Source organism: Marmota flaviventris, chromosome 17, assembly GCF_047511675.1.
Source record: "Marmota flaviventris isolate mMarFla1 chromosome 17, mMarFla1.hap1, whole genome shotgun sequence".
NCBI classification, from domain to species: domain Eukaryota; kingdom Metazoa; phylum Chordata; class Mammalia; order Rodentia; family Sciuridae; genus Marmota; species Marmota flaviventris.
In genome coordinates this window covers 36556236-36628142 of record NC_092514.1, presented here as the reverse complement: position 1 = coordinate 36628142, position 71907 = coordinate 36556236, and the positions used below count along the sequence as shown (strand labels likewise).

Genomic DNA, 71907 nt, shown 5'->3' with positions numbered 1-71907 from the left:
GAGTAAAAGACTTTGCAAATGTCTCATAGCAAGATGAAGGTGAAAAACGGTATTTCACTTTTGCAAGACTGAATTTCTCAATACACACGTAAATACTCTGCTGGATTTTTTGATTGTTTGTTTTTAGTACCGGGTTTTGAACCCAGGGCCTCTCACCCATGCTAGGCAAGTGCTCTACCACTGAGCTACACCCCCTGTCCCTCTACTGGATTATTGGAAGGAAACTTCCTTTCCTATTAAATTTATACTTACGTAAAGTTATACATAGTGTGAAAGTCACCTGAGCAGAGACTCTAGCAGTCTGTAGTTGGAGGTAGATAAGGTCGCACTTCATTGTCATTTAATTCCAAAAATGGAAGACTTAAAATGAGATCATCTCTTTGCCCCTCTGGTTCTAGGCTCCATGTGGCAGCTTGAGGAAAGGTCAAGGACTAGGGCTGCAGAAGAGGCACCCTGGGTTTCAATTTCACTTCTAACCCTCATTAAGGTGTGACCTTAACCGAGTCACTTTATCTCACCACTTTATCTCATCCGTAAATTGCCTGAGTAGGTTGTCACAGGGATTAAGTAAACAATGCATACAAATTCCCATCTCTGGGGCCGGAGCATGTGAGCATATTGTAATAATACCAGTCATATCCATAACTATTGTATGATCTTCCAATTCCAGAAGTTTCCTGATAGTTCACAAGCAGCAAAAGGGAGCGGTGAACATAGACTGGGGCATTGAATTGAGACAGCCCAGTGGCTGTCTATGGCCGGTTGTTTGGAAGCGGGTTGGTGAGTGTCTAGAAATTACAGATTATGCAATGTTCTTTCCAGGATCAAAGCACTGAAGAGATTTTGGTGTCCTTTCTTACAAATAGGAGTTAAAATAAAAATGATATCAAAAGACTGAGGGTGTAGCACAGTAGGAGAGAACTGTGCCTGATATGCACAAGGCCCTGAATTCAATACCTAAGCACTCAAAAACAGAAAAGAGAAAACCCACAAAAGACAAAATCTAAATGTATGCTGAAATGAAAGACCCTCTTCAGACTTTATATTATAATTAATGATAATTCATTCATAATTCTGAATGAGTTCACTGAAGCCTAAGTCTTCATTTTTCCAGAGTCCCTGCTTTGTGGCCTGCCTGTATGTAGTTATTCCAGCAACTTCTGAGCCCTGGCTCAAACTTTCCTAGGATCCAAGTGCCCAGAGCCACTTCCCACACCTGTAATATAGTTAACAACAGTGACAATGCATAGCATTTCTTTCTTTCTTTTTTTTTTTGCTTTTGTTTTAGTTTTAGTACTGGGAATTGAACTCAAGGGCACTCGACCACTGAGCCACATCTCCAGCACTTTTTTACATTTTATTTAGAGACAGGGTCTCACTGAGTTAAATTGCTTAGCACCTTGCTTTTGCTGAGGCTGGCACTGAGCTCGCGATCCCCCTGCCTCAGTCACACAAGCCACTGGGATTATAGGTGTGCGCCACCGCGCCCCAGCTAATACATAGCATTTCTAGAGTCCTGTTGCTCTTTTAACTCCTAGAAGTCCTGTCACTCATGAGCCAGCTCACCCTCCACACCTTCCAGGGGGGGTTGGTAGTCACGGGGAGTTGGTATTAGCTCCGGGTTTTATTCTTGGAACAGCCATAAATATAGCCTAAGTCCTTAGGCTTATGGAGTCACAGGCCAACAGATCTTCAAATTGTCCTTTTCGTAGAGACCACGCAATCCCTCTCGCTCCTCCAATCCAACCCACACTCAGGACACAGGGGTCCCTCTACCTAGAAGCACCACTCCCTCACCTGCAGCCCCATCAGCTCACTTCCTCACAGCTGCCAAAGTCTCCAATGCTTGTCCCCAGTGTGGAGGGTCATTCCTGTCCTCAAATCGTTTGTTTCCTTCTCTTCCTTTTACAGTGGACTGTGAACTGTCGGAGAGAAGGGAACTTCGTACATTTCCTGATGCTCCATAATGTCTGGGATTCCCCGTCCCGTTAAGTAGGCTAACTCAACCTAAAGAGCCCTCACCAGCTGGATTTAATTTTGCGGGAGGACCTGTTTTACTGGAACCAGAGGCAACACTAATCTCATCTCCAGACAGGAGACAGATGCTGGCACCTACTCATCACAACCACCATTGTGCCTAGAATTCTGCATTCAGGGACAGTGTGCTCTTTTCTTCTTTTTTGCTAGGCTGGGGATGGAACCCAGGGCCTCACACATGATAGGCAAGAGTTCTACCACTGTGCTACATCCCAGCCTTTTTTATTTTATTTCAAGACAAGGTCATGCTAAGTTCCCCAGGCTGGCCTTGAACTTGTGATTCTCTGGCTCTGCCTCCCTGAGTCACTGGATTACCACTAGAGGTGTTACCACTGGAGGCCATAGGCAGTCTTCTGCATTTTTTTTTTTTTTTTGTACCAGGGATTTAACCACTAGGTAACATCCCCAGCCCATTTATATTTTTTTTTATTTTGAGACGGGGGTCTTGCTAAATGGGTGAGGCTGGCTTTGAACTTGGGATCCTCCTGCCTCAGCCTCCCTGAGCCGCTGGGATTACGGAGGTATGCCACTGTGTCTGACTCAGGCTCATTATTAATTTTTTTGAAGTTGTATTGTTCTTTTTCGGTCTATAAATGTCACTGACATTGTGTGCCAGGACTGCGGGTGTGAAATGACTCAACAGGACATCCCAAGCCGACAGTTCCCAGAGGGATATCAATGGTGCCGTGGGAGGGGGGGAGCTGTGGCATCCATGTGGCTGTCAACAGAATCTGTCCTCAGCCCCATGTCAATGGGGAAGTTTCTCTTCCTTCCAAGGGGAGTGGAATGAAAGAACACACACACACATCCCAGAATGGCAGTCCCAGGAGACTCCTGCCAAGAACCCAGAAAGGGCCTTGGGAGCAGGACGTGTGGAGAGAGAGGGAGTTGCAGCTCCATGTCCCAGAGAGAGGGTCCTGCTCCCCTTGAATTCCCTCCCCAATGGGTCTAAAGTGGGCTTCGTGCCATCTCAGCAAGCAGCTCCCTTTGACTCACTACCCACACTGTGCCAGAATGTTCTCTCTGAACATGGAGAGCCAGCACCTCCCCCTTCCCCATCCTTCAGAGGGAAACCAGGCAGTGCTGGGCTGGGCCGGCTTCAGGGTCCATGACTTGGTTACACAGGCCCTGCACTAGGGACCCCAGGGCTGGTTTAACACTCCTCTGGAACCATCTTGAAGTTCTTTGTGATGTTTGATCTTCATTTTACCTTGGTTTCTACTAATTATGCAGCCAGGGGTGGTGGTCAGCCTCAGCCACCAAGGACTAATCCTTAGATCAAGCCTTCAAGGATCAGGGCTGTAAAATGAGGTTTCATAGCAAAATTACAACTCTAGCCCTCCTTAATCACAGGATTCAGCCAGACCACATCCCTAAGGGTGTCTGGGCCTCTCCCCTGCCCCCCGGGGAGCTTAGCCTGCTTCCCGGACCTGGTGGCTTGGCGGTGTGCCTCGGGCAGCAGGCTCCAAGCAGTGCCCCGTTCTCCACCCCAGTCGCTGGCATCCCGCGCTGCCCAGCCGCCTGGCCACATGGGGCTCCACCCTGCTCCACAGATGCTGTCACCTCCCAGCCGAGAGCCACCGGCAAGGTTTGATGGTTCTACAGAAGGTTCAGATAAGGTGGTTACTTTCTGTCTCCGGGTACTGAGCACTTACAGTGAAAGGCACCGCCCTGGGCACTCGAAGAGCCTGTCTCATCATCCTCATCTCCACCCTGGGGGAAGAACTGTCAACTGCTAATCCCTGGGTATTACTGGGAAGCTCAAGTTGCGGAAGATGAAGTCACCTCAGAGCTGCTCTTGGGTCTTCTTCCTGGTCCTCTTGCATTCAGCCTCTAGCTGCAGAGGCCCCCAGACCCTGCAGGCGTTGGTCTCCTCCTCCTGTTGTTAGGTAGCAGTTAGACGTGGGCAGGGAGACAGGAGTTAAAGAAAAACTCAGACCAGGGCAAATCAGCTTGGCCCCAGGGGCAACACGAGGTCTGGCGGGAGAGCTGCTTCAGACCCTCGCCTGGCTCAGCCCTACAACCCATTCCTTCTACGACAGGAGGAAGATAGAGAAATTCAGGGAGTAAGAACCAAAGGGCAAGGACACACTTGCTCAAAAGGGCCTAATTGCTAAGCCATCTTAAGCAAGACCCTGTGCAAGTAACATGGACCAGAGATCTCCAGACCCAAGAAAGAGGATGATTAAGACTGGACCCCACCAACCATAAATTCTGTAAAGCAAGTTCCAATGAGGACCTGTCAGCATGGCCAAGATGACCAAGACTTGCCCTTAGACTCTTAGCTACTGTAGTCTCTCAGTCCGGAGGAGAGAGGTGATACTTGGGGGGGACCTTCTAATAGTCTCCCTCCTGTGCCCACAAAAGCTGAGACATGGGGGGGCTGGGGTTGTGGCTCAGAAGTGGAGCATTTGACTGGCATATGCAAGGCACTGGGTTCAATTCTCATCTCCACATCTAAATAAATAAATAAAGTTCCATCAATGACTAAAAAATAATTCAAAAGCTGACACATGAAGAAATAAGTTGTCACTCTCTGAGGGGACCCACTTTCTCCCTTGAGGGTCTTTCCCCCTCTTTTTTTTTTTTTCTAAGAAACTTTGTTATTTTTTTACTTAAAATCCTCTCCTGCAAAGACACAAGACCTGAAAACACAATCTCCAGGAAGATTTTATCTCAGATATGATCTTATCTCTACTATCACCGTCTGTCTGTCACCCTCAGTCCCATCTTATCAATCAGCTGACCTCAGAACTCTGGATTCCAGCTGCTTCTCAGCATCATCATGTGAATTATCTTTATTTTGTTTATTTACTCTTATGTGGTGCTGAGGATCGAATCCAGGGCCTCACATGTGGGAGGCAAGCGCTGAACTGCTGAGCCACAACCCTGGCCCCCACCATGTGAATTTCTTTTTTTTTATTTTTATTTTTTTAAAGAGAGAGAGAGAGAGAGAGAGAGAGAGAGAGAGAGAGAGAGGGAATTTTTTTTTTAAATATTTATTTTGTTTTAGTTATCGGCCAACACAACATCTTTGTTTATATGTGGTGCTGAGGATCGAACCTGGGCCGCACACATGCCAGGCGAGCGCGCTACCGCCTGAGCCACATCCCCAGCCCTAACCAGGTCAAGCTCATTGTATGGAAGACCCAACTCCTGACCCCCGACTCCAACTTGTCCTGTGGCCTTCCATCTGCCTGGCAAAAAACATGGGGCTCCTTCTTGAGTCTTCTGTTGTCCCCCATCCAACCCATTAGCAAATACTGTCAGCTAGCATTTTCAAATATATACACACATGAAATTTTTTTATATAGGTGACACACTAAATTTGATAAATTGGACTTTAAAATGTAAAAATTCTGCACTTTTAAGGACACCATTAAGGAAGTGTGAAGCTGGGCATCTGTAATCCCAGCAGCTTGGGAGGCTGAGGCAGGAGGATTGTGAGTTCAAAGCCAGCCTCAGCAACTTAGCAAGGCACTTAGCAACTCTGTTGAGACCCTGTCTCTAAATAAAAATATCTTTAAAAAGGGCTGGGGATGTGGCTCAGTGGTCTAGTGCCCCTGGGTTCAATCCCCGGTAACAGAATAAAAAAAGAAGGAGAAGAGAAGAAAGTGCGAAAAGACAAGCCATAAACTTAATTTCACTCCTTCCCCCAAATCCATGAGAACAGTAGGAAAGGGGTGACCCCCACCCCTGGGAGAAGGGACACGAGGAGGGAGCAAGCAGGAGACACCAAAGCTACAAAAGTTTGGGAGCTGGAAGCTGATGCACCCAAGGTGAAGGATCTGGCTAAGGTGAGAAGCGACTCAGGAAAACCTGTAACCAGAGTCTGCCACTGTTCCATGTGTAGTTGGGCTGTGCAAATCCCTGATGTTGTTCTAAGCCAAAGTAGAATGAAGTGGTTCCAGGAGGTCCAGGAGAGGGGGCCTTAGAGAGACAGAGAGGGACGGAAAGCTAAACCTTCCCTTTGCCCCTACTCAATAATCCTAAAACTGGAAACCCTCGTAGTCATGCAAGTTTGTGAAAAAACAAAACCAGAAAAATCCAAATACTCATTTCAAAGAGGTAAAACATTTGCTGTGGGTTTCTGGGGACAGTGTTTGGGGTTCTGTTGATTTTTCATATTGACTCTTTTTTGTTCATTTGAGGCACCATTTTTTAAATTAAAAATTTCAGATCCTCAGGCATCACCCAGATCAGCCGCCTGGAACTCTCTGCGGTTGGCACCTCGGAGTCTGCATTCTAGAGACTCACCTGCTGGAGGGCAGGGCTGTTGGAAATGCCAAATCAGAGGTAGGTGGGTTCCACTTCAATTTTACCTGGCTAAAGGGTCCTGGGGGAGATGATCTAACAATAAAAGAATAGGCCACCCACAGTGACTTTAAATCGCCTTTTCTGCAGCTGATGTCCCTCAGCAAGGATTCTGAGTTGCATAGGCAGAGTCCTGGCCAAAGCTGTAGGCTGATATAGTTTGTCCCCAGGATTAGGGCAAAAGAACATTTGAGTACATTTCTAGGGATGCCCACCTTTTCTACATATAGTGTGTGTGTGTGTGTGTGTGTGTGTGTGTGTGTGAGAGAGAGAGAGAGAGAGAGAGAGAGAGAGAGAAAGAGAGAGAGAGACTTTAGTAGTTTCCAAGCTCAGAAGGAGGGGTTGGGGCCACTTTATTGAAAGGGTCAGCCATGGACTTTGGGCTGATATTCTGGTGGAGGCAGAGAGGCAACGAACAGGAAAACAATGAAGGACACAGGAGAACTTCAGATAGCGAGTCATGCTTTGAAGAATGGTTTGGGGGCTGGGGATGTGGCTCAAGTGGTAGTGCGCTTGCCGGGCATGCATGCGGCCCGGGTTCGATCCTCAGCACCACGTACAAACAAAGATGTTGTGTCCACCGAAAACTAAAAAATAAATATTAAAACAAAAAAATTTCTCTCTCTCTCTCTCTCTTTAAGAATGGTTTGGCAGATTTATGTGGGTGGAAATTCAGACAGGGTGGTCTAAATAGGCCATATTCTCTCTGAACCCGGGATGATGGGTCACCAGGCCCAGACCTGGGGATGGGTGAGTGCAGGCAGGGGCCGCTGCAAGGCAGAGTCCCTGAGGCAGAATAAGCTGGGCATGGGCAGGCACGGGCGGGCACATCCTGGAAGGCCAGAGACAGGATCAGGTAGGAGACCGTGCTTGACTCTGAGTACAGAGGGTGGCCAGGGAGGAGGGGGTGAGCAGGTCAGAGAGAGCACTCCTTCAGAGCAGTTCAAAAGTGCATCAGAGTCCCAAGAGCATGAACAGAAGCAGAGAGAACCATCTGAAGGCTCTGGAATCGAATGCATGACAGGTGATAGTCTTTTTTTTTTTTTTTTTTTTTTTTTGGTACCAGGGATTGAACCCAGGGGTGCTTAACCACTGAACCACATCCCCAACCCTTTTTACTTTTCATTTAGAGACAGGGTCTTGCTAAGTTGCTTAGGGCCTCACTAAATTGCTGACTGCTGAGAGCCACGGCTGAGTCTGTATGGCCCCTGGCATTTTGCCAACAGTATTGATTGACAGGCGCCTCTGCCTGTCCGCCTCTGCCGCAACTTTTGAGTTCTCGCACTATTTTGGAGTTCTCGTGGGGATTTCCGGGGATTCCCCGAGAGTTCCCATTGGTTGGGGAAGTGCAGGAGGAGGGATTTCCGGGAGATATAGTTCCGGCTGGGGGTTCCTGGACAAGCCTCGTGGCGTGTTCGGGAGGATTTCCCCGGGAGCTGTGTGAAGTGTTTTTCTGCGTTTTAAAAATAAAGTTTGTTCCTGCTTCAGTGGCTCGTGATTTGTGCCCAGCCAGACTGCGGCATTTGGTGGCCCGTACGGGGAACGTCTGAAGCTTCGGGGTAAGTGAAATTGATTGCCCCTAAGGGAAGGCGAGAGAATGGGTGACCATTTTAAAAAACAATGTGTTCTTGTTTTGATTTGTTTTGTGTTTGTTTCAAGCTGCCTATCCCTAGAATTTTATCAGGCAGATTGGGAAAAATGGTTGGCTCAAGGTTTGAAGTTGTTCGCCCCTGAGGAAGAGATAGAAATAGACCACAAATGCACATATCAAGAAAATAGGAAAATTGATACAACGATTTTTTGTTCCGTTTTTGTTTCATTCTGTTTCGGTTTTGTTTTGTGTTATCTTATTGGGTTGCGTTATCTTTATAACAGATTAGAAATTAGTAAAAAACAAACTGAAAGAGTGTTAAGTAAATTGTTAGAGGTTCAGACCATGGAGAAAGACATTTTAGATCAAGCAAAAGAGAAGGTCTCTCAAGCTAGTCAGACAGAGGAAGAAAATTTAAAGGAAGAAAGCTTAGAGGAGAAACAGGTATTAGGGAAAAAGCTACAACAGGAGGCTGCTACTAACACCGTTCTATCACCAGAGGGCGTAATTCAACCAACAGCACCCCCTATGGAGATAGCTGAGTGGCCCTCAAACCCCGTAGTTGATAGATGGGATCCTGAGACAGGACCTCAAAGATTAGCATGCCCTGTACTTGAGCAGGCAGGAGGGCAGCGAATTCACCGTGCTTTAGATTTCAAAACAGTGAAGCAGTTAAAGGAGGCTGTAACAACCTATGGTCCTCAAGCACCCTTCACTGTAAGCATGGTCGAATCCATTACCAACTTGGACATGACGCCAGCAGATTGGGCTAGTATGTGTAAATCTGTGCTAAATGGAGGACAATATTTGTTATGGAAGGTTGCCAATGAGGAATTTTGCAGGGAGACAGCTAGGCGAAATGCAGCAGCCGGTTACCCTCAAAGAAATCTAGATATGTTGTTAGGAAAAGGACCTTATGAGGGTCAACGGCAACAAATTGAATATGATCCTGGTGTATACGCACAAATTGCTGTAGATGCGGTTAGGGCATGGAAAACTTTACAGGGGCATGGAGGTTTACAAGGTCAATTATCTAAGGTAATACAAGGAACTAATGAACCTTACGCTGAATTTGTAGATAGGCTTATTCAAGCAGCTTCCAGAATTTTTGGGGATACAGAACAGGCAATGCCATTTATAAAACAACTGGCTTATGACCAAGCAAATCGTTGTTGCAGAGAGGTCATTAGACCATGGAGACATGAAGATTTAAACACATATATTAAATTATGTAGAGACGTTAATGAACAAGGGCAAGTCTTGGCAGCAGTACAACAGGCTTTAGATGCCAGGCCAAAAACATGCTATAATTGTGATCAAACAGGACATTTTAAAAGGAGTTGCCCCATAGGAGGAGGGTTTAACAAAGCTAGATATCAAACGAATAGAATACCGGGTATTTGCCCACGATGCCGTAGAGGGAAACATTGGGCTAATGAATGCCGTTCTCAAACCACCATAGAGGGTATTCCGTTATCAAAAAACAGACAAGGACCAAGTGTTTACCCACGATATCGTGGAGAAAGGCATCGAGCTCCATTGCCAAAAAACGGACAGGGGGGCCCAATGCTCCGGGGCCCACGACCACAAATGTACGGGGCACTGGAGGAACCCAGAAACACCATGGAGGAACCCAGCAACACCATCAGGGTAGTGCCCAGGACACATTATCCATCAGATCTCTCATCAGACGAACCAGAGGGAGCGCAGGGTTGGACATCTGCGCCTCCGCCAGAGCAGTACTAACTCCAGAGATGGGAGTTCAAATCATTCCCACAGGAGTAAAAGGACCTCTTCCCCAAGGAACAGTAGGCTTATTGTTAGGACGCAGTTCTTCTACGCTAAAAGGACTTATGATAAGTCCCGGGGTAATTGATCCCGATTATGAAGGTGAAATAAAAATTATAGCTAGTTCTCCAAAGGGTATATCAGTAATTTCACCAGGAGATAGAATAGCACAGTTATTAATAATACCCAGCCTACATGATAAATTTTCCAGTAGTACTATAGAAAGAGGTTCCAGGGGATTAGGCTCCACAGGTGTAGATTGGGCTATGCTGTCTTTAAATTTAGATTCTCGCCCCATGCTAAAACTAAATATTCAAGGACATGTATTTAATGGGCTACTGGATACAGGTGCAGACCTTAGCATCATATCTCGTCAAGAATGGCCACAACATTGGCCGCTACAACAAGCCACTCAAACGCTTCGAGGCCTAGGAGTGGCAACTAATCCCCATAGAAGTGCAATGGTATTAGATTGGAAGGATCCTGAAGGATGCGAAGGAACTATACAGCCATATGTATTGGATCATCTTCCTATAAATTTATGGGGACGAGATGTCCTAGATCAATTAGGTTTGACATTAACAAATAACATCAATCCAAATGCGCCCACTATTAGGGCTAGACAAGGTTTCAGGAAAGAAAAAAGATTAGGAGAACAAGGCATAGCAGCACCCATTCAAATAGATCAGGGAATAAATAGACATGGACTGGGTTTTCAGAAGGGGTCACTGAGGCAATAAAAATTACTTGGAAATCAGATAGACCAGTATGGGTTCCTCAGTGGCCCCTGACTAAAGAAAAGATACAAGCAGCCCATGACCTGGTCAAGCAACAATTAGCGGAGGGACATATACAACCTTCCGTATCTCCTTACAATACTCCCATTTTTGTCATTAAAAAGAAATCTGGTAAATGGAGATTATTGCAAGATTTAAGAGCCATTAATAATGAGATGGTTATTATGGGACCTGCTCAATCGGGGATTCCTCAATTGTCTGCTTTGCCAAAAACCTGGTACGTTTTAGCTATAGATATTAAAGATTGTTTTTTTTCAATTCCAATTCATCCTGAGGATAGTCCACATTTTGCATTTACTATCCCTGCACTGAATCATGAAGGTCCTGATCAGAGATATGAATGGAAAGTACTCCCTCAAGGGATGGCTAACAGCCCAACTATGTGTCAAATTTATGTTAACAAAGCAATCCAGCCACTTAGAAATCAAAATCCTAAACTACAAATATTTCACTATATGGATGATGTATTGTTAGCACACAAAGATAAAAACACATTGCTAGAATGTTATGCCACACTTACAAATTTATTAAAAAATTATAATCTAGAGATAGCAATAGATAAAGTACAATTAAATTTTCCAATTAATTATTTAGGAGTTCTATTATCCTCAACCATGGTCCGTCCACCAAAAATTCAAATACGAGTAGATCAACTCAAATCACTTAACGACTTTCAAAAGTTATTAGGAGACATAAATTGGATAAGGCCTTATCTAGGCATACCAACAGGAGAGTTGGGACCTTTATTTGATATCCTAAAAGGTCCATCAGATCCAAATTCACCCCGCATGTTAACGCCTGAAGCAAGAAAGGCATTAAAAATTATTGAAACATATATGGAAAATATGCATTTGGATAGAATTGATATAACTTTGCCTTTATTATTTATTGTAATACCAACAAAAAATATTCCTACAGGAGTATTTTGGCAAGAAGGTCCATTATTGTGGATACATTTATCTTATTCTCCTAACACTATTCTTACTAGGTATCCTGAGGCTGTAGGACAATTAATACTCAAAGGAATAAAAGCAGCAAAGGGAGTGTTTGGAATTTCTCCCAATAAAATTATTACTCCATATACTATGGATCAAATTGATGAGTTAGCTAATGAGTTAAATACTTGGGCAATAATCATGTGTAAATCTAATGTTTCATTTGATAATCACTTACCATCTAATCCTTTGTTGTCTTTTTGGTCTTCGCATCCTGTAGTTTTTCCAAAAATGACAAGAAAAACCCCTATCATGAATGCTCCAAATGTATTCACTGATGGGTCAAATAATGGTACAGCAGCAGTAGTTACCCCTGATCAAACTTTTACATTTTTAGTACCCAAACAATCAGCTCAAAAGGTAGAGCTTAATGCAGTTTTACAAGCTTTTGTGATGTTTAAAGATTCTGTATTTAATTTATTCTCTGATAGTCAGTATGTAGTTAATGCTATAGTATCCCTTGAAGATGCTGGCAGGATTTCCCCTTCCTCTACTGTTTTCTCTTTGTTTTCTGCTATACAAAGTCTAATCTGGGACAGAAAAGATCCATTCTTTATAGGACATATCAGAGCACATACAGGATTGCCTGGAGCCCTTAGTTTGGGCAACGATTTAGCAGATAAAACTACACATGACATACATATTTTCTCTACACTAGAAGAAGCTACACATTTTCATAAAAGGCTCCATGTCAATGCTAATACTTTACAAAAGCGTTTTAAAATAACTAAGGAACAAGCTAGACAAATAATAAAACAATGTCAAAATTGTGTGACCTTTTTACCACAAGTTAATCTTGGAGTCAATCCTAGAGGACTGATACCTAACCATATTTGGCAGATGGACGTCACACACTTGCCACAATTTGGAAAATTAAAATATTTGCATGTTACAGTTGATACTTCTTCCGGATTTTTGATGGGCTCCCTTCATTCCGGAGAAAAAACTAAAGATGTTATAGCTCATTGCTTACAAAATTTTGCCACTGTGGGCGTTCCAAAACAGTTAAAAACAGATAATGGTCCTGGTTATACTTCTACCTCTTTTAAACAATTTTGCTCATCATTTGGCATTACTCATATAACAGGAATTCCATACAATCCACAAGGACAAGGCATAGTTGAAAGAGCTCATCAAACTATTAAAATGTACTTACTAAAGCAAAAAGAGGGAATTGGAAAGGGGTATATGTCACCAAAAGATAAACTTAAAATAACCCTTTTTACTCTAAACTTTTTAAATTTGGATTCCTCAGGGCTTAGTGCTGCGGAAAGGCATATGTGTCCAAAAAATGTACATAAGCCTAAGGTACTTTGGAAGGATATTCTAACAGGACAATGGAAAGGTCCTGACCCAGTGATTGTCTGGAGTCGGGGTTCTGTTTGTGTTTTTCCACAGGGAGAACAGCAGCCGATTTGGATTCCAGAGAGATTAACTAAAACAATTTCTACAGGCCAAAAGGAAGATGATTTGACTCAAATCCATAACAGCTGATATCCAGAACTCCAGTTTGGCTATTCTTACATCTGCGACAGTGATTAACCAGGATGCTTTTTTCAATATTTATTTTATTATTTGCCTTTTCCCACATCATAAAGTTCTATTTTATTTTTGAGCTCATACAGACCTAGGTTAATGTTTTTCTGATCAGTTTTATTTTTTGACTGTGGAGTTTTTAAGCATTGCAATGGAGATTTCACCTAGGTAAAGCTTCAAGGCCTTTACTATTGTCTTAAGTGTTGTATGTTATGTGTGCACACTTCTGTTTTGTGTTGTATGTCTGTATGTGCGTATGTCCATATATCATATATGAGGAGCGCTCATGAATAAATGGATCCGAATTTTTTTATTCACGTGATTTTAATGGTTTAATTTAGATTGGGTAACAGCTGTTGAAAATTGTTTTAATATGTGAACAAATAGGAGGTTAACAGATCTGTTTGTTTACTTTCACCTTTCCTTCTCATTATATTTAATAATTCTGTTCAGGATAATGTAAATTGTTCAAAAAATTGTTTTCTTAGTGCCTGTTGGAATGTTACATAATTTTTTTCTTAGCATCATTGCCAGAACTCCTATCTTCATCCCAGTGCCGGTGAAGACAAAGATAAAACCAAACTACAGCTTCTTCGATAGTTATCACAACAAACTGTAAAAACTGATGCATCAATGAATAATAACTCCACAAGTAATGCTCAATTAAGGAGTCGATTTACTTTGGGAGGAAATGGACATATTGACAGATTCCTCTGCTTTGAATTGCTTGCAGACCTTGCCTGGACTATGTATCACTTGTATGCATTGTGAACTATCTGTTGGTACAGCGAATTGTGGTAGTGCTGGAGTATTTTTGTTGCTGGTGTCACCGGTGGTACAATTTTTCAAAGGAGCCCTCAATTGGCTTAGTGTCATGGCATTTTGCATCCTCCTCCCTTCTGCTAGTGATGGTCTAACATTTGGGGGCCAATGGCTTATACTGGACCGGTAGTCAGTGACGGGTATGATCCAATTGCAGTGGTATCAACCTAAGACAGGAGGCTGACGCCTACAGGTCAGTTTTCCGATGACGGGTAAGAACCATATGTTGAATTGGACAACCTACCAGGCACGGTCCTTAAGCCACATTAACCTCACTCCCCCACTGGCACCAAGGCCAAATTTGGGGGCCAACAGAGGTGAGGCAAAGAACCTCACCCCCCCACTGGTGCATAGACCTATCCACAAGTATGGCTGTATGCTGGACCGGTAGTCAGTGACGGGTATGATCCAATTGCAGTGGTACCAACCTAAGACAGGAGGCTGACGCCTAGAGGTCAGTTCATCCGATGACGGGTAAGGACCATATGTTGAATTGGACTGCCTAACAGGCACGGTCCCTAAGCCACATTGCTTGTTGTTTAATTAAACAAAAAGGGGGAGATGCTGAGAGCCACGGCTGAGTCTGTATGGCCCCTGGCATTTTGCCAACAGTATTGATTGACAGGCGCCTCTGCCTGTCCGCCTCTGCCGCAACTTTTGAGTTCTCGCACTATTTTGGAGTTCTCGTGGGGATTTCCGGGGATTCCCCGAGAGTTCCCATTGGTTGGGGAAGTGCAGGAGGAGGGATTTCCGGGAGATATAGTTCCGGCTGGGGGTTCCTGGACAAGCCTCGTGGCGTGTTCGGGAGGATTTCCCCGGGAGCTGTGTGAAGTGTTTTTCTGCGTTTTAAAAATAAAGTTTGTTCCTGCTTCAGTGGCTCGTGATTTGTGCCCAGCCAGACTGCGGCAGCTGACCCTGGCTTTGAACTCACGATCCTCCTGCCTCAGCCTCCCAAGCCACTGTGATTACAGATGAGCACCACCACACCCAACCAGAGCTATTTTTGGGAGACTGAACATATCCACAGATAACCGCCAAACCATGTATAAAAATGGAACGCTGGAGACTGGTGGAGCACTCGCCTCGCATGTATGAGGCCCTGGGTTCCATCCCCAGCATTGCAAACATAAGTCAACAAACAAACAAATAAATACAACTTTGACCTACAGTCTACAGCTAGTAGCCAAGAAGCCAAACCGTAACTCCTATAGCAACTGGTTTAAAATCGCCAGGACTTGATCAATAACTACCAGCTGCCTTTACATTTTGTCTGCTCATTTCCTACTTCCAACTTAAGACCAACCAGATAAAACCAAGCCCCAAACCAATCCTATAGTGCTGTGGCTGGGAAATGGTTTGAATGTTTCCTCCAGGCGTTCATGGGTGGGGGAATTTTCACCCCAGTGTGGCAATCTTACAAGGGAGAGTGGAACCTTTAAGAAATGGGACCTGGTGAGAAATAACTAAGTCATGGAGGGTGCAGGCCTCAGAAGGAGTTGAGGTAATTGTTGAGAACCCTGGTGAGTTCTCATGAGAGGGTTGTTATAAAAGAGTGAGTCTGCCAGGTACTGTGGCGATGCCTAGAATCCCAGCCGCTCAGGAAGCTGAGGCAGGAGGATCACAGGTTCAAATCCAGCCTGAGTTCAATCCCTGGTACCAAGGGAAAAAAAAAAAAAAAGCGTAAGCCTGATCTCTGAATTACCTTCTGGCTTCCTATTTCACCATGCAGTCTATCCCTCTAACACTCTGTCCCCCCAGGATGCCATCCACCAAGATGTGATATAGCCAAGGAGGTCCTCAGCAGAGCCATGCTGATGCCAGCACCACCCCCTTGAACCTCTGAAAGTTAAGTAAACCTCTTTTCTTTGTAAGTTATTTAGCCTCAAGTGCTTCATTATAGTCACAGAAAACAGACTCACACAGATAGGATGCCCCACTTCTACTTAGCTACCTCCAGCTTCCCTATGCCAACAACCAGTACTCTGGCCATCTGAGCTTTTCCTTTCCTTCATCATAAGGCTTCCCCACCCCTCTGCCTACTTTCAAGGCTCTGCCAAACACAGATGATGGTGGATAACTTAGTTTCTATAGCAACCTCTGAATAAACAATCCTTGCCTGGGCTCATTTCAGTGATCTTCATTTATTTCCACACCTTGGACAACGGATGGAGAAAGAGGACAGTTTGAGATCTAGTTTGGAGCTAAAACAGGTCAACTTTGTAAATGGATAGGAAGGAGGATGGAAGGAAAGGAAGGAGTCAGGAGACCTCCTTGTGCCTGGCCCGGGCCACAGGGTGGATGGTAGCAACACTTACAGAGCTAAAGACTGCATAAGGAGCAGGCTGGCAGAGGGGGTGAAAGTCAGAGGCAGAGTTTTTGGCGTGGTGAGTGTGACGCCATCATGATTTGAGTGTGTCCCTCAAAAGCTCATGTTTTGGAAACTTAATCCCGAGCTCATGTATTAGAGGCATCGGGAGGTGGGGCTTTGAGAGGCATTTGGGATGAGATGAGGTCATGAGGGTGAGGCCCCCATGATATCATTGGTGACTTTATAAAGAGGAAGAGACCCGAGCAGGCACACTTGCTGTGTCTCACTATGTGACGTCTTCTGCTATGTTCAAAGGTTCTCAGAAAACACCAACCAGATGCCGGTGACATGCTCTTGAACTTTCCGGCCTCCAGACTCAAGAGTCAAATACCTTTCTCTTCTCTGCAGCCCAGTCTCAGGCATGTTTGTCTACAACACAAAACAGACTAAGAGAGATGCTCACCCAATGGAGGCCCCTGAGAGGCACCCACACCTGAGCCTGGGCATGGAGGGAGCCAAGCAGAGAGAAGGTGGGCGTGGGCCCCACAGAGAGAACTGTCAAGGCCAGGAGCATGGTGAGCTCTCAGAGGAGGACAGTGCAGCCAGAGGAGAGAAGAGGAAGCAGCATTGAGCTGCCGGAAGTCCTGCAGTGTGAGGTGGGCAGAGCCCAGGAGGGAGTCCCAGAGGAGGTGAGGGTGACCAATGGGCCCCCACGCTCAGCCAAGCAGTCACCCTGGCCCATCTGTGGCTACCTTCCTGGCCAGTCTCCTCTCTTCCTGCTATTTCCATGGGCCACTCTTAGCATTGCCCGAAATGCATCTATTTCTTCCAAGTTTGCATACGCTGTCCTTTCTGCTGGCTTACAAAATCAACAAAAATCATGACCACTGAGTCAAACACAAAGGAAGGACCTGACAGAAAGTATGAGCTGCCCATAATCCCTGCGTCCTCTTGGGTAAACATTTGTGCTGCCTTCTCAGATGCTCATACTAACACACTCCAGGTCACATGCATGCATGCCTTCATATTTCCCTCCCCCACCAAAATGGGAAATGTCTACTTTACAACATGGTTTTTTTTTTTTCTCTTAACACATGTAAGTTAAGTAAACCTCTTTTCTAAGTTATTTAGCCTCAAGAATTTCATTACAGTCACAGAAAACATACTCATACAGATAGGATGCCCCACTTCTATTTAGCCTGCCTCCAGCTTCCCTATGCCAACAACCTCCAATCTGGCCATCTCCCCATGTACATAGAGAACATATACACAGTACAAATATGCATCCAGTGCATGTCAGCACGTAGAGAGGGGCCTCACTCTTTAAAATGCATGTGTAGGAATTGTGTCCTAAGGATCCCTCACAATTTATCGAACCAAGCCCCATGGATAAGCACCCCCATTTCTTTTTTGGAATTATAAGGTGGCGATGCTCCACATAGCACATTCTATATGAACTCAGGCCCTTGGACAAATTCCTAGAATTAAGATCATGGACTCAAAAAACAATGAATGTTTTTAATTTAACAGATATTGCCAAATGGCTGTCTAAAGAGCTCAAGATAATTTTTGCAGACAGGTGTGAGTGCAATCCCTTATCTAACCACACCCTCGCCAAGACTGGGTCCAATCAGTCATTTTTGACTCACTCCCACTTTTGATAGACAAATGATATTGATTATTGTTTTATTTTGAATTTCATAGGCTATAAATAATGTTTCTTGTCATTTTTCATGTTGTTTGATCATTTTTCTGTAGCATTTTTTAAAATTTTTTGACTTGTAGGGGTCCTTGGTATATTAGATCGTTAGCTTCCTGTCTTATGTAGGGGTTACCAATGCTCCTGATTGGTTTGTTTTTCTTTATTTTTGCCTTATAAGGGTTTGGGATTTTTTATGTGGTGGCATCCTGGTTGTCGTTGCTTATAAAGGCTCTTAATATTCCAACATTATTTTCTAAAACTTACTTGTCTCTTTTCTAGAACTTTCTTGCTTTTATTTTCTGACACACAACATCTTTGACCCCTCTGGAATGATTTTGATTTAAGAGGTAGGGATCCAGTTTTTCCTTTGTAAATATTTACTGAGTGAACCCACGAGGCAACCCACGGTCCTAAGTCAAGTCGAAGACCTCCTAAGGGATCGGATTAGATGGTTAATAAACTAGTTTGTTCTCTCAACCAAGTATTTCTAAACAGCGCGTGGGCATGGCGGAACGCAGCGCTGCTCAAGATAGGCCTCCCATCCTGTGCCTGCCTCCGCTGATGGAGGAGCCCGATGTGGGCCAGACTCCTCGGGAGGATGTACAACTTACAAAGGGAAGAGCATGTGCTTAGGGAGGCTGTCTGGCTTATGAGATCAGGTGTCAGTGGGTAGGGAGGTGTCTTGGGAAGAGCTCCCAGGACCAGCCCTGGTGGCAGAGTGAAGGCAGCTGGGTACAGTGCCCAGAGAGGTGCACTGTAGCTACCACAAAGGTCTTGGTCAAGCCCACACGGAGCTCAGACAGATAACTCTTCAAAGTCAGCGATGCTAGGAGTCTGCCCTTTATTACCCATCCAATGGACCAGGCAATGGGTGTAGCCTGTCCCCAGGCAGCTCCTTTCAGCCAGGACGATTCCCACCGGGAAATTCTCCTTGAATGTCAAACTTCTGCCCTCCTAGGAGCTGAGAAACAAAGATCCTGGTCCTGGAATAAATGGACGTCTGGGTGGCACATTACAGCAGCCACTGCAGAAGTCTTCTCTAGGTCAAGTGCTGAGGTACACGCCTGTAATCCCAGTAACTGGGGAGGCTGAGGCAGGAGGATCACGAGTTTGAGGCCAGCCTCAGCAATTTATTGAGACACTGACCCAAAATTTAAAAAATCAAAAAATAGAAAGGATGGGGATGTAGCTCAGTGGTAGAGAGCACCCCTGGGTTCCATCTTCAGTACAACAAAACAAACAAACAAACAAAAAAAAAAAAAACCCAGAAATCTTCTGTAAAGAAATTGAGGGGATCTTGAGTACTGATGAATAAAATTTAACCAGATACAGAAAATGGAGACTTTTTCTGGAGATTTCATGCTTTCTCCAGCACAAATGCCATGGCAAACCTTTGTGTGGGTCAGGTCGAAATCTGGAGACAAATTAGGAGACCATTTATGGAACAGATTCATGGTAATACATTAAAATCTGGATTAGAACATTAAAAAATTATAGCCAGGAAAGGTGGGTCCCCTAATAACTAGTCCTCGGAGACCACTGCTCTTAATGTTCTAGTGCATTTCTTTTCCATGTTTCTTCTCTGCATGTTCTATTAAAAAGCTAAGATTTTTATTATAGATGTCATTTGCTTTTTATGTTTTTTTCCTACAAAATGTTTCCCATTCTGGGTGTGGGGGTACACGCCTATAATCCCAGTCATTCTGGAGCCTGAGGCAGGAGGATCAAAAGTTTGAGGCCAGCCTTAGCAACTTACTGAGACCCTGTCTCTAAATAAAAAATACAAAAGGACCCTTGGGTTTAAACCCCAGTACAAAAAAATAAATAAATAAATAAAAAGCTTCCCATACCTTTAACTATTTCTAATCACAAAAGCAGTCCCCGCCAATTACATAAACTCAGAAAGAACAGATAAATTTTAAGAAGGAGATAAAGAATACCCACCATTCCTCCTCCTCGGCTAAGTCCAAGCTGATGACCTCATGGTGTGACATCTTCCAGATTCTGCATTATGCATGTCTAGATGTACCTCTCTTTCTCTTTTTTTTTCTTTTTTTTGGGGGGGAGGTTGTTTGTTTTTGTGGGACTGGGGATTGGACTCAGGGGTGCTTTACCATTGAGCTGCATCCCCAGACCTTTTTATTTTTTGTTTTGAGACAAAATCTTGCTAAATTGCTGAGGCTCCCCAGCCGCTGGGATTACAGGCATATGCCACCACTGCTCCTGGCTGTACCTTGTGTTTTGTTTTTATACTTTCTTCTTTTAAAGAATGAGTTTCAATTGGGTGTGGTAGTGAATGCCGCAATCCCAGTTATGAACATTGAGAGTTCGAGTCTGGGCAACGTAGAGAGACCATGAGTTTAAAAAATAAAAAGAAAGAAAGAAAAAGAACAAGTCTTTAAGTGTCCCTTATGTGTTTCCTTTGAGACCTGTGGGCTCCAGTACAGGTTATACATCCAGAGCTCTAAATCTTGCCTGGTGCAGTGGTTCACACCTGTAATCCCAGAGGCTCTGGAGGCTGAGGCAGGAGGATCGTGCCAGCCTCAGCAAAAGCAAGGAACTAAGCAACTCAGTGAGACCCTCCCTGTCTCTAAATAAAATACAAAATAGGGCTGGGGATGGGGCTGAGTCCTTCCTGCTTGGACATAGTTCAGAAAGGAAGGTGACCCCTGGGCCACAGGGCTGCAGGGAAAGTTCAGAGGCATGGAAGGGAAGGCCCAGAACAGAGCTCAAGTGCCCCCTTAGGGAAGCCTGCTGTCTCTAGCCTGCGGAGAATCCTCCCATCTGGCCACAGAGCCATTGTTACCCACAGTCTCCCACAACTCCTCGCAGCTCCCCAAGTGCACCAGGCACCCTCTGGCTCAAGCCAATTCTCCGCCTGGGTCTCTTTCCTCCTCCTGACCCAGCCTGGTTGACTCCTATGAATCCTCCAGAGCTTGAGCCATGGGACACCTCCCCCAAGCAGCCTTCTCGGCTTCCCCAAGCTGAATCAGGCTCGTCCTCTGACTTTCCAGAAAACGTACACCCTCACATCATTTCTCCCATGACACCGTGAACATCTGTGTGGCCATTTCCCACCACGACTTCTCCCAAACTGTGAGCACCTGGAGAACAGGGACCCAGCCTCATTCATCAGGCACTCCCAGGGCCCAGCACAGGCCTGGCGGGTAGTGACCGTCTTCCAGTAAACACTCTGTGAAATGACTGGGCCTTCCAGACAGCTGTTTTTCTCAGCAGTTCCTGCCTCCAAAGAAAACTATTTACAAGGCCTCGGAGAGAGCAGATGTTATCTGGACAGTCAATGATTCTGGTAGAAGCATCTGGAACAAAAGGGTGCTTGGGAAAGTCAAGGTTCTGTAGGACCCAGAGAGAAAGTAAGAGGGCCCTGATTCAGGCCCCCATGAAGCAGTGCAGAGCTGGGACAAGCGGGGACACCCCCCCCCAACCAAGCTCCCTAGTAAAGCCTGAGCACCCGGGGTGGGGGTGGGGCACACACAGACAGCAGGGGCCAAGCAGGCAGTTGAGCTGAACAGGACAAGGGACCAGCAGGGACGATGGGTCAGGTGGCCAGAGGCAGAGACCAGAGAAAGCAGAGGGCATGCTGGCAACCCGTGCCGTGAGCTGGCCGGGCCATGACACTTTGCTCTGTGACAAGCAGTGGACAGTTCTCGTCAAGCTGGAAATGACAAGCAAGATACCTCTGGGTGCCACCTCCTGGGGAGAGTTCCCACCTCTACCTCATAGTGCCATCTGGAGTCTGGCTGCTGCAGAATGAAGGCCAAAAGCCTTAGTGTGGCCTTCAGGTCCTGCATGATCTGACCCCTGGGGGCCTCCTAGCTGCTCTCCCGAGTGCCCTGTTCCCTCTAGACAGGCTGGCCCTGCCTTCTTCTAGAAGGTTGTGTTCCCCTTCCCTTCTGGCCCCTCACACCGTCTTCGCTGTGGGAACTCCCACCTCATTTGACTCCATCGGTCCCTCCACAGGTAACTCCAGCCAGGCCTCGAGGCCTCCTCTCCCAGGCAGCCCTCTTGGTTTGTTCCTCCTTGGCAGCATTCACTCCAGTTGTCCCTAAGTGACGGCCATCTAGCATCTGTCCTATGGAGGGAGGGGCTGTGTGCACCTTGTTCCCTATCAGACCCCTGCACCCAGCCCAGAGCCTGGCACCGTGAGGAGGGGGGGAGTGTTTCTAGAAAGAAGGAGTGAGGGCAAAGGAAGATAGGGAGGGAGGGAGGGAGGAAGGAAGGAAGGAGATCCCTGAGGAAAATAGCATTCTTGGTAAGAGAAAGACGGCGGAAGCCGAAGCATGATTAATTAAACCAGGCACATAAATAGAGGCCCCCATATGTCAAGGTTCTATTTGTTCCGTGACACTGTGAAAACTGCACACGCTGCATCAAGAGGGAAAAAATAAACAAACAAAACCCGACGTCTCCCAGCGACACCTGCTGCTACTTCAGCAGAATGAGCCCCCGCCCCGCCGTGAGTGCCACCCCCCCACACCCCGGGTTGGACAGGTGGGATCCAAGGTCAGGCAGACCCCATGTGGGCCCAGGAGCTGAGACCCAGAAGTCCAGCTGAAAGTCAGGAATCAAGGCCAAGAGATCAGAGCTGATGAATGACCCCTTCTGTTGACGGGGTTCATCCTCATGGTGCTCTGTGAAGTAGAGACAGTTATCTGGATTTCACACATGGAGAAATGGGATTTTTTTGTTGTTGTTGTTTGGTTGGTTGGTTGGAGTTCTGTTTTGTTTTGTTTTGGTACCAGGGATTGAAGCCAAGGGCACTTAACCACTGAGCCACATTCCAGCCCTTTTTATTTTTTATTTTGAGAGAGGATGTTGCTACACTGTTTAGGGCCTCCCTAAGTTGCCAAGGCTGGCCTCCAATTTGCCGTCCTCCGGCCCCAGCCTCTCAAGTCACTGAGATTATAGGAGTGGGACACCACACCCAGTCAGAAACTGAGTTTTGACAGATTTAGGAATGTGATCAGAGTCACATTAATATTAATAATGTAATCAATAATGTCATCAGTCTCACACAGCTTAATAAGCAGCAGAACGACAGTCTGCACACAGATTTACCTGACTCTAATAACCATGCTCTTTCCTCCCTGCAGCCTCTCTGAACAAGAGATGGAGGTCCTGCCAGCAACTCTGGGTATGGTCCTGAGACTTGGGAAGTCAGGCCACTGGAGGGAGGGCCACCCTTGCTGTCTCTGTCCAGCCCACAGTCCTCCCCTTGCCGGCAGCACAACTTCTTACCGGGGTGAGGGGTGTTCATTCCAGGTGGTGCTGACGATATGCCTCCCTCCCCCTCTCCCACTCCCCTCCCCCTCCCCTCCCCTCCCCATCCTTTCCCCCTCCCCCTCCCCTGCCCTGCCCCTCCCCCTCCCCAGCTCCCAGGGCAGGTGCAGGGCCCTGTTAAAAGCCCCACGCCCACAGGGATTGGTTGAGGAACATGCATAGGATCAGGCAGACCAATCAGAGCCTTCTCTGGATTTTTGAACTGAATCCATTGGGAGAGATGATCTTCTCCACTGAGGTGCTAAGTGATTTTGGAAACAAAACTGGGGCGACATGAGAATTCTCAAAGAAGGCGAGCTGTGGACTCAAATCAACAGAGAGAGGGCAGCAGAAAGACAGAAGACGGCCACCACCTGCAGACCTTGTTTGAGCTCTGGGCTCAGTCATGCCTGCACCGTCCTTGGACTTGTCGGATGCACAAGTTAATAAGGTCCCTTTTTTATTTGAGCAGGTACAAGTTGGAGAGAAGTCCACACACCTGTATGGAGAGGATGGGGGGGGTGGGGAGCTAAGCAAGCCCAGATCAGTCCAAGCAGGACAGAGGGGACAGGGAGGGGAAGGGAAGCAGAGCCCGCAGCTCAGCGTGGAGCCTTCTTGTCTGCCACCCACGGGCTCGCCATGTGCCTTTGTACCCGTATTGTGCTTCTCTGATCTCAGGCCTGCCATCTGCAGAGCAGTGTGCTGATCTGCAGAACTACCCCAGAGACTGCTTGTTCCTGGGAAACTGCAGAGGAATGGGAAATTTTCCAGGGAAATAAATATAAAGAGATGGTTTCCAGACTGGAGAGGGGGGAGGGTCACCCATTTCTTGAACACCCAGTGTGTGTCAGGCACGTGCAGGGGACACCTTACCTGCTTCATGGAAAGCTGCATGATACAGGGCCTGACATTCCACATAGAGCCCTCCCTCAAGACACAAATGTCTTCACAAGGAAAGAAACATCCCAATCGGTCCTTAAAAGCAGCCAATGCACAAAGACTCAGAAGGAATCTGGGGCTCAGAGAGGTACAGAGACTCCCACAGAGCCACAGAGTTGGTCGGTGCCCAGAGAACTTGTGTTCTTTTCATTGTCCTGGACTGACGGAAGCCGTTGTCTCTATGGGAAGTGACCACAGAGGGAGCGTCTGGGATGCGGAGCAGAGGAGATGGAGAGAACAGGTAGAGTTCTGCGACTTACGTAGATCAGCTGGGAACACTTAGTTACAAAGGTGTGTGACAGTCGTAAATAGCAAAACACGGGAGATATCAGGGAGAGGCTTGGAATGAAGGTTTTATCTAAACTCCCAGCCTGGAGGATGGACTTCTCGATTGCATGGGGACAGAGAGAAGGCTGTGGTGTGGAGGGCCTAACATTGCCAGAGGAGTGCTTCTGCATGGCGTTAAGGAATAAAGTGGGAGAGACAGCAAGAGAGACTTAGGATAGACAAGAAGCTTCCTGGAGGGCACCAATTCAGGGGCCATGTCTGGGTGGATGAGACCTGCAGACCCCACAAATAGTTTATGGAGGCTGCTGGCCCAACTAAAGGCTCAGCCTGTCACTAGCTATGTGACCTTGGGTGACTTCGTTCCAACCTATGGAGTTGACATCTGGCTTCTTTCCAGAGCCACAGGTGGGAGGCTTCGTTCCAGGGCCTCCATGGGCATCTGAGAATCAGACCAGCCCTTCCTGGGGACCCGGCTCACCTTTAGCAGGTGTGATGAGGACAAGAGAGTGGCTCCATCCTGGTGCCCTGTGGTTTGCCCTGGAGATCAAGGCCTCTTCACCCCCTCGGTGTCCTCCCAGCAGGGCTGAGCTGGGGACAACTGTCTACTCGCCAGGGTCCCTAGAGAGAGGAGGAGGGGAGGGGACAGGAAGCCCAGGGGCTTGGACCTTTAACTTTGTCCAGACATTCGTCTGAGGCCTTGGTCACTTTCTTAGGGCAAAACCTTCACTTCAAAGCTTCCCTGTTCTCTGTGTGGGAGAGGAAAGGCCTCCCATGAGCCTGGCCCCAAGGCCCCTCCAGTCCTGGGAAAAACACTCCAGGGCTGAGACCCACCCACCAGGACCAGGCCTGAACGGCTGCCCTGGATGGGCACAGATGGGAATTTTGCTCTTGGTGTTATCTTTAGGGACAGGCTTCCCCCCCCCTCAGTTCACAGATATGGACTGCGCACCCTTAAAATCATTGCTTTGGAGGAGAAAACCATATGGGCACCTGTGAGTGTGTAGGTGTAGCATGGAGGGAGTCCAGGGGCATCCAGGAGCGTCCCCCAGGACATCAGCCCCATATTAACAGGGAAGATGTTGAGGGCTCTTCATGTCCTGTTGGGCCTGGAAACCTTCAGGATGGGGCGGAGAGTGCTGAGCCACCAGGGTCATTCCAGAAGGAAGGCCCCGGGCTTTGGCTCATGTTTGCAGACACCTGGGTTCTTGTAGATTATCTTGGAGACAGCCTATTTTGCTTCTTTCTTTCTCTTTCTTTCTTCCTTCCTTTGTTTTTTTTCTTCCCTCCCTCCCTCCTTCCTTCCTTCCTTCCTTTATTCCTTCCTGCCCCCCCCACCCTGTGCAGAGGACAGCATGCCAGGCAATTGCTCTATCCTAAACTGTATTCCCAGTACCAAGTGTTTTCTGATGAGAACAGCCAGCCCCTCAACTAGTTATCCTAGGAAAATAGGAAGTTGAAGGGCAGAGGGTGTGAATCCAAAGCAGAGGGGTTCGAGATTTACCTCCTGATCTGGGGAGGAGGCAAAGGCAGCTACCTAGAGAGGAAAGAGGCCACCAGGGAGCCTGGGGTGGAAGCTGTGGCAAGGGTTCCACGTGGAGCAGTCATGGTTTGCTTCCAATTTTAAAGTCATTCTTCCAAACTTGCAGTTTCCTCCTGCAACTGCCAAGTCTTCCGTAAGGCTGGGGCTGACCACTGCAGCCCGCGGACTGCCATGGGACATTGAAGGTCAGCCATTGGCCATGTTTGGGACAGACTCATGGAGGAGCCAATAATGTTCTTCTCCCCACACTTCATTACCTCTCTCTCTCTCTCTCTCTCTCTCTCTCTCTCTCTCTCTCTCTCTCTCTCCTCTCTCCAATTCTGGGGATTGAACTCGCCTATACCATGAAGTTATGTCTCCTTTTCTTTTACTTTGACACAGGGTCTCCATAAATTACTAGAGCTGGCCTCAAATTGTGATCCTCTTGCCTCAGCCTCCCATATAGCTAGGATTACAGGCATGCGCCACCATGCCCAGCGGTACAACTTCATTTCAGGAGAGACTAGCAGCAAAGCAAGAGAGATCCATGTGGAACAACAGGGGACCCTAGCGACTCAGGTAATGGTGTAGTTGCTCCTTGTAGACAAGGAGCCAGACAGAGATAAACTCCCCACTATCCTGCACTGGAGGGGAACAAATCTAGAAGCTGGAGCCCATATCTTATCACATCAAGGTGCAGCCTCATCACTCGTTTGCTTAGTATGTTGATTAGGGATCCTTCAATTGCAAGGGACCCAATTCATATTATCTTTAGACCAGAAAGAAACATATTGGCCAATGGAACAAAGATATGCAAGTTATTCAGGCATGGCCAGATCTAATGGTGTCATGAGACCCCGTGTCTCTCTACCTCTTGGATCCTCTTGCCTTCGCTTGGCTTCATTCATCTGTGGAGCTAAGATTCTTCCATAGCTTCAGGGTTACCTGAGCTTAAAAGTTGCAATTCCAGAAAGAGACTCTCTGAAGTCCATGATAGAACTCTCAAAAGGACATGAACTCATGGAATGTGATAGAGATGGAGTTTGTCCCCTAGTAAGCACACCTAGAGTCTAGACCTGGGCTTCTAAGTGCAACTCCATGCCAAAAGGAACTGAGATGACTTAGAGAAATGGTCAATTCCAAAGCTGAGCCTGGGAAAGTGCAAAATGAACCCAAAATATCTTACTAAACCAGAAAGCAAGGATGTTCTTAAAGAAGAATGTTTTGTGTTTTGTGTCAAAAGGACACAAAAACTGGTTTGAAGACTAGCTTAATATAGGGAAATTTGAGCATCAAAATGACTAATAAGAGAAATAGATTATAACCCATTGGCCAAAATAGGAAGCAATAGTCCACAGTGATAGAACTAAATAAGTGAACACATAAATTGAGTGCTTAATGAGAAATAGGATATTTATATTCTCTCAAAGTAACTCCACATACACACACAAAAAAAATATTAATTTCAAAGGAGAAAAAAGAGAAGGCTGGCTGACCTCACCTTAATCAAGTGACAATATAAACATCCTAGTAATGGGGCAAGTCAAAAGGGTACCACCTGCTAGGATAATGAGAAGATCACACTGCACATAAGTGACATTCCAAAGAGGTATAATCTGAATCTATTCAAAAAGAAACATTATCCATTGCCCAGTGTGGTGGCTCACACCTATAATCACAGCAACTTGGGAGGTTGAGACAGGAGGATACCAACCAAGTTCAAGGCCAGTCCAGGCAACCTTGCAAGGCCCTAAGCAATTTAGCAAAACCCTGTCTCAAAATAGAAAATAAAAAGGACTGGGGATGTGGCTCAGTGGTAAAACACCCCTGGGTTCAATACCCAGTAAAATAAATAAAAAAGAAGGGAGGGAGGGTAGGAGGGAGGGAAGGAGATCAGCCATTTGGGGAAACAGATACACACATACAAGCATACATCTCCAAAGGGATTGTGATCAGCCCTACTTGGGCCTATTTGGGTCTCAGTTTGGGTGGTGTGACCATTCCTGGGGCAGGAATGGGTAGCTGGAGGGACAGCCCACCAGGATTAGTTGGACTGAAAAACAACAATTTCCTAAAGAAAAGGATTTGGGAAAGATTTAAAAAAAAAATCACAGCTGTTGATTCCATTTAGGTACATTATTAGTAGTAATTTTTGGAAAATAATTGTTTTTTAAAAGTATTTAACTTTTGACTCAAGAAGTAATTCTACTTTTTTTTTTTTTTTTTTTTTGGTGGTGCTGGGGATTGAACTCAGGGTCTTGTGCATGCAAGACCAGCACTCTACCAACTGAGCTGTATCCCCAGCCCTGATTCTACTTCTAAGTAATCTACTTTAACAACCCCAGGGCTGGGGCTGTACCTCAACCTATCAAGCATGAGGCCCTGGTTCAATCCTCAGCACTGCAGAAGAGAAAAAAAAATTAGGGAAATAATCCCAACGAGGAGTAAGGGAAGTTCTGTATTCACAGACCTTGGTCTCAGGGTTATGTAGGGTACTGAAACACTAAAAGTCACCAATTAGTCCTGGGACTGAAGAAAGATTAAGGAATGATTAAGGAATGCTGACCTGTGGCTGGCCAATGTCCAGCTCTGAGGCCATTGCACCACCCTGTGGGCCCTTGAATGTCCTATCCATAGGTCTCCCCATTCCCCCCATTCAGGTGAGACAGTATCAGTCCACCCAGGCCACTCGGCAACTCTCCACATTAGCCACCAGCCCCTCGTGTCCCTCTCGCCTTCCCCTCTGCCTTGCCTGGCCCAGGTGCCTCTCTAGGTTGGCTGGAGAACAAGGTACCAGGGATGAGCATCCTCTGTGGTTGGCCAGTTGGGCTGCGGCCTAGCACCTTGTGGCCTTGACATGAAAGCAAGATACCATCATTATAGATCTTGATAGCGACAGTGATTACAACGGTTATAAAAATTCATTGTGTATGAAACATGCCAGAAAGAGCTCAGGGCTTTCCCTGGGCTGACACAGTCAGTCCTTACACTGTCTCCACCAAGTAGTTGCTATTTTTATTTTATTTTCTTCAGGTGAGGAAACTGAGGCACCACATGGCTCGCAAGGAGCCTGAGGTACTATCTTGCAAACACCTAGGGGCTGTTCCTTGAGCTCCGGCTCTAGGAAGTTCCAAACTGACTCAGCTATTGGCTCCATACTTCTGGCACCTTCTTTGACTCATCCTTTTAATACTAAGCAGTTAGGGAGGACGAACTGGACAGATACTGTGATAGGGACTAGAGACACAGAAGTGAAAGGCAACCGGTCCTGGTCTCGAGGACTCATGTCTAACAGGGAATGGGGACATAAGGACAAATAATAGAGTCCAGGAGATGCTGGAAACTGAGGTTTGGACAAAGGTGCTGTGGAAAGACAGATGAGGGCACTTAGCTGTGGGAGCCAGAAAGACATGGACGAGGGAGCTGACTTTAAGGGCAGAAGGCACTACATGGCAAAGGTATGGCACTGTGCAAAAGGCCTGGTGATTCTTTAGTCACCAAGGGTGACTCAAGTCCCTACTGCAGCAGTGTTAAGAGGCGGGGCCTTTAGAAGGTGATTGGGCCGTGGAATTAGCAACCTTATAAAAGGGATGGAAGGGACCTAGCTGGGTGCCTCTTGCCCTTCTGCCTTCTACCATGTGAGAACACGGTGTTCACCCTTCTGCCACCTGAGGATGTAGACAGAAGGCCCTCACTAGACACCAAATGCCAATGCCTGGACCTGGACTCCCCCCGTCCAGGACAGCGAGGGCTGGTTGCATCAGCGAAGTCTGAAGGAATGTCCAGATGTTCTCACATGCTGAAGTGGCTTTGGACTGGATTTTATGTGATATAAGCAAATTCTTGAGTTGCGCCTGAAAAGCTCTTTGTTTCACAGGCATTTTTGGTTGTTTTTGGAAAATGGGCAATGGGAATGCTCACATGCATCTTTTTTGCTTGCTTGCAAGGACCTCAGGAGGGAAGACTATGACCATACAGTGATCCGATTGCTTCAGCAGCACATGGTTTAGAGGGGCTGGACCACAGGGGAAATGAGCTGCAGAGGAGGAAAGGGTGGGAAAGAGAATCCAAACACATGGTGTGGGAACTGGGAGGTCCTGGGAAGCAAACTCAACATCCAGGGTCCTCAATATTCTTGTGTGTGTGCACGCGCACGTGCCAATGATTGAACCCTTGGGTGCTTAACCACTGAGCCACATCCCCAGCCCTTTTTTATATTTTATTTAGAGACAGGTCTCACTGAGTTGCTTAGTTGCTGAGGCTGGCTTTGAACTTATGATCCTCCTGCCTCAGCCTCTCATGCTGCTGGGATTACAGGCATGTGCACCTGACTCAGTATTTTTGTCAGTGAAATCAAGGAGGCTATGTATAGTGCTCCTGAGGTGGTGTGGTGAATCCAGTGATAAGACAACATAAGTAAATTCTGATCACAATGCAGCTGTCGAGGGTATTCTGGCCTTGTGGGAGGAGGGGTTGTCTCACCAGCCCACTGATCTCACAATTCTGAGACTTAATTTTTTTCAATCTCTACAAGTCAAAAAATAAAGTCAGAAGCTAGAAGTTAGGATTTCTGCTGAAAGCCTGTCTTAGTCTGCCTGTGCTGCTATAACAAAATACCTGAGATGGGTAACTTATAAAGAACAGAAGTTTGTTTTCTCACAGTTCTGGAGGCGGGAAATTCTAAATCAAGTCACGGGCATTTGGATCTGGTGAGGAGCTTCTTTCTGCATCTTCAGGTGGTAGAAGGGTGAACATTGTGTCCTCACATGGTAGAAGGCAGAAGGGCAAGAGGCACCCAGCTAGGTCTCTCCATCTCTTTTATAAGGTTGCTAATTCCATGGCCCAATCACCTCCTAAAGGCGCCACTTCTTGATACCGTGACATTAGAGTTTCAACATGAATTTTGGGGATGGACACACAAACATTCAAACTGTCATAGGGCCCAAAGAATCAGCCAGCTTCCAACCCGCCCTCAGTCAGCCCTGTGGGGACTTCCTCAACCCTTGCTCCTGTGTTTTACTCACCCTGCTCCATGCTTTGTTTCCCATTTGTTGTTGCCCTCCTTAGCTCTGACCCTGGGAAGTGAAATGCAGGCTGGACAACGAGGAAGGATAAAGTCTGCATGAAATGACAGATGGGCATCTGGTGTTTTGCTGATATTCCTTTTCTCAGTCTGGGGTTTGTCTCTTACAGCCTCATCATGTCACCTTGGGAGGCTGAGGCAGATAGAGAGAGAGAGAGAGAAGGTCCTGGGAGAGAGAGTGTTGAGCATAACTTTTGTGGGAGAATTTTTCTGTGAGATCCAATTGGAAAGACTTCTACAAATAGATGTCTGAATGGAGGAAAAGTGAACCTTGACCCTACCTCACACCATACACACACACACACACACACAAAATAATAATTCAAGATGAATCACACACCTATATGTAAAAAAGATAAAATTACAAAGCTTCTAAAAGAAAAACATAGGAAAATATCTCTGGACATTGGGGTAGCCAAGGATTTCTTCAGGCAGGACACTAAAGTATTACTCATTAAAAAAAATGGGTGAATTTGTTATCATCAAAATTTAACATCAAGCCAGGTGTGGTGGTACACACCTGTAATCCCAGCAACTCAGGAGGCTGAGGCAGGAGGATTGCAAGTTTAATACCAGCCTCAGCAACTTAGACCCTAAGCAACTTACCAAGACCCTGTCTCAAAAATGAAAAATAAAAAAGGGCTGGGGATATATATAGTTCAGTGGTAAAGCACCCCTGGGTTCAAATTGTGTCAAAAGACACAATTTGCAAGTAGAAATGCACAGCATTTTACTTTTTTACTGGGAGATTGGGAGAAAATATTCATGAGATACATCTGTCAAAAGGACTCATATCCAGAACACAGAAAGAGCTCCCACAATAGTTAACAAAAAGATAAACAATCCTTATTGTAAATGGTCCAAAGATTTAAACAGACATTTCCCAAAAATGATATGTGAGTGACCAATAAAGAGATGAAAAGGAACTTAATATCTTTAGTCCTAGGGAAATGCAAATTAAAACCACAGCATTGCACTTCCTATCATGAAGTGTAACTAAAAGTTAAAAGATTGACTATTCCAAGTGTTGGGTGATGAAATGCTACTCAAAAATGAAAAAGATTGGGGCTGAGGTTGTGGCTCAGCGGTAGAGCGCTGGCCTAGCACATGCGAGGCCCTGGGTTCGATCCTCAGCACCAAGTAAAAAATAAGTAAAATAAAGGTATTGTGTCCAACTACAACTAAAAAATAAATATTTTTTAAAAATGAAAAAGACTGTGTTAAAGCTATACGTGACAACATGGATGAATCTTCAAATGTTTGATGCTAGGTATACACCTGTAGTCCCAGCGACCCAGGAGGTTGAGGCAAGTTCAAGGAGGGTCGCAAGTTCAAGGCCAACCTCAGCAACTTAGCAAGGCCCTCAGCAATTTAATGAGATCCTCTCTCAAAATAAAAAATAAAAAGGCCTGAGGATGTTGCTCAGTGGTTAAGCACCCCTAGGTTCAATCCCCCTACCAAAAAAAAAAAAAATTGATGTTTGCTGTTGAGTGAAAGAAACTCACACAAAATAACACATTATATTCCATTTACACAAAGTGCAATAGGGAAAGTTATCTTTAGTGATAGAAATCAGAACAACGTTTGCCTCTGGGAAGGGGACATCAACTGGAAAGAGTACAGGGAACGTCCTAGGGCAATAAAAGTGTTCTGGACCTTGATTTGGGTGGTGGTTTCACTGGATGGCATTTTTATAATCTGTAGTGTTTTACTGTATGCAAAATACACTTCTATAAAAAAAAAGAATATACATTTTTAAAAAGTAAAAGACTCCACATTCTGAAAGACAGATGAATGGAAATATGCACCCACGTGCACAGTGCTTCACTGGTTGCAATACATTTAGGGTTTTTTTTGTTTTATTTATTGTAACGATTGCAATACATTTATACATCCATGGTCCTTAAGTTCCCACGTCTCTACTTTGCCCTGACTTCCTATCGTTTTTTTTCCCAGGGTCCCTCTGCCTCAGCCCCATAGACTGCTCACCATTCCTCAAATAAACCAGATGTGTTCTCTTCTCCCAGAGGCTGGCTTGCTCTTTCATCTTTCACTTTCTTTTCTTTCTTTTTTCCTTCAATACTGAGGATTGAACCCTGGGTGCTCTACCCCTGAGCTACATCCCCAGCCTTTTTTATTATTTTTATTTTGAGACAGGGTCTCGTTAAGTTGCTGAGGCTGGCCTCCAACTTGTGATCCTCCTGCCTCAACCTCCCTAGAAGCGGGTTTACAGGTCTGTGCCATTGTACCTCGTATCCTTCACTTTCTTGATTCACTTCCGATACATGACCCTATCACAGAACAGTGTGCACTCTTCAAATCCCTGTCCAGGATACACTCCCTTCTCTCTTTCCTATTGATTTATTTAGCAGTGCTGGGGCTAATCCCAGGGCCTTGCACACGCTAGGCAAGTGCTCCACCACTGAGCCACACCCCCAGCCCACCTCCACCTTACTTTTCCTTCATCGCCCTCATCCCCACTCCCATCCTGACTTTGGACATATTCACTTGCTTAGTTTCTGTCTCTCTTACTAGGATGTCACCTCCACCAGGACGGGGACCTTTGTTTTGTTCACCGCTGTGTCCCCTTTGCCTAGAGTAAAGTGCTCCATAGACGGCTGTGGAATTGTGGTTCTCAGTGGACTCTTGCAGCAATTCTGGGACACTTTTGGAGACTGTAAAGTTTAAAAAAGGACAATGATTATAAACAGAAGGCCTGACACACAGTAGTCAATAAACATCTGGTTCTTTTGTCTCCCAAACCCTTCTCTAGGGGTGTAAGCAGAGATTTATTATCTTCCCTATATTTTTTAAATTGGAAAAAAAAAAAGTTTCGAATGGTTTAGTGACTTCCCAGAGATCACACTGCAAGTAACTGATCTCAATCTTAAGTCTGAGCCTTTGGAACCCAAATGACCCTTAAGATAGACAGCAGCCATCAGTTAAATGGCCAGACTATACAACAGAAGGCAGAGTTGTTAGCTTAGGAACTAATTTGCTGACCACTGTGGGACGCCAGCCAGGTGAACTCTGCCCTCTCCTGATTTCACACCCTGGAGGCTGAGGGCAGGATACACATAACTTTCTATTTACCTTGTGGGGGGGGGGGGGCGCGGCGCGGGGGTGGGGGGGGGGTGGGTGTTGTTGATACACTACAGTCGCTGGCCTCTGACAGCTGAACACATCACTTGTCTTGTGACAGCAGACCAGGGACCTGAGACCTCAGCTGCACTCACCAATTTTCATGCCAAGACCAAGCGTCTCAAGTTTACAGGACTTAGGAGCTCAAGGTGGTGGACAGGGAGGAGCTCTGTTAATTGAAGGCAGCCAACAGCAGCAGCAGCAGCACCTGCTTTAAAGTCTGGAAGGCAAATCCTCCAGGATGGGAAATAGCAAATCACTGCGCGTGGACCAAACAAAGGGGACAGAAGGGACGAGCGCCACTCAGCCCTTCCATACCTAAGTTGAACCCAGTTAGTGTCTGATTTTGCAGGGAACACACCCAGCCTGACCCAGGTTCTGGGTCTCTGTTCCCAATGCAAACCCCAAGAGGGCTCTAACAACTAATCCTGAAAACCCCCAACGCTCAGGAGGACCCCGCCAGGCAGGTTCAAGGTGGACATCTCCCACTCCATCTCAGACGGACGGCTTTGAGGGAGGAGTCGAGAACCGCTTTCAGGAATCCAATAAAAGCCACAGCCACTTTTTCCATAGAAAAACACAAGAACCATCAGGAGGCCCCTGCACCCCACGATCCCATCCACGGGCACCCGCTGAAGCACACCTACATCTTATTTTTTTCCAGAGCCTTTGTTATGCCTTACAACGTCCCAGTGATCGGCTGCTTTCCAGCCTTAGCCTGGCTGGGGGTGTTCCCCCTTAATTACAGAGGCGTTGTGTTGGGAGAAGGCAGATCGAGTGGTAAACGAAGCTAAGGATGAAAAGAATAGCTCAGGGCCCCTGTTCTGCCAGAAGGAGAGGGAACACAGCGTCCTCACTCTCGCTCATGGCTTGTTCTAAACTTAGCCAGCTCCCGTGCCTCCAAAGTTGGCAAATGAGCTCCTGCCGTCCTAATAAACACGCCGCAGTTCGGTGACTCACCCAGGCAGCAGCGTGTGCGGGACATCCGGGGACCGTGGTGGGCTGGGACCCTCGGTGGAGCAGGGCCATGCAGGCAGGGTGAGGGAGCCTGGGGTGGCAGACCCCAGCTTCTCTTCACACAGACAAGAAAATGAAGGCTTGGGCCTGAGGACCAAGAGGAAGGACCTGGTGAGGTCACACAGCCTAGGCGTCTTGGGGACTTCATCTGATGGGACTTCATGGCCATCAGGTCATGGAACCAGGTGGACAAGGGTGCCACCTATGTACACCTACCCACCTAAGGAGGATGGCATTCCCAGGTGACTAGGGATTGCTCTCTCCAGGATCTCAGACCGGTGGGCATGGATAGAAGGTGGCTTCTAGCAGGAGAGACAGGGAATGCCCCTCTGTCCTGCCTGCTCTTGTGGGGGTCAGCCTGCCTGAGGGTCGGTTTGAGGTGTTCTACTCCTAGAGGGTGTAGGTGGATCTGGGGTTCACCAGCAGATGTGGACACAGAGATGAACAGGCCTGGTCACCATCCTCAAGGACCTGGGGCCCTGTCCACTGTGCCTGTGCTGGATGTGGATGCTGAGGCTGGGACAAACCCCTCCCAACCAGGAGCGCCAGCCACAGTGGGGCAAGCGGGGCCTCCTGGGGCCAGGTAGGAGCTGAGGGATCTTTATGGAAGCCAGGGAGGGTACCCCAGGCAGCTAGTAGAAGTGGTGGCTAGGCAGTGCAGCAGCCCATGATGTCACACAGTGACAGACCTGAGAGAGGCAGATGCCCTGGCCAGGGAGGTGAGAGCCAGGCCAGGAGCCTGGGGCTGGAATGGCCCCAAACCAGGAAGGAATGTGCAGGCTGCCTGAGTGGGGTCACCTCGGGGCTCCTCGGGAAGACAGAGGGCCAAATGAAATGGGTCTGCAGGGTCCCATAGCAGAGGGGTTAGTCACAAGGCCCAAGGGGAGCAGGAACTAAGACCAAGGAGAGGAGTTTATGGAAATCAGTCCAATACAAGGAAGGGCTTGCTGATAGCCCCGGCCACAGCTGCCCAGCTGGGAAACGGGAGGTAGTGAGCCTGCTGGCCCTGGGGGGGCTTCGAGCAGGTCACTTGGTTGGGAGAGTGGAGAACAGATTCCAGCACCCAAGTCCCTTCCAACCTGGACAGTCTCCAGCTGAATTCCCCCCGAGGCCTCGTGAAGGGAGAAGAGCAGAAACCCGCTTTGGAAAAGTAGACATGGAACCAGGTGGACAAGGGATGATGCGGAGGACCAGAAAGATCAAACACGGCACCCAAGGTCACCCAGAAAGACAGCAGGGCTGGGAACAAAGCGGTACCTGCTCCTCCCCAAGCTCCAGACATTCCCATCTGGCTTCCCAACTGGTGTCCCAGACTGTGCTATTTGTGACTGACTCCCTTGGCCAGGACAGAGGGTACCACCCAGGAGGGCCAGCCCTGCTGTTGGGCCCCAAGGTGGAAAGGGGCACCAAAGGGCCCGTCCTCGCTGCCCAGGTCTGAGGAGCTCAGCACGTCCACGTGCTCATGACCTGCGATGTGCACAGGAAACAAGGATAAAAATGTGCCACTCACTTACCCAGGCCTGGCTCTGTCCCTGTGTCTGTCAAAAGAGACTGTCGACATGCAGGGCACTTACCATGACTCTGGTCCTCTTGGTGAAGGAAATCTTGTTGAATTCATTAAGGAAAAATCCTTCCAGGGCCAGAAGAGAATCGAGAATCTTGTCCTCCAGGCCACCAGGGGGAACCCAGTTGGCCTGACTTAGATCTTTATTTCCCAAGTAAATTCCTTAGAACACCATTTCAGAGCTCCTTGAGGATTGGCTTTTGAGGGGAGACTTTATTGAGATAGAATTCACGTACCACACGATTCATGTACTTAAGATGTGCCATTCAATGGTTTTTAGTATATTTACAGACAATTTACAATTATCTATTTTTAAATAGTTTTATTACAAAAGTAGCCAAGCCAGGCATGGTGGCACACGCCTGTGGGATCCTAGTGGCTTGGGAGGCTGAGACAGGAGGATCTCAAGTTCAAAGCCAGCCTCAGCAAAAGTGAGACACTAAGCAACTCAGTGAGATCCTGTCTCTAAATAAAATACAAAATAGGGCTGGGGATGTGACTCAGTGGTCGAGTGCCCCTGGGTTCAATCCCTGGTACAAAAAAATAAATAAATAAAGAGAAAGAGGGAGAGAAAATAAACCCAACGTTCTGTCCCATTAAATTGATTATTTATGAATGGGTCATGGTGACCAGGAAACAAAACACCCGGGCACATCCATTAGAAGGTAGGATGTAGAAGAATCGACAATACTGAATGTGAGGATGAGGGCAACTGGAGTCCCCATATGGACAGATGGACTCCCGCAGAGAGAGAAAGAGGCCCTTAGTAGACAGAGACCAAGATCTATGAGCGTGACAAGTCACACCTGTCCCTTTAGTCAGATGAACAAAACCTCCAGCGCATACTTGTACCAGATCGACTAGAACAAAAACATCATCCATTTAAATGTCACCAGATTCAAAGACCTACACAATGTGCCCACAGCTGATTTATGGCTAGACAGCTCAACCGAGAAGAAACATTTTGAATTCAAATATCAAATGATTGACATAGGATTTGATTTCCCGAGAAGCCTGCCTGAGAACCTGCACATTTCTTCCCAGGAGGATTACATGTGCAATCAGATAGCTCAGCCCCGGGCACGCGGCTCCTCCTCTCTCCTCTGAAGGACATTGTCGATGTGCCCGGCCAGGGAGTGGGCACCTGATATCTCGAATTTCATCATTCAATAGTCATCAGCCCACAAGGTGTATGTGTGGACCTTGTTCTGGGCAGAAGCCGGGTCCCAATAGCCTCTGGGGGTAGTGTTGACATGGTGGTCAGAGTGGTGGCAGCTGACCACCAGCATCCCCTTCCTCTCTTCTTCTGCAACAGACTCCCATTTGCTGGGTCCCCAGGGAGGCCATGTGTCCCAGGCTTAGCCAATCGGAGGACCTTGCTTCCCAGTCTCATTGCCACCAAGGGAGTGGTGCATGGTCCAAGCTGGGCCAGAGTCCTTCCCTAGGAGTTCCATTTAGACAGGGAGAGACATTCCTTTTCCTTTCTGGTCAAAAGCTTGGAGGAACCGAGTCCAGTGCTGTTGGAGATACATTCCCTGACAGTTAAAAAAAAAAAAAACAATTGCAAAAAGGGAGGGTGTGTCCGTGGAAAACTGAGTTTAGCCACAAGCAGCAGGCTTGACCACAGTGGCTTTCCACATGGAACAAATTCCAGAAGCTGGCATTGCCTGGGTTAGCACAGTGTCAGCGCTAAGTTCTTTGGGATTCTCTTAGCCCAAGATGAGTCTCTGAGTCCCAAGATGGTTGCCTCACCACCAGTCCTCGAGCCCACATTCCAGGTAGAAAGAACATTCTAGAAACCCCACTCGAAGGTTTCCATGTCTATGTCATTGGCCATTCCTCTATGAAATGTAAATGGGCCCATTGCCATTCCTCAACAATAAAGAGATTCGATTATTAAAGAGGAAGTGGGGTGTGGATATTGAGCGGGGAACTTTGTCATGGAAGGTGACGTACAGAGAGAAGCAGGCATGAGCCCTGGTGCCTCCCCCATGCCGTGGCCTGCCCTTTTGAGTCCTATGAGCCAACAAATTCCTGGTTCTTTTATTTTTCTTTAAATGACCCCGAGTCAGGTTTCTGTCACCTGCCACCAGGGAACCCCTGCCCAGCGGAGATGACCTATGTCAGAGACCCCTCTGCCTCTGAGGCTTTCAGCACAGACTTTCTCTCACAAATTTCCTTGTCGCTCTGATGCTTTGGGCAGAAACTTTTGGCACCAATTTCACCCTCACTCACGCTCAGATTAATAGCACCCTCTCGTTTCCATGCCAACCCATGTCCCGCCCACCCTTCAGGGAGTCTAGCAGGAGCCCAGGAGGCCCTGGCCTCCACCCCCATCCAGGCAGGAGCAGGGGTGGGACGGACGTGGGTCCTGGCGGGCTGCTCAGGGAAGAGCCCAGGAAACAGTGCAGACTAGGGGGCCAGCTCCCCAACCTCCCCATTAGGGAGATGGGCGAAAACAGGACCTCGGGGGCTAGGTGGCTCAGTCCTAATGTCACCGCTACTCAGGAGGCCGAGGCAGGAGGATTGCAACACAACAACAACTCAGCAACTTAGTGAGACTCTGTCTCAAAATAAAAATAAAAGAAGACGGGGTGTAGCTCAGCGGTGGACCATCCTGGGTTTGATGGTGGGTACACCCCACACCACACACAAGGCCACAAAGCTGTCCCCACACCATAGTACTCATCCTTAATGGTCCCAGGAAGCCCTGGGTGGGGAGGTCCAAGGTCCCCAGCAGCCCTGAGGCCTCCAAGAACACCTACTTGCCCAGCAGGATCTGGAGAGCCCTCAGCTCTAAGGAGATAATAACCAGCCATCGGTAACTGGCAGCTGGTGGCTGTTAGCTTCTTGCCTGGAGAGGGGCAGGGCCCGGGTCTGGGCACCCCGCCAGGCTCCCTGAAGGGTGGGAAAGGAGTCAACATGGAAATCGGAATCTACCATCATCTCAGGCATGAGTAAGGGCGGGACAGTTGCCAAAAAAAACGGGGCAGCTCCTGCTCTCAGGAGCCAGGTTTGTGTGGGAACCACGAGAGAGAGAGCCGAGAGGACTCCTCGCCTCACCGTGGACACCGTGACCTTGAACCTCCCACTTCACCTTTCAGGGCCTGAAAGATCCCACACATCACCTTGGACAAACACAGGGTCCTTTCCTCACTGGTTCATCCCATCGTCCATTCTCCATCGGGAAAGGATGTTGTTGGGAAGAGCTAAGGTTTTAGAGTCAGAGACCCGAGTTCAAATCCCCGTTGGTTTCCTACTAGGCGCGTGACTTCTAGAAGTCATTTAATCCGTGTGCCTCTGTTTCCTCATCTATATAATGGGGTTAAGGATCTCTCTTTTTTATGAAATAAATATAAAAAGTAAGTTCAACTGGGCACGGTTGCAAATGCATGTCATCCCAGCTACATGGGAGGCTGAGAACAGAGGATCACACATTGGAGGCCAGCCTCAGCCACTTAGTGAAACTGTATCAAAATTAAAAAAAAAAAATAAGTTAAAAGGGCTGGGGATGTGGCTCACTGTTAGAGTATCCTGGGTTCAACCTCTGGTACCACCAAAAAAAAAAAAAAAAAAAAAAAAAAAAAACCTAAGTTAAACTAGACAATATAAGAGTCTCCTATAAGGTGTCAAGGAACTAGGAACTAGAAATGACAGCCTGATTAGGGTGGTGGTGATGGTAATCTGTAGAGCCTAAGCCAGTTCCTGAAGCATCAAAGAAGCTCAAGAAATTGTAGCTACTGATATTGTGTCCCTGTTGATGTTAACAATCACAACACAACAACAGCATTATATATCAAGTGCTGAGGATGCTTCCTGGTGTGGCGGCCACTTGGGGAGTGATGGCATCATGATGTGCCCAGTGCCCAACACCCTAGCAGAGCATCCCCAGCCCTGAGGAATGATCCATGAGCAACCAGGATGGAGTCAGAGACCCTCGGTACCCAGAGCAGGGTGGGTGTGAACCCCAGGGTCCTCTGCTAGCTCACCCCGGGGCGGGCAGCTCACAACCCAAATCTCTCACAGCTGCTCCTGGAGGAGACGGATCTTTCTAGAAAACGCTAAGCCTGGTTCCAGACCAGCCACCCCCTCCCCCGCTCCGACTTCACTTTTCCCAGCCCAGGAGCAAGCTGAATTCTGCTCTGGACCCAACATTTCTATTCCCAGCTATTTATAACCCTGGCTTAAAGCAGCCCGTGGCTGGAACGGGATGGCGGTGAGAAATCTGGCCTCCCAATCATGTGGGCAGCCCCAGTGGCCCTGGCGCCCCTCAGACCCTTTCATCTTCCAGACCCTCTCTGGCTTGCTTTCCCAGTGCCTGGCTCTCTTTGGTCACCATCCAGAATCTCTGTAGCTCAGGCCACATGGTTCTGTGAGAAGGCCTAGAACTCCCTTTGGGAGTCACCTGGACCAGGGGGTCCCAGCCTGTGTGTGACCTCTAGGGTTCTGCTGCTCTTTTGAACTCCTTTAGCACTAGGGGGGGAGGGGGTCCTGACTTTCTGAAGGAAGTAGAACAGATGAAGAGCCATGTTCAATAACTTAGGGAGATGAGAGGTGGAGGAGTTCCGGGGGCGGGTGGGGGAGGCCAGCACCTCTGTCCTCAGGCTTCAGCGAAGGTGGTGGGAGAACCAGAAACCACCGCACTGTGGTGCAGGGCCGGGATAACTAGTACTAGAACCCCAGATCTGCTCTATCTTAGCTGTGTGCCCTTGGGTCTGTTGCTTAACCTCTCTGAGTATCATTTATTCCTCTGTCAAATACAGAAAATAAGTCCCACCCCAGGGCCAACTCTCAGAACTGAGAAAGGTGGGGTTTGGTTGTTTGTTTATTTGTTTGTTTGTTTTAAGTGCTTGGGATGGAACCCGGAGCCTCAGCCTGCTAGACAAGCACTCTACCACTGAGCTGCATCCCCAGCTAGGTAGGACTCAGAGAGTGTTTGAGGGGCTCCCCCAGCATGGAGGTGGACACCCCTTTGACCTCTCCCCAGCAGTCTCCCCAGGAACCCCACTAGCCTGGAGCTCTGAGGGGGTGGGAAGGTACTTAACTAGTCACTGGTTTCCCCTGGAATTGGCACACAGTCTAGGATGCTCTGGAATGCGTGATGGGTTCCAGGGAGAGCCTGCCATGTGGGGAGGAGAAATGACACTGAGAGAGCACGTTCAGGGGGCCCCCTGAGTCCCCCACACCAGGCCAGGCCACAACTTGGGATTGGTGGATGGTGAGGAGCCTCCCAGCTCTGCAAGCTGAGCTTCTTCGGGCTCCTAGTCCACCCTCTCTGAGCCTCTTGATCTCCCTCTGTGAAAAAGAGACCCTTAGGCTGTCTGGGAGGAGGTTTGGGAACGCTAAACACATGGGATAAGTGATCAGGGCCCAATAGGCAGGCCTTGCCTTGGCAAGGCCCCCAGAACCCCTCCCTGCCTTCTCATTCTGTCTCAATGTGGTGCCAGCTCCCCGAGAGGGACTGGCAGCTGCTGTGCTGGCTGCTGGCCCACATCCAGCTCCAAACCAGAAACAGAACTGCCTGATCCCAGCACGGCACCCCTCCCCCTCCCCCACCCTCCCCCCACCCCTCCCCTCCCCCACTCCCTTCCCCCCACTTCTCTTCTTCTTCCTTAAGTGCCCTCTCTTTGTGTGCCTTCTAGAAAACTGTTCTGCCTACCAGAGAAAAATAGAAACAGAAAACTCCCCTTTATTCACCCTCCTGGGCTCACAGCGCCCCTCTTGACCCCGACCTGTGCCCGTGCCTGCTGTCCAGGGTTCCTTGCAGGGGAATGGGCACTTCAGCAGGGTGGAAGGGAGACAGGGCCAGGGGAGCTGGCCAGGGGAGTCGGCCTGTACTACAGATCTCAGGAGAGCCAAAGGCCTCTGGGCTTGGTTTCCTGACCCACAGAACAGACCTGCTCCCTCCATGCTGGACTGTCCTGCTACTGGGGTTGAGATGGCAGAAGAAGGCCACCTAATAGCCTGACATCCCAAGAAGCCAACCTCTCCAGCAGTTTCCAGTCCCCTTATACCGTCATCCTCTGTGACCACCCCCCAACTCAGAGGAGAAACACCCCCCACCAGGTCTCACTGAATGAACGCTTACTGTCCGTCGAGCCCCGTCCTTCAAATTTCACATGACCTGCCTCATTTAATCTTTCTTTATTTTATTTTATTTATGTATTTATTTTTGGTACTGGTGTTATAGGAACAAAGGAGGCAAGGCGCAGGAAACAGTTTTATTTGGCTGCAGCCAGCTTCAGAGGGCACAGCTTTTGCTGTAATCAATCAATCCTCTGAACCCCGAGTTCAGGTAGTTTCAGAGTTTTATACCCAGCATGTAAGGGGAGGGGCTCAGAAGTTCTCAGTCTGCAAAAGTTCACATAAAAGCAGCTTTTTCTTTCACTGTTCTGGGCAAGTTAACCCTTCAAGGACCACAACTGAGAAGGGGAGAGCTTCTTCTCCCCTTTCTTTCCTCCCCAGCCCAATTGGTAACTTCTCTTAAAAATGTTAGACATCTCTGTGAAACCCCAGCTCAAAGCCAGAGGCCTTGTTTGCACATTTCTTCAAAGTATTATACTGGATATGTTTGTGAAAAACTAGTAAAGGTTGTCCAGCACCTGGAGTGCTGGTATCTTCTCGGCCAGTGGCCAAGTAAACAGGGCAATATGAAAATAGGAAGTTTATCTACATTGAACTCTTTTGCAGAGACTCTTTTGCTGACAGTCCTAAAATCAGCCATGGTGGAGATTTCTGGAGAGGCCCAGTTAAGACTTTTCAGTTGAGAAAGGGGGTGCCACTTCACTGGGATGCTTAGACACTGAGCTGCATCCCCAGCCCTTTTTATTTTTTATTCTGAGACAGGGTCTTGCTGAGTTGCTGAGGCTGGCCTTGAACTTTTGATCCTCCTGCCTCAGCCTCCTGAGTAGCTGGGTTTATAGGTGTGTGCCCACCATGCCTGGCAGATGACAACTCTTGACAAAATAAAATTTTAAAAGAAAAAAGAAAGAAAGCCCTCAAGGCAGTAGGAAATGAACAACAGTAAATAGGCTCCGGATGAGAGTTGGCACTTACAGGAAAGGAATGGTGTGTAATGGCTTTCTTTTCTTCCCCCAGTGCTAGGGACCCAAATCAGAGCCTGGCTCTTGCTAGGCAAGTGCTCTACCACTGAGTGACCTGTTTTTTTTATGGCCCTGATCTTGAGGGTGGGGCACCTTCTGTGCAGCACAGGTAAGAAACCTATAGTCTTCCTAAACTAAAGAATTAGAGGACAAAACTTAGAGCAGCCCCCTGATGAAACACTAGACCCCATAGAAGAGAGCCAAAGAGGGGGGGCTCTGGATCCCGTACATAAGTTCTGCCCCAAATCTCTGATCCTGGCAGGAGCAGTGGCACACTCCTGTAATCCCAGCAGCTCAGAAGGCTGAGACAGGAGGATGGCGAGTTCAAAGCCAGCCTCAGCAAAAGCGAGGCACTAAGCAACTGAGACCCTGTCTCTAAATAAAATACAAAATAGGGCTGAGGATGTGGCTCAGTGGTCAAGAGCCCCTGAGCTCAATCCCCAGTGCCAAAAAAAAAAAAGAAAAAGAAAACAAATTTTCAAAATTTGTTGGATATCTTGAAAGCAGTACTTAGGAGGAAATTTATACCATTGAATGCATATATTAGGGGAAAAAAGGGGGGGAAGTTCTAAAATCAAAATTCTAAGTTTCCACCTTGGAAACCGTAGAAAGAAGGACAGGGCGAAGGATGTGGCTCAGTGGTAGAGCAATTGCCCAGCATGTGTGAGGCCCTGGGCTCAGTCCCTAACACTGAACAAAAAGAAAGAAGTAAATAAGGAAGATAATTTTAGCCTAGAACAAGTAGAAGAAAAGAAACAATAAAGGTTTAAAAGCAGAAAATAAATGGAGCTCAAACTTTTTTCTTTAAAAAGATCAATAAGCTAAGCATGATGGCACACACCTGTGATTCCAGCTACTCAGGAGGCTGAGGCAGGAGGGTCACTAATTGGAAACCAGCCTAGGTGACTTGTTGAGATCCTGTCTCCAAATAAAAAAAGAAGAAAAATTTAAAGGGCTAGGGATATAGCTAAGTGGTAGAGAGCCCCAGTTTAATCCCCAATACTAATAAATAAGTAAATATCAATAAAACTTATAGACTGAACTGAGGATGTAGCCTAGTTGTTTAGCACTTTCCCAGAAATCATGAGGCCCTGGTTTGTATCCTAGCACCAAAAAAACAAACAAACAAACAAAACTATGGACCAACAGCCAGGCTAACCAAGAAATGAAAGAAAGAAGACACAATTTAATCATATCAGAAATAAAATTAGGATTATCAATATTAAGCCCATGGTCATTAAAAGGACAAAGAAATATTATAAATGGTTATAACCAGAAATTTGAAAATCCAAATGAAATGAACAGTTCCTTGAAAGATATAAGCTACTAAAACTCACACAAGAAAGAGATAAACTGAATAGGCCAATATCTATGAAGGAAATTGAATCAATAATTAATAATCTTCCAAAAATGAAAACACTAAAAAAAAAAAATGAAGTTGAAGGCATGGCACTACCTGCTTCCAGAGTTACATAAAGTTACAGTCATCAAGACGTCGTGGTATCAGCAGAGAGATGGACGCACAGATCAATGGCCCAGAACAAGAGTCCAGAAGTAGTAGACCTACACAAAAAATACAGTGGGTTCCATGGAGAAAAGATAATCCATTCAACAAACAATGGTCAGCAACTGAGTCTGCATATGTGGGAGAAAAAAAGAGAAAGTGACTCTAGGCACAGATATTATTTCTTTTATAAAAACTAAATCAAGCCAGGCACGGTGATGCACACCTGTAATCTCAGTGGCTCGGGAGGCTGAAACAAGAGGATGGCAAGTTCAAAGCCAACCTCAGCAAAAGCAAGGTGCTAAGCAATTCAGTGAGACCCTGTCCCTAAATAAAATACGAAATAGAATGGGGGATGTGACTCAATGGTCGAGTGCCCCTGAGTTCTATTCCCAGTTAAAAAAAAAAAAAAAACCTAAGTCAAAATGGACCACTGAGTCAAAGTGGGCCACAGACCTAAGTGTGCAATACAAAACTGATGAAACTTCTAGAAGATAGCATGGGAGAAAATTGATGAGACCTTGGTTTTGGTGATGAGTTTTTATGTACCACACAAAAAGGATGATCTAGGGGGGGAAAAAAGAACACAAGTTGGATTTTATTAAAATTAGAGCCTTCTGACCAGGAATGAGTGAAAAGATAGGAAATCTTTAGAGAAATAAAAAAAGCTTTTTTAAAGAACTAAATTGCAGGGCAAATGGTAGTGGGGTGTAGGGAAAAACAAATGGAAATTCAAGAACAGAAATATATAATATTCTGCAGAATGTCAGTTCAGGAAGAAAAAATTTGTGGGCTAAATTGAATAACAGAATATAGGAGATTAGAAACTATTCTGTGTGGGGCTGGGTTGTGGCTCAGTGGTAGCGCACTTGCCTCGCATGTGTGAAGCACTGGGTTCAATTCTCAGCACTGCATATAAATAAATGAATTTTTTTTAAAAAGGTTCATCATCATCTAAAAAGAAATTTAAAAAAGAAACTATCTTGAAAACAGATGAATAGAAACTATTCAATCTAAAGAACAGAAAGAAAAACAAGCAAGCAAATCAAATAGCATCTCAGGGGCCAACAGGACAATATTCTAAGTCATGACACACATGTAATTGAAGTTCTAGAAGGAGAGAAAGAAAGTGAGGCAGGGTTAAATATTGGGAGGAAAAAAAAATGGCCAAATATTTCCCAAATTTGATGAAAGACATCAATTTTTAAAAATTTCAAGAAGCTCACTAAACTTCAAGCAGAATAAATTTAAAGAAGACTATACCAAAGCATATCAAATCAAACTGATGATACCTGAAGAGCAAAGAAAATCTTGAGGGGCGGGGGTTGCGGCTCAGTGGTAGAGCGCTCACCTGGCATGCATGAGGCACTGGGTTCCATCCTCAGCACCACATAAATATAAAATAAAGATATTGTGTCAACTTAAATTTATCTAAAAAAATAAATATTAAAAAAAAAGAAAATCTTGAAAGCAATCAGAGAAAAATAACACTCTCCATACACAGCATCAAGAATTTAATTGACTGCTAACTTCTCATGAAAAACTATGGAGGCCAGAGGATAATGGAACAACATCTTCAAAGTGATGAAAGAAATTCTGTTTTGTTTTGGGGTGTTTTTTTTTCCCTAGTTGGAGCTATCTTTTCTATGGAAAATCTAAAATAAAATAATATTTTGAAGAAGAAACTACTCTTCAAAAATGAAGATGAGGGGCTGGGGCAGAGGGTTTAGTGGCAGAGCACTTGCCTAGCTTGTGTGAGGCATTGGATTCAATCCTTAGCACTGCATAAAAATAAATAAAATAACAATTTTTTTTAAAAAAGGAAGATGAGGCCCTAAGCAACCCAGTGAGACCCTGTCTCAAAATAAAATATAAAAAGGGAATGTGGTTCAGTAGTTAAGTGCCCCTGGGATCAATCCTGGTATGAAGAAAAAGGAGAAGGAGAAGAAATAATAAAGACATCAGGAGGAAAACTAAGAAACTAAGAATTTGTCCATTTGTCCCGCATTATAAGACACGTCAAAGAGAGTTCTTCAGGCAACTGGGAAATGAATGTCACCTGAAAGCCCAAATCTTCAAAAAGGAATGAAGATCTTTAGAAATGTTCCCGCTCCCTCTCTTCCAGCCACCATCTTGGTTCCACTTTCTCCACACAGGTTTGGAACAGAATCTGACTGTGACGAGTCAATACCAGAGCTCACAGAATAAGACTCCACACGAGAGACCTCGAAAGAGCCACCTGGAGGCAACAGCTGAAGAACCGGTGAGTGATCAAGATAGTCAGAATGAAAAGAAGGGACAGTGACTAGGGGTGTGGCTCAGGGGTAGAGCACCTGCCTAACCTGCTCATGGCCCTGGATGTGATCCTGGCACAACACCAAAAAATAAATAGATAAATAAAGAGGAAGGCTGTGTCCAAACTGGGTCTTCAACAAGGTATAGGTGTTGCTAGAGTCATTACCTGAAAATCTAAGAATATCCTGTCATCCACAAAATCAGACGTCTACAAGAGCCCAGCTTGGAATGCCTACAGAGTTCTAGGGGAAGCCAGGATTGGGGGTTTCTCTCAGTGAGCACAGTTAGCAGCTGTTGAGAAATTCAAAGTTCAAGGTGAAGCTGTCTCCAGAAGCTGGGCGTGGTGGTGCATGCCGGTAATTCCGGAAACTCAGGAGGCTGAGGCAGGAGGATTCTGAGTTCAAAGCCAACCTCAGCAACAGCAAGGCACTAAGCAATTCAGGGAGACCCTGTCCCTAACACTGTCCTGTGGAGTTTATAAAGTTGGTGGCTGTAACACATGTCATGACCAGCATAAATCACAGGGGACGGTAAGTGGGGACAATGGTAAATGGTGGAAAATAGAAAGTGAAATGATGCAATATTGCCTCTAAGTAGACTATGAAAACCTAAGGATAGGCATTGTAATCCCTAGAGAAACCACGAAAAGTGGGCAGAAAGAATAAGTAAATTGAGGTGGGGGAATCTAAAGAATTTTTAAATTAATCCAGAGAAGGCAGCAGAGAGGTCTCCCTCGACTCTTCAGGGGACACGCAGGGGCTGCACAGTGGCTGCAGCTTGGCATGTAACGGGAGGAAGGTTGGAGAAGAGGCTGGTGGGGAGGGGTCAAGAGCCAGGCAGTTGCTTGACGGAGAGAGAATGGGACCGGTACTGGCCTAGCAGTGGGCAGAGAGAAGTCCAGAAGCATTGCAGAGACATCAGGGCAGCAGGTGCCTTGGGACTCCAGACAGCCTGGAAGTGGGGGCTGAAAAAAGGTCAAGGGCCTGTGTCTTCCCTCAGAGGCCTGGAGAGGCTGCTGTGGAAACCAAGCCTCCCCAGGCCTCCAGGGACCAAGGCTCCAGCCAGGCCGTACCAACAGGCATCCCTCCATTCCCTGGCTGGTGCCCAGTGGGCACCCTGCAGAGCCGTCTGGCTCATCTGTGCTCTCTCCCAGCTCTTTCTAGGAGCACCTGGAGGTATGTTCCCAGCTCTTGCACTCGGTACCTCCTCCCTGACCTCCCTGGAGAAGTTGAGGGCAGGGCTGCTCTCCCGCCATGCTGTGGGAGCTCCAGGAAGGTGGGTGCCTGTTTAAAGACTCATGATGTCCTGAAGCTGCTGAGCCTTGCGATGCTGCTGGCCCCGCGGGCCTCCTGGACGGGCATATCGAGCCTAAGTCGCATCTCTGTAAGCCCAGACTATACTTGTCCCTGGGCCTTGAACTACTTGAGTCTCCTTGTGTCACTCAGTGGCAAAAGTCAGTTCCTTAGCTTTTGCCTGCAGACCCATGTGCTATGCCCAAATCTGCCTAAGCCCCTCTGGAGCCTCTGCTTTGGGCTCATCACCAAGTAGAGTGACAGATGCATCCCAGCTTGCCCGGGACTCAGCACAGGCCCTGGTTTTAACACTGAAACCCCTTCATTCCTGGCAAACTCGGGCAGTTGGTCTCCAAGTGACACAAGAAGGGGAGCTGATGGGCAAGATGGTGGGTCAGTCACATTAATGGGACCCCAGCCAAGGGGTCCCCATTAAGGCTTCAGAGATTGAGGGAGGCAGTTAGAGCTTTAGTCTAGGCCTCTGGTGAATTGTGAATTTCTAAAGGAGATCTGAGGAGCTCAGTGGTAAACACCTATCTCGCATGTGTGAGGCCCTGGGTTCAATTCTCAGCACCACATATGAATAAATTTAAAAAAAGGTTTATCAACAACTAAAAAAAAAAATTAAAGCAACTAAATAATTGAGAGAGAGAGAGAGAGAGAGAGAGAGAGAGAGAGAGAGAGAGATCTGAGAAATCCAACATAGTTTATTTAGGAAACCTTGTTCCAGATTCCAAGTAACCAACCTTCCCATAATCCTAGGAGAAACTAGAGGATGTCAAGACATGAAGAGTTTCACAAGAAAAAAGAAAATTTTAGAGAAGAAAAGACCTCACACATTGAATATTCACAAATCCCCACCCACCCATTTAACAGATAGGAAAGATGAGGTCAACAGTTAAGAAAATGAACTTTTCAGGAGGCTGAGGCAGGAGGATCTCAAGTTTAAAAGTTAGCCTCAGAAACTTTGTAAGGCCCTAAGCAACTCAGAGAGACCCCATCTCTAAATAAAATATTTAAAGGGCTGTGGATGTGGCTCAGTGTTTAAGCACCCCTGGGTTCAATCCCAATACCAAAAAGAAGGAAAGAAAATGGGCCTGCCGTAGAGTAATTCAGGCTTAAATCCTAGCACTGTAATAGAAGAGAGTCCCCCTGGGTGGTGGGCAACTTTGTCACGACATTCACTCAGTCCTTCAGTCTTTGCCATCTCCCCTGGTCACGGGGAGCTCATTACCTCTCCTGGCCACTACTGAGCAGGTCTCACTGACAGGAAGCTCTGCCCTGATGTGGGTCTGTTCTTCCTCCGTTTTTCTTCTCCCCTGAGGTGCGCAGAATAGAGTGAATGCCTTGTCCTCCTGAGAGCCTTCAAGTGCCTGAAGATGACATGCATCCTCTCAGCCAAAGGCCCTAGACAGATCCTAATATGAACTGACAATCACTACACAGAAACCCAGGCTCAGAGAGGTGAGGTAACCTGCCCAAGTTCACACAGCTAAGCAGAGAATGAGCCACGTCTCTCAACTCATGATTGTCTGGATCTTTCCATGGTTCCCTGCTACCAGCACTCTTTGTTAACTCTCTTTCTACTCCTATCTTTCTTGTCTAGGGCTGCCATGAGGAATTACCATCAACTGGTGGCTCGAAACACAAAAATTCAGAGGCTAGGAGTCCAAAACCAAGGTGTTGGCAGGGCCATGCTCTCCTGAAGGCTCTGAGGAAGAAGGCTTGTGGACAGTCCTTAATGGTCCTTGGCTAGGAGGACACACCCTCCAATCTCTGCCTTCAGCTTCACTTGACCTTCTCCCAGTGCGTCGGGGCCTTCGGGTCCTCTTCCCTCTGTGTGTTCCAATTTCCCTCTTCCTATAAGGACGCTATTCCTCGACGTATGGTCCAACCTCACTCGCTATAATCTCGTTGTAACTTAATGATATTACTAAGTCCCTAGCTCCACTAATGAGGTTGAGACTTGGATGCATCTTTTGGTGGGATGACACAATTCAATCCCAGACCAGATGCGAACTGGCTCAGCAGGAAGAAGCTGCTTGGGTTCTGTGCCCAGGGAGGAGGCTGTCTATGCCCAGGCTGGGAGGGAGGGCAGGGCAGAGCCCACAGGAAAACTGGACCCCGGGCCCTGTGAAGGCTGAGAGGCCCCGGGCTCAGGGACAGAGCCCCAGATGGGAAACCTGGGTCGTTCTGGGTCACCAGACTGTCTCGTGCTTTTCCCGGCTGCTGCTCCGTCTGTGCGCCAGCCTGCAGGAGGCAGGCTGTGTGGGCAGAGGAAGGAGAGAGGCCTGCCCGGGCCACTGGTGGTGATCCCTGGGCAGGTCCCAGCCCCCGCTCTGAAGACACTCCCGTGATTCTCGGGGCTGCTGAGCTGATCTCATCTTTCAAGCAGCAACTCAATCTGAAGCCCAGAGGATCCTTGGCAAGGTCCGGAGTGACTGGGAAGGACAGGAAATTTTCTTGAAAGAAAGGAAAAGATAGAGAGGAAATCTCTCAAGGCAGGGTGCAGCTCTTTCCTTTGTCAGAGTGTCTGCACCTTGGGACTTAACGAAAGCCCTGTGGGTGTCCATTCTAGTGACTCAGGAGGCTGAGGCTGGAGGATCACAAGTTTGAGGTCAGCCTCAGCAACTTAGCAAGATCCTGTCTCAAAAAATTAAAAGGGCTGGGAGGTAGCTCAGTGGTAGAGCGCTTGTCTAGCATGTACAAGGCCCTGGGTACAATCCCCAGGAACCACCCCACCCCCAACACACACACCAGATCTACCCCCCTGACTTTTCAGTCTTCTTTGTATTCTCCAGCCTGCTCGCATTGGGTCTTGTGTTACTTGGAATAAAAATATCCTAATCAACCCACCTTAATAATGCTCATTCTAGTGGCCAACTGCAGGATTCAACAGATTAGATCACGAGCTTGTGAGCTTTTTGAGGACAGGGACTGTCTTACTCATATGTTGTCAGAGTAGCTGACCCATCCGTGGAGTCAAACAATTGCGCAATTAATATCATGTGCCAATGCCCCCCCTAAAGGATATAAGTTCCCCTAAAGCTTGTAAGGTTTTTAAAAACTTTTTAATAATATATTGTAGCTAATCATAATAACTGGTTCATTTTGACATACTCATACATTCATGGAATTTAATTTACTTCATTTTAATTTCCCGTGCCCCTGCTAAGGTTTTTGATTGTTAGTTTGTTTGTTTGGTACTGGGGATTAACCCATGGGTGCTTAACCACTAAGCCACATCCCCAGCCCTGGTTATATTTTATCTTTTTTTTTTTTTTTTTAGCTGTAGTTGGACACAATACCTTTATTTTATTTATTTATCTTTAGGTGGTGCTGAGGATCGAACCCAGGGCCTCACACGCGCTAGGCAAGCACTCCACCACTGAGCCACAACCCCACCCCCATAGATTTTTTTTTGAAACAGGCTTTTGCCAAGTTGTTCAGGGCCTCGCTAAGTGGCTGACACTGGCTTTGAACTTACAATCCTCCTGCCAAGCCCTGAAACCACTGAGATTACAGGCATACACCACGGTACCCAGCTCACTAAGATTCTTAATAAATGCTAATGGAGAATATATTCCAATAAAGCTAATCTTACCTCTTCTTCCTCCACCTCTACCCTTATCCTAAAGTGTGGATACTACCCCTTCCTAGCTCCCTGATTAACTGAATAATTGAGTTAGCAATATTCGTTGAATACCTAGCATGTGCCAGGGCTTGGCAGTCAAAGTTCAGTGATGAACAGGAGCAGCACGTGGAAACCACCCTCTGAATCCCAGCAGTCATAAAATAGTGGGTGATAGAGTTACCATGGAGATGAACAGGAGCCGGAGGGACGCAGGGCAGGAATAGCTAACCCTGACTCAGAGGGTCACACCAGGCTTCTCTGAGGAAGTGCTTGCTGAGGATACAAGAGTGGGCTGGGTGACCAGACGGGTGGGAGAGGGTCTGGGGAAGAGGAAGCAGCCCGCGTAACGGCAGGGTGATGTGGAGGAACCTTGGGGCGGGGGGGTGGATTGAGAGGAACCAGCCCAGGCTGCATGGCCCAGGAGGCTGGAGGGCAGAGCAGGAACCCTTCTAAGCCATATTAAAGCCCAACTTGGCCCCAGAGCAGAGGAGGGCCCTGAGGGGGCAGGGCTAGCGCAGGGCCTGCTGACCCTGCCTTGTTGGGAAGTCTCTCTCCATGGCTGAGGGGTGGCAGGGCCCAGAGGTGTAGCCCTTGCCCTGTGACCTAAACTCAAAGAGGAGCAATGGGAAGGAGGGAAGCAGGCCGGTTCCAGGATTGTCTGGAAGGCGAAACAGTGTTGGAGTAGCCATTGGGAAGGAGAGAGAGGGAGGGGTCCAGGGCAGCTGGGAGAACTGCGTAGCCATTCCCAGGACCTGCACAGGAAAGAGCAAAAATAGGCATTCACGTTGTCCCCCTCCTCCCAAGGCCCAGGAAAGCTGTCTCAGCCCCTAACTCCGGGGCTTTATGGTGGACACCAGAGCCAGCCAGACTCTGGCTGGGTCTCCACGGGAAGAGCCGAAGAAGAAACAGTCACTGTGAAAAAGAGCAAGGAAGGTGGAAAAGGTGGGTGGAGGTCCTTTGGGAGACGGGGAGTAAGGAAACAGGGGACTTTGGCAGAGGCTGCCACGCAGAGGCAGGGGGGATTGGAGTTGGAGAAAGTCCATAAGTTCTGCTAGTTGTCCCTGTAATCCCAGCTACTCGGGAGGCTGAAGAGCGAGGCATCACAGTGTGAGGCCAGTCTGGGCAACCAAGTGGGACCCTGTCTCAACATAAAATATTAAAAAAGAGTGAGTGTAGCTCAGGGGAGAGTGCCCCTGAGTTCAATCCCCAGTATTGCAAAAAGAACAAAATATTTTTGCAGCATTATCATTGTAACCCTCCTGTGTTCATTTCCTCAGGCCACCATAACAAATCACCCAAATGGGTGGCTTCAAACAACAGAACTCTATCCTCCCACATTCTGGAGGCCAGAAGTCGGAAATTAAGGTGCTGCCCAGGTCACACCCCCTCTAACGTCCTAGAGGACAGCCCTTGCCGCCTTTTCCAGCTTCTAGACACAGACCCATATCAAAGCCATGATTCCCAAATATTTCCTCCCATTCTGTGGGTTCTCTTTTCACTGTCCTGATGGCCGAAAGTCTTTGAAGCATGAACGTCTTTCATCTTGATGAAGTACAATCGATACAGTATTTTTTCTTTGTTAGCTTGTGTTTTTTGGTGTCATATCCAAGAAACTTGCCAAACTTAAGATCATGAAGATTTCCCCCTGGATTTTCTTCTAAGGGTTTTATAGTTGGGGCATTTAGGTTTATTTTTTATGTCTACCCAATGTTTTGAGCGTGCTAAACCGAGAAGGGTCCTCAGGTGGCAATGTAGTAAGAGTAGCCATGGAAGGCCCCTGAGGGCTTTGGAAGAGGGCACCCACTCACCTGTCTGGGTGCTATGGGCTTCGGGGGAGAGTGCTCCTCCTGGGAGGGGGTCCTCATGCACAGCTGAGAGGACTTCACAGGATTGCAAGACTCAGGACAAAACTTGATCAAGACTACAGGGCTGAGAGGCTGGATCTCCAGAATACACCCCAAACAGAGGGAGCTGGGGCAGCGGGTGGAGTGCATGGCCACAAATGGATCAATCAATCCACCAGCCAGAGAGCTGGACAGAGAGGTGATAGTGGTGGAAAATGGCGAGTGTCTACTGAAGGTGAGCATGCGCCTTGCCCATGACTCAGCAACTGCACATCTAGGTCCACATCCGATGTCAATGGGCACGAATGGTTCCCTAGACAAAAGAATGTTCACAAAAGCACTGTGCTTTGGTGCTGGGGTTGGAATCCAGGGCCTCCCGCGTGGAAGGCGGGCGGTCTACCACTAAGCTACACCCCAGCCCAAAAGCACTACACTATTCTTCTATTCTTCTTCTCCTTCTTTTTTTTTTTCTTTGGAGGGGGTACTAGGAATTAAACCTAGAAGTGCTTTGCCATGGACCTACACCCCCAACCTTTTAAATTTTATTGTCAGGGTCTCACTAAGACTGACCTCCAACTTACCATCCTCCTGCCTCATGGAAACAACCCCAATGTCCACCAACACTCATTTAGAATGAATAAATAAATTGTGGCCTGTTTATATCGTGGAATATTATGCAACAATGAGAATAAATAAACCACAATGTGAATAAATCTCACAATCATAGCATTAACTAAAAGAAGTCAGATTGAAAAGAGTATATATTACATTATTATGTGAGTATAAAGTACAAAGCAGGGAAGTTAATCACAATAGAGTCAGAGTAAGAGTCACCCCGGTAAGAGGGACTAAAGAGGGATGGGGCAGGGAGCTGTTTATAATTTCTTTTTATTTTGAGACAGGGTCTCACTAAGTTGCTGAGACTGGCCTTGAACTTGCAATCCTCCTGCTGCAGCCTCCCAAGTCGCTGGGGTTACAGGCTTGTGCCACCACACCCAGTTATACCCTCTTTCTTGATCTGGGTGCTGTTTGCATAGGTGTATTCACTTTGAAAATGGTATATTTATGACTTTCCCGGGGGTGGGGGGGGGGCATGTGTATTGTATCATAATAAAATTTATAACAACCAAAAACAGAACAAGCAGAAACTGGGTGTGATTCTGTGGTCAGGGGTGGGGTCGAGATGAGTCTCCCACACAGCTGGTCCAGGGTTCCTCTTCCGCGTGGGCTGACATGCGCCCAACAGAGGGGGTGGGCTCTTAAAGCAGCAGGACTCTGACAGGCAGAGACAACAACCCCTTCCCTTCCTTGCTCAAGTAGGTGCACGCAATTAGGAGGTGACTATGAACAATAGCGGCGGGGGGAGGGGTCAAGAATCAAAGTGAAGGGGCTGGAAGTGGCCCCGTGGTTTTGTATGGTAGAAGCTATTGTGTTCATTCATTCATTCATTTAAATTTTATTATTTGGGTACTAAGAATTGAACCCAGGGGGACTTTACCATTGAGCTACATCCCCAGATCTTTATTTATTTTTTTTTAATTTGGGGATAGGGTCTCACTATGTTGACCAGACTGGTCCTAAACGGGGCTCCAGTGATCCTCCTGCCTCAGCCTCCCACGTAGCTGGGACTACAGGTGTGTGTACCACTGTGCCCAGTGCTGTCATGTTCTTAATGGCTGCCTGGCCAGAGATCCAAAACCATCCCTGTAGCCGGAGTCTGGGGTGACTTCTCAAAGAGGGGACTCCTCTGAGTCTCATTCTGTGCAATGTAAAGGTGACCTGCTCAGGGGTTCAGGCAAATAAAGCAAATGCTTTATTCTGGCTGGGTGAGAGGCAATTGGGAGAGGTGGGGTCTGTGGTTCTGGAGATTTCCTAAACTGTCTAGATGCATTCAGATACTGTTGTTTTCAAAATGTGGTGCAGGCCAAACAGAAAGATCTTGTCTATAGGTCCCATCCGGTCCTTGGCCACCAGTCTGAAGCCTCTGAATGAGCTTATCTACAAGGTGTGTCCAGATATAAAAGAGTGATTTCTGTAATTTGGCAAATAGGTGATAGACCATTGCTCAGGAGCTGCTATCACAGAAGGTGAAGCATCCTCTGAGCCCCCTTCCTCTCCAGTAAAATCTATCAGTGGGACACCCTGGGAGCCTCCCCTGACTCCCAAGTTCTGGGAGAATCCCAGGTGGCCAACAGCCTTAGATGTGGAGTTGCACCATGGCCAGAGCAGGAAGCAAGCAGGAGGAGGTGACTTCCTTTCTGTGAACACCTTCTAGGCACCAGGCACTGGGCTGGTCCCTTAGCCCATGTTGTCCTTATAACAATGCTTTTAGAATATTTATGGTGATTGTCCCCATTTTACTGAGGGGGAAAAACTGGTCTTAGATAACCATATCCTTTAGGATGAACTTGTGTCCGGTCATGCAGATCCTAGGCTCAGAGAGGTGAAGTGACTCATTTAACGCCACCCACCTGGGCAGTAAAACATTACCCATGACCACCCTTTACTCATTCTTTCAAAAATTGGTCTTGAGGACCTGATGATCATTCAACAAATATTTTCCAAGCACCTGCCAGCCTCTCCCTTGGCCCTGGGGACATGACTATGAGCAAATCAGACAATAATCCCAGCTCTCGTCCGATGCACATTTCAGGTGGGGAAGCGGAGAGCGAGCAAACAAATAAGCAAATCATGTAGCAATGGGGGAAAAATAAATCAAGGAATAAAATAAACCAAGGAAGGCAGGTAGGGCTGTGGTGAAGGTTGTTGGGTTCAATAGGGGGAGGGGAAAGGCCACCTCATTGAGCAGTTGACATTTGAGATTAAGCCTGAAGTGAGAGAGTGAGCCTTGGTGTCTCTGAGGGGAGAGATTCCAGATAGAGGGAACAACACCGGTGCTGAGGTGGCGTGGCGCTGGAGTAGGGGAACCATGCAGAACAGGGACAGAGGTGATCAGCCAGGGCTGGGAGGGGGAGCACTGAGGGACCGGTGACACGGGGCTTGCAGGCCATCGTAAAGATCGGCTTTTAGTCTGAGTTAGTGGGAACCATTGCAGGGTTGAGAGCAGAGGAAAGGCAGGACCTTTATGCTTTTAACACCGTCCCTGCAGCTGCTGAGTGGACACAGACTCTAAGGGGCAAGAGAAGCCGGGGGACCAGTAAAGGAGGCAACCAAATTGCAGTGACCAAGCAAGAGACAATGTGGCAGCAGAGGTGGAGAGAATTAGAGACTCCAGATATATTTTGAAAGTGGACTTAACAGGATTTGCTGATGGATTGGTCATGAAAGCGAGACCAAGAAAAAAGCAATGATGTTTGGACCAGAGTAGCCGGAAGGTTCCAGCCGCCACTTCCAGAGATAGGAGGAGTAAGGGTGGAGGAGGTAGGGGGTGAATCCAGAAGTTCGGTATTGCAGGGGTTAGTTGGAGATGCCTCTTGGATTTCCACGTGCATGTGCTAAGGCAGCAGGGTACTGTGGACTTGGGGAGAAGCCCGGCATGGGAGCCTGTCCGTGAACTTGAAGAGCTCTCAGACTTATTGGGAAGGCAAGACCGCCTGGTAAAGGTCCCTGGGGCCCTCTGGACTCTGGAGCAGCCCTCTGTCCCTCAGAGCAACCACTCTCCAGGTTGGCCCCACGGAGCCCGCCTCCTGGTATTCCCGTCTTACACAGCTCCCTCCACAGGGAACAGGGATGAAGTGCAGAAGAATTAAGCTATGGCGGAAATCCTGGATGGTGGTGACCAAGGCCAGTTCATAAAGAAGTCGTGGCTCCTTGCCTGGCTTTCTCTTAGCTCACTTGCTCTGGGGGAAATCAGCTGACATGTCCCAAGGATAGTCCAGCGGCCTTATGGAGGAATTAAAGATTCTTGCCACTTGCTATGTGACTGACCCGTCTTGGAAGTGGATTCTCCAGTCACAGTCGTTTTGGTTTTATGAGGCGGGGTCTCACTGTGATGCCCAGGCTGGTCTTGATCTCCTGGGTTTAAATGATGCTCCTGCCTCAGCCTCCCAAGTAGCTGGGCCTTCAGGTGTGTGTCCATACCTGGCCAATCAGTCTTCAGATAAATGCGGGCCTAACAGACTCTGAGACTGTAACTTTGAAGCAGGGCCCAGTGGCTGACCCAACCGACTCCATTTTGTTCCTCTCTGACTCTTTTCTTTTTGCCTGTTTTTTCCTTTTTTTTTTGGTACCAGGGATTGAACCCAGGGGTGCTTAACCACTGAGCCACATCCCCAGCCTTTTTAGATATTTTATTTAGAGACAGGGTCTTACTAATTTGCCTGGGGCCTCACTTAGTTGCTGAGGCTGGCTTTGAACTCACGATCCTTCCGTCCCAGCCTCCGGAGCCGCTGGGATTACAGGAGCACACCACCACGCCTGGCTTTCCTTTCACCTCTTTTAACTTTTTTCTTTTTTCCTTCTGAGCCTTTTTTTTTCTTCAGTTTCCTTGTATTCCAGGAACCACAGGTCTGATTGATAAGCATCTTGATGCAAGGGACTGAAAGTACCCTCACGCAAAGGCAGGGAAACCACCCCGTGATGAGACTGCGCTCCTTAAGTGGGAGCAATTACCCCATGGCAGAACAGGAGACTGCCCCCTGCACAGAAGCAATCATCTCCTGTGGGAACCGAATCGACCCCTTGATCGGACCCCTCGAGCCATGATGACCTTCCCAGAGATTCACAGAACCAGTCTTGCGATAATGATCAACCAGACCATGACCTGACCAGGATGACCTACTCTGCCAGCCATGCAAACTTCCCTGCATACCGGTCCCCAACAGTTGCCTTTGTTCCTCTTTTCTATTAAAAACCTCGAAGTTTCTGTCTGCGCCTTGAAGACAGAACTTTAGTCACTGTACCTCTCTCTGTTCTTCTGTGCATGGCTACGCTGATTGAAGCTGCTTTCTTTCTTTCTTTTTTTTTTTTTTAAAGAGAGAGGGAGAGAGAGAGAGAGAATTTTTTTTTAATATTTATTTTTTAGTTTTTGGCAGACACAACATCTTTGTTTGTATGTGGTGCTGAGGATCGAACCCGGGCCGCACGCATGCCAGGCGAGCGCGCTACCACTTGAGCCACAACCCCAGCCCCTGAAGCTGCTTTCTTGCCTCTCACCACTGCTCATCTCTTTGATTGGCATCTTAGGACGGGTCTGTTGGGATCCCCAGAACTGAGACTTTTGTCTGATGACTCTGGTAATCAACCTCATGAGAGACCCTGAGCCAAAAGTGCACCATTTACAGATTCCTGATCCACAGAAACTATGAGAGGAAAAAAAAAAAGTATGTTGCTTTAATCTGCTGGGTTTGGGGGTAATGGATCACACAGCCATCGCTGACTGGTGTGCTTGTTTTGTTTTGCAATGTTAAGAACATCGATATGGGCACTTTCATAACTAACAGATTGTCACCTACCTGCAGCTCCTCCTGTTGCTGTGGGGCCACAGCCAAGCCTTCAGCTGCTCTGCCTTGCCCGGATCCTCTTTCAGCTTCTGGGACTCCTGGGCCAGGAGTCTCAACAGAGTGCCAGCTGTCCTACAGGACCCATGCATCAGCGAGAGCAGACGCCAAAGCACTAACACAGGCCTCAGTCCGCCTGGTGAGTTCCAGCATGTCCTCCCTCTTCCCACTTCACATCTGTCTTCCCAAACGCCAGACCTGCAGGCATGAGGATCCAGCATCGGTCAAGCTGACTACTGAGACCACTAATTGTAGGATATGGAAGCCCGGATGCAAATCTCACACACCTCAAAGCCCTTCCGTTGCAGAGAGCACGGGGGAGGCAAGTGCCAAAGGGACTCTCACTCCCTGCTTGATCCATCAGTCTGGACTGAGCTCCACTCAGGAGAAGCCCCAGGCCTCGCTCTCCCCACGGAGATGGTCTGGAGACCAGAGTCTAGCAGCCATGGCTTTGGAGTTTCACATCAGTCTGGAATCCCAGACTCAGCAGTGGCTGGCTGGCTATGTGACCTTGGGCAAGTCACCTCACCCATCCAACCTCGGTCTCCTCTGCTGTCAAATGGGAATTTAAGGCAAACTAATGGGATTGTGGCACTAGATAAGGTGTGTCAGCTCCTGGCACACAGGGCCATCCAATAAATAAGGGCAATTATTATGATGTGACCTCAGGGCCCATGACAGATGGACTAGGACTTGGATGGGGAAACCCCAACACTTTCCATGGTCCCTCCAGTTCCTTTTTGTAAATTCCATTGTTGAGTCTCCATCACCTCTTCCGGTGCCGTGAGGAAGACAAAAATAGGAGTTCACTTGAGCAGAAGTCTAAAAGATGCCAACACACAGGAGATTCTAAGACAGCTGAGCGGGCAGTTTGAGCTGGTGTGGACCTCGGAGGTCATCTCGTTCAATGTTTTCAACTTCTTTGTGAATAAGAACCATCTGTATATTCCCCAATCCTTGAATATACCAGAGTGGCCAGAGGAAATTGGGTCCAGGACTGGGAAGCAAAGAAGTTGGCAGAGTTTTCAGAGTTTTCGGGACCAAGGAAGAAAGAGCTACCTCTATATGTCCAAGTCCATTCACGCATCTATTTATGTGTCCGTTCCCATCCATCTACACATCTCATTAGTTATTTAGCAACTAGCAAACTTTCTATAGCACTTACTATGTGCCAGACTCCGTTCTAAGTGCTACAGATATCATTTATGAAGCACCTACGACATAAATACAAGTACCTTGTTTCTGTGGTCACATTACATTGGCCCAGCGATGCTGCAAAGTAGCTGTTATTGTCCTCATTCTGGGGTTAGGAAACTGTGCCTCACAGACTTCTCAATGTCACAAATCGAGCAAATGGAGGAGCTGAGATTCTCACTGGGTTTGTTAGCTCCGAGGCCCACCACTGCTGGCCGGACAGAACCCCTGTCAGGGCTGAGGCCACAAGGGATAGAAGGCCTCAGTTAATTTGAAGAGTTGGAACTGAGAGCTGACCTACAGCGTTCATGGCTTTCAAAGTTCTTCTACCCTAGGAAGGTCCACAGGATCTGCCAGTAGGTGTTGGAGAAGCCTTTTTCCACCTTCTTCATGTTAAAGGCGAGTAAACTGAGATTTGAGAAGTTAACGGTGCTGCCCAAGACCCCAGCAGGTCCTTTCAATATTTGACGTTCTTTTCAGGAATCCTCTCAACTTTAATTCTGAGGCTCCACTCTGAAGACCTTATCTAGTCCTATCACCTCCAGAAGACCCCACCTCTAGTCACCTGTCACAGCCATAGCCCCAGTCCTGCTAAGACAGTGGTATAGGTTGCTGAAGCTCAAAGAAAGTGCCTAGATCACATCAATATTTATAGCAGCTCAATTCACAATAGCTAAGCTATAGAACCAACCTAGGTTCCCTTCAACAGATGAATGCATAAAGAAAATGTGGTACGTATACAGAGCAGAATATTATTTGCTCATAAAGAAGAATGAAATTATGGCATTTGATGGTAAGTGGATGGAACTGGAGACTATCATGCTAAATGAAATAAGCCAATCCCCCCAAACCAAAGGCCGAATATTCTCTCTGATATTTGGATACTAACTCACAATAAGCAGAGAGAGGGAAGAATAGAAGTTTACTGGATTAGACAAAGGCAAATGAAGGGAAGGGAGGGAGTTGGGCGTAGCAAAGACAGTAGGATGAATCGGACATAACTTTCCTACATTTATATATGAATACACAATCAGTGTAACTCTACATCATGCACAACCACGTGTAAGATATGTCAAAATACATTCTACTATCATGTATAACTAAAAAGAATAAATAAAAAAATTTTAAAAGAAAGTGCCTAGAGATGACATATAAGACATAAATAAAGATTTATGGAGCTATGATGAACAGATAACACCTCTCTCCCTCACTGTGCTTCACCAATCAGTGCCTCTTCTTCTTCCCAGCATTTTGTCCAGTGGTGGCTGGCTAATGAGTGACACATTTCTTTTCCACAGTTCCCTCAGTTCTGTGCCAGTCTCCATTAACAGAGGGGTTTTATCTGTTAGGCTGCAGAAGCAGTGACATCATCAACATAAGCTTGTGTGACCAGCATCCCAAGAGCAATTGCCCTGGTATACATGCAAGAAAGTAGCTTTCTACAGATGAATCTAATTTGTCCTAAGTTCCATTGTGCATAAGAGAAATCCAGTGTCCTTCAAGATAATGTGTGTCTGGACATTCTGGCCCAGACTTGCTCTCATTGTTCTCTTAACTTGGCTAGATTTGGGGGGGAGCAGAAAAGGGGCATCCAGGGACATTCAGGGAGTGTCCCCCTTTTCTTTAAGGACAATATATCATCACAAGCTGGGTATGGTGGTGCATGGGACTTGGGAGGCTGAGGCAAGAGAATTAAAATTTTGAGGGGCTGGGGTTGTGGCTCAGCAACAGAGCACTCACCTAGCACATGCCAGACACTGGGTTCCATTTTCAGCACCACATAAAAATAAATAGGTCAAGCTGACTATTGGGACCAAATAAAGGTATTGTGTCCAACTACAACTAAAATATATATATATATTAAAAAAAAGTTTGGGGCTGCAATTATAGCTCAGTTGTAGAGCACTTGCCTCACACTTGTGAGGTACTGGTTTCAATCCTTAGCACCACATAAAACATAAATAAATTAAATTAATAAAGATATTGTGTCCATCTTAAAAAAAAAGAAAGTTTGAGGCCAGCCTCAGCCTCTTAAAACCTCTCAATGAAGATTAAATCTCAACACGTGGAACCCTGGAGGACACAACCAAACTATATTCGAACCTCAGCATTCTGCATCTCTAAGGCAGTCTTCCCCCTGCCCCCAGTCCTTCAAGCCTGAAATCCTAGAGTGAAATCAGTCTCGACAATAATAATAGCTAACATTCATTCATTCAGCAAGTATTTATTTGACTCTGGCCCTGTCTAGGTGCTATAGATGAGGTAGTGCACAGAGAAGGGCAAACAATGGACAGAATCCCTGTCTTCTTGGAGCCTGAGTTCTGGTGGGATGTAGTTTATCGGGGACCCAGCATCAAACAGCTCTGAGCTGTAATGCTATCACAATGAGGAAACCCAGAGGTTTGATTATTTGGTGTAGCAATAATAAAAACTCAGGGCTGGGGGGGCTGAGGTTGTGGCTCAGTGGTAGAGCGCTGGCGAGGCCCTGGGTTCGATCCTCAGCACCACATAAAAAATGAATAAATAAAGGTATTGTGTCCAACTACAATTTAAATAATATTAATAATAATAATAATAATAACTCCAGCGTCAGACACTGGGTTAAATCCTTTGTTTTTTATTATCGGGCAGCATGGGGTAGGTGAGGACACCGGTGGCTTGAGGTCCAGTTCACTGTGTGACCTTTGCATCCCTCTTTCACGTGTCCTAAAGGAGCGCATTCCTCGGGTGGCTCTAAGACTTGGGAAATATCTGAAATTTCCAGGCTGGACAGTTTCCCAGATTCCCAGAAACCTGGGCGGGAATGCAGAGGGAGGCCATCGGGTCTGGAGGACCAGCCCTGTGTGATGGGAAGCCGGGGGTCGCACTCCAGGGTCAACGCACATCCCCTCATCCCAGACCTCAGTTTCCCCCTCCGCGCCCGCGCGCCGCTCCGAGTCCCCAGCTCCCAGCGCGAGAGCGGTTCCGAGGCGGCTCCGGGGCTGGGTCCGGTGGGTGGCGCCGCGGGCTCTGGCGCCCCCTGCCTGCCGAGAAGCGCCACGCCGCCCCGGAGCGGGCCAGCGGGGGAGCGGGTCGCCGCGCGGTCCGGGCGCTGCTGGGGGCAGGATTATGTCACTAGAGAGAGAAAGGAAATGAGTCACCACTCCACGAGGCTGGGGGGCGGCCTGGAGCGAGTGTGGGGATGAGGCCACAGGAACCCGGGACAATGGCGGGAAGTGAGAGGAATGTGGGCCTGGCTGCAGCTGCCGGTGCCCTCCGCGCCTTGGACCCGAGACCCCCTCACACCCCGAGGGAAGGAGGCCGGCGCAGGGCGGGCACCGAGGGAACCGCGGAGGCCAGAACTCCGGCTGGGTCGGGTGGGGACAGGGTGACTGGAGGAGCCTTGGGGCGGAGGCAAGCTCGGGGCACCCAGGTCATTTGTTCAATCTGTGATTTTTCCAAAACCTTTGCAAGACCCCCCGGGGGCTCCCCAGTGCCCTTAGCACAGCTGGTTTATTAAAACCTGATCCTCGGGTCCCGCCCCGGAGATGCGGATTCTGTAAATCCCAGCATGAATTTGCATTTGAACAACTTCTGGTAGGTAACGCTGAAGCAGGAAACCCCTGACAGCTCTTTGGGGAGGCGACACTCTAGATGAAGTCCAGCGCGTCTTGTTATGTGGTTCCTCCGGCCTCGCCTGCCTCGCCTCATTTCCTCCTCCCTCCACTCGCTCGCTAGCCAGATGCATCTACTTGACTTTTGCTGAATCTCCCTCCACGTACAGGACCTTCCTTTGACTGAAACACCTTCCCCTCACCCCACTGCCTCCCCGGTTGGCTGACTTCTACTGGCCCTTTAGAATCTTTCCCAAGGTGTGTTTCAAAGGACATCATCAACACTGAAATGGCAACCCACAGAATGTGGGTGTTAAGCATTTATCTGACAAGGAGTTAGTAGCCTGAATATATAAAGACCTCCTGCCTGGTGCCTTAGCACATGTCTATCGGTCCAGTGGTTCAGGAGGCTGAGGCAGGAGGAACTGCAAGTTCAAGGCCAGCCTGTCAATTTAGTGAGAAACCATCTCAAATATATTTGAAAATGGGCTAGGAGTGTAGCCCAGTGGTAGAGTGCCCCTGGGTTCAATTCCCAGTACACCCGCTCCCCCCAACACACACACACTCACACCAAAAATTCTTAAACTTGTCCCTTAAGCAAACGAGTGGGATCTTTCTAGGAACCTGGTTGCTAGCTCACAATGCCTGCAACATTCTTAGCTTTTACTAGATGTTGACAAGTTCCTCTCCAAAGTGTCTCTGAAGCCATAGGGGTCATATTGTTTCAAATTTCAGAATGGATCCAATCTTAAAAATATAATATGCTGTATTATTCCATCTATTCTTGAAAAGACAAAACTAGAGCAGATGGAAAACTGATCAATGATTGCCAGGGGTGAGGCTGGTGTGGGGGTTGTGTTTATAAAGGGAGAGAACAAGGAGTTTTAGGAGTTGTTCTGTACCCTGGTTGTGGTGGTGATCACACAAGTCAATACATGTGTTAAAATTTTTTTAACTGCACAAAATGAAAGAAGAATTAATTCCATTGGATGGTAATTTTCATATAAAAATGTAAATATTACATGTAAAGGCATCACTGAGCACAGTGGCACATGTCTGTAATCTCAGCTACTAGGGAGGCTGAGGCAGGAGGATCTCAAGTTTGAGGTCAGCCTGGGCAACTTAGTGGAACCCCATCTCAAAATAGAAAATTAAAAAGGGCTAGGGGTGTAGCTCAACGGTAGAATGCTCATATGTAAGACCCTGGATTCAAACCCCAGTACAAAACAAAACAAACAAAAACCCCTCTAAAAAAAATTTTTTTTTAAAGTGGAGTTTAGAATGGCACCTCATAATCAAATAGAAGTATTTCTTCTACAAAGTATATGAAAAATTACATTGATTGGGATAAATTAAGTTTTTTTTTTTTTTCTCAAAAGAGAAAGCAGTCCCAACTCACTTATTCTGAGGTTACTTTTCAGCAACTCTAATGTCAAGCAAATAGGGGAAATCAAGAAGAGAGTTAAAAAGACCTTGAAGATATTATCCATAGCCAGGCAGCATGGTGGCGCAAGAATGTAATCTTAGCATCTCTGGAGGCTGAAGCAGGAGGATCTCAAGTTCAAGGCCAGCCTTAGAAATTTAGCAAGCAACTCAGAGACACCCTGCCTCTAAATAAAATATAATAAAAGGGCTAGGCATGTGGCTCAGTGGTTAAGCACCCTTGGGTTCAATCCCCAGTATCAAAAAAAGAAGGAAGGAGAGAAGGAAAGAAGGAAGGAAGAAATTATCAATATCCCAAGTTCCTGCACCAGATCACAAGAGATCTTCTCAAGTCCCCCTTAGAACCTATTTACTTTTCCTTTACTCGCTATTGTAAGAAAAGATGATCTGACCTCCTAACCTACAGCAAATTGAAAATTTCAACCTAGAAGAGGAGGTAAGTGGGGAAGGCATGGTGATAACTAAAGTCTGACAAAGTCAGAAAAGTGCAAATAATTATCAAAACCAGATACAGGCTACGAACGTAGTTCATTGGTAGAGCACTTGCCCAGCATGTGTGAGGCCCTGGATTCCATCCCAGCACCACACACACAAGCCCTTTACTGGATACAGTAGTACACAATCCCACTCCTTGGGAGACTGAGGCAGGAAGATCACATTTTCTAGGGTAGCCTGGGCTCTTTAGCAAAATTCTGTGTCAATATTTTTTAAAAGGGGTTGGGTTCAATCCCCAGTACTGGGGGGGGGCGTGTGGAGATACAAGGGGTTCAGGGCTATAGCTCAGTGGCAGAGCACTTGCCTAGCACACTCAAAGGCCTTGGGTTCTACAGCCAGTATAGCAATGGACAAACAAATTTTAAAAATTAAAACACATACAGAAATATAAGAGGGGAATAGAGGGGCTGGGGTCGTGGCTCAGTGATAAAGTGCTCGCCTAGCATGCATGAGGCACTGGGTTCGATCCTCAGCACCACATAAATATAAAACAAAGATATTGTGTCCATCTAAAACTGCAAAATAAATATTTAAAAACAAAGAGGGCAAGAGAGTGCAGCTGCCTCACCTTGGAGGCACCACTGTGCATAGAGACAGAGGCAGCTCTGCTCCACGTGGTCACTCAGTAGCCCCCTTCACTGTGGCTTCCCAGGCTGCTTAGGTGATAGGCCTTGCATGTCCCCTCCTCTCCCCCCCCCCCCCAGGTGAAGCGAACTTCTTCCTCCATTGTTTCATGAGCTTCCACAGTATTTCTCACACTTTAAGCACTTACTGTTTGCTTGTCTCTCCTCCTCCAGGTAAATGTACTCACAACACCTGGCCCAGAACAGGAAGGAGTCCAGGCTTTGGTCTCAGTGGGCAGGGAGAGGAAGAATGGTGGCACAGAGCACTTAAAGAGACCCTTTTGGATTCCATGATGAGAGAGCAAGTTTCTCTGACTCTCCAAGGTTGCACTTGCAGAAGGCAGATAATGGGGAAGGAAACCAGAGACTGCTGGGAGAAATGGATGACCAAGTGCTACCAAAAAATGTCCATGCACTTCCCCAGGGATGGAAAAGCACAGAGGCATGCACTGTGAACTGTGAAGGTCACAGCTTCCTTGTCTTGGCGTCCCCAGTGTTTAGCACATACCTAATACTCAGTAGGTGCTCACCTAAATAAAGTCTATCCAGCAAGTCAATGGATGGCGTGAAACCATCCTGCTATGGAAGTCCAAGACCCATACATGTTGGTTTTGTTTTTGTGTTTGGTTTGGTTTGCAGTGCTGAGGATTAAACCCAGGGCCTCATGCATGCTAGACAAGAGCTCTACCACAGAGCCATGTCCCCAAACCCTGGTAGCTGTTTTTTTGTTTTCTAATACTGGGGATTGAACCCAGGGGGTTTTAACCATTGAGCCACATCTCCAGCCCTATTTATGTATGTATGTATGTATGTATGTATTTATTTATTTATTTATTATTGATTGATTATTTTGAGACAGCATCTCACTAAGTTGCTTAGGGCCTTGCAAAGTTGCTGAGGCTGGCTTTGAACTTGTGATCCTCCTGCCTCAGCCTCCCCGAATTGCTGGGATTATAGGCATGCCTCTCTGTTGGGTGGCTTTTGTTTTTTTTGGGTTTTTTAATATTTACTTTTTAGGTATAGTTGGACACAATACCTTTATTTCACTTATTTATTTTAATGTGGTGCTGAGCATGGAACCCAGAGTCTTACGCGTGCGAGGCGAGCGCTCTATCGCTGAGCCACAACTCCAGCCCTGTTGGGTGTTTGACTCATCAATGTTATGAATCAAAATATAAGGAGATGGCAGCAGCCTCAATGAAGAGATGATTGCCAAAAAGAAGAAAGATTTGTCTTGGGACAAACTGTAGCACTGTTTCCAAAGTCCCCAACCCCCCTTAATCTAGCTCTGAGTAGGATTAACATTTATTTAAAGAAATTGGCCCCATGCAGCCCTGGCTGATTGTGTTGGCTGAGGTGGAGGAACTGGGCCGCAGGAGGTGGGCCAGCCTCCAAACCCTTGCAGGAAGTTTCGGAGCTGCTCTGAGATGGCACCAGAAACAGGGCCCAGCAGTCTCAAGGGAAGAACCAAGCCAGAAGTTTCAATGGCGTGTGCCAAGAAGCCGGTGTCTTCCAGGGAAATCCACTGGGCGAGGTACCAAGGGGTGTCACAATCTGTGTGTATAGGTTGGCCAATCAGCCAGAGGTTTCCAAATGTGCTCCTGGGAACTGGGACATCACAGAGGTGCTCCAGGTGGGCCAGGATCGAGTGGGTTAAGAAGAAAGCCCCAGAGCTCCCCTCGCAGGTGCCTTCAACCACAACGCAAACACATTTTGGAGTTTCCATGGAAGATTCTGGGGTTCTTTAATTTGTTGTTATTGGATTTTTGGTTGCTTTTTGTTTTGTTACTGGGGGTTGAACCCGGGGTGCTTTATCACTGAGCTGAGTCCCCAGTCTTTTTATTTATTTATTTATTTATTTATTTATTTATTTATATTTTGAGACAGTGTCTCACTAAATTGTTGAGGGTCTCACTAAGTTGCTAAGGCTGACCTCAAGTTATTTATCCTCCTGCCTCAGCCTCCCAAGTCAGTGGAATTACAGACACCCACCACTGCACCCAGTGAAGATTCTGTTTAAATAAAGAGTTCTATAGATAAAACTTTTAAAAAAGAAAGCACTGTGGCTCTTGCTTGTTATCCCAGCGGCTTAGGAGTCTGAGATAAGAGGAACTGCAAGTTCAAAGCCAGCCTCAGCAACAGCAAGGTGCTAAACAACTCAGTGAGACCCTGTCTCTAAATAAAATACAGATAGAGCTGGGGATGTGGCTCACTGGTCAAGTGCCCCTGAGTTCAATCCCTGGTACCAAAAAAAAAAAAAAAAAAGATTTGATGTTCCCTGACCTAGTGCATATCCATTTTACAGAGGATTTTTGGGCACACGTGAGAAGGACTCTTAGTAGTTGTGTGACCTTATGAAGCCTTAGTCTCCCCATCGATGCAGTGAGGATGGCATCAGATGCAGTGGGGATGGCATCAGAGGATTTTTGAGATCCAATGGTTGTGTGTGGCTGGATACTACTATGAGACTTGTCAATGACCACTCCTCTCCTGTGTCGTCCCAGCCCCTTTCCCACAGGCATGCAGCTGAGGGTGGTGGCCGGGAGGCGGCTTTCGTGTATTCAAGGCCCACTGGCCAGAAGCAGTGAGGAAAGGAGACCCCACCAGAAGCAGCTGGGTCCAGGCCACAGAGGCAGGAGGGCAAAGACATGTGAGCCCCAGCAGCTCTCAGGGGGGTAGCAGGAGCCTGGGGCAAATGGTTTTGGATAGATCTGGGCCTGGGCTGTGGCTGTCCCGAAGGTGGCTGGGATGGGCAGCCTCAGAAGGGACTTGAAAGCTTTCTGAGAACAAATGGCCATCCTCTGGCCACACAGCTTTGCACTGAGACCTCAGGCCCAGGACATAAACCCTGGAAGTGATATATCTTCCTCCACCAGACTGATGGAAAAGGTGCTCAGAGTATCAAGTGCAACCCAGCTAGAGAAAATCAAGGAAGTCCTACTCCTAGGCCCTCCCCAACGTCCACCAGGGAGTCTGGCACTGAGAGCCAGAGGAAGGCTGCACTCCTGTCACTCAGTCCCCTCATTCCCTGCCCACCACCATGCCTCACCCAGGCCCATCTGTCTGCCATTAGCTCCCAGCTTTGGCTTCCTTGAGAGGGGTGGGGTGACATTTGGGAAACTTTGTGAGACTTTGGGGCTGCTTCTTCCTCTGGGTTGACTGGGTCCTTGCAGGCACTGGACAAGGAGCGGGGGAGAAGGATGGGACTGGCTGATCTGGAGAGTCTGGTGCTCCCAGGCCCCCAACCCTGCCCTCAGTCAGGACTTGGCCTGCTGCCAAGGCTTGGCAAGGCTGCTGCAGACATTTTCAAAGTGACAAAGGGAGAGGAGGAGCCTAAGGAGAAAACAGCATTCACACACATGGAAATGTTCTCCAGGCACATTATTCTTCTCTGGGGTGATTTTCAAGACCCATGGAGCCTGAGGCCTGAGGATCCCAGAGGTGACTCACCACCCCAGGCAGACTCAGATGCTTTCTCTCTGCAGTGTGTGTGGAGTGTGCACACACGGGGATATGTATGTGTGTATAGTGAGTGTGTGTGTGTGTGTGTGTGTGTGCGTGTGCCTCCCAGGATAGAGATTGTCCCTAGATCTTTAGAGCCAGTAGGACATTTAGCAACCCCCTAACTCAAGCCAGGGCTTCTAGGGATGTTGAAACCAAGGCCCAAGGGACGTCATCTACCTGAAGCACACTGTTCTCCAGAGATGCGGGAAGAAGGGGCCTGGCAGTCTGAAGTTGTCTCTGTTGTACCCAATCCCTGGCCCTGGCTTCGTCACTCTCTCCCGATAGTACGGCTGCTCAATGAGAAGGGAGCCAGCAGCAGGCCCAGCGCAGGTCCTCACCACGATAGGCCCTGTGCTTTGTACTTGACCCAAGTTCTGTCCTCAATTTACTCCTCATGGTCATCTCCTAAAATGGACCTTTTAAGCCAGGTGTGGTGGCGCAGAGGGTGGTGGCCAGCTACTTCAGAGGCTGAGGTAAGAGGATCGAAAGTTCAAGGCCAGCCTCAGCCACTTAGCCAGACCCTGTCTCAAACTATAAATAAATAAATAAATAAAGAGGATGTGGTAGAGCACACCTGGGTTCAATCCCCGGTACCAAAAAAGAAAAAAAGGGTGCATTTGAGTCCTCATGTCACAGAGGAGGAAGCTGAAACCAAGTACCTAATTTCCCACAGCCCCCCCTCATTCTAACTGTGTAATGATGATTGACATTTTCAAGCACATTCTATGAGCCAGGCATTGTTCTAAGCACTTGGCACACGTTAGTTCCTTTTGTTCTCGTATGGCAGGAACTGTGACTATGTTCATATTATAAAGTGAGGTCCCCAAGACACAGAATTCAAGTAATTGCTAGAGGTTGAAAAAAAAAAAAACACATCAAGGGACCTGGGGATGTAGCTCAGTGGAAAACACTTGACTAGCGTGTACAAGGCCCTGGGATCAATCCTCAGTATTACACACACACACACACACACACACACACAGAAGCAGGTCAGAAATCCATCCTAGGTGAGGGAGCAGGGAGGAGGCAGGGAGGGAGGAAGGCCATAGAGATTGTGTCACCAACCAGTGGGCTTAGAGATTGCATGAAGCACACACTAGGGGTGCTAAGCCCAGGGTGGGGAGCACCTCAGATTGAGAGTTGAGCCTGAGGTATTAGCAACTCTGTAGCATTTGTAAACTCCCCTTGTGCAGGCAAAGTCTC

General features: G+C 47.4%; 1 long non-coding RNA gene across 1 annotated transcript; it reads right to left on the bottom strand.

The window, feature by feature from the left end:
• Positions 1-32854: 32854 nt before the first annotated feature.
• LOC114082835 (uncharacterized) lies at positions 32855-67506 on the bottom strand. Its single transcript, XR_003581034.2, has 4 exons — positions 67350-67506; positions 35101-35244; positions 34236-34360; positions 32855-33674 (listed from the first exon to the last, which is right to left on the bottom strand). It is a non-coding gene; the product is annotated as an uncharacterized lncRNA (long non-coding RNA).
• Positions 67507-71907: the final 4401 nt, after the last annotated feature.